The sequence below is a fragment of the Crinia signifera genome, chromosome 6 (assembly GCF_055691185.1).
Source record: "Crinia signifera chromosome 6, ASM5569118v1, whole genome shotgun sequence".
Classification (NCBI taxonomy): domain Eukaryota; kingdom Metazoa; phylum Chordata; class Amphibia; order Anura; family Myobatrachidae; genus Crinia; species Crinia signifera.
The window spans coordinates 263,145,389-263,217,477 of record NC_139222.1 but is presented as its reverse complement, the minus strand read 5'-3'; the positions used below and the strand labels follow the sequence as shown (position 1 = coordinate 263,217,477).

The 72,089-nt window shown below is 46.2% G+C and overlaps 1 protein-coding gene across 2 annotated transcripts; it reads right to left on the bottom strand.

The window, feature by feature from the left end:
* Positions 1–28,503: 28,503 nt before the first annotated feature.
* LOC146009280 (uncharacterized) lies at positions 28,504–64,705 on the bottom strand. Of its 2 annotated transcripts, none has more exons than XM_083149471.1 (5): positions 64,508–64,705; positions 61,142–61,250; positions 40,199–40,363; positions 38,380–38,445; positions 28,504–29,382 (listed from the first exon to the last, which is right to left on the bottom strand). In XM_083149471.1, the coding sequence occupies exons 2-5, from the start codon at positions 61,232–61,234 to the stop codon at positions 29,353–29,355; spliced, it is 354 nt and encodes a 117-aa protein (XP_083005597.1). In that variant the 5' UTR covers positions 61,235–61,250; positions 64,508–64,705; the 3' UTR covers positions 28,504–29,352. The 2 variants fall into 2 exon arrangements, with proteins under 2 accessions (XP_083005597.1, XP_083005598.1); XM_083149472.1 differs by lacking the exon at positions 64,508–64,705 and adding an exon at positions 61,403–61,559.
* Positions 64,706–72,089: the final 7,384 nt, after the last annotated feature.

Below are 72,089 nucleotides of genomic sequence, written 5' to 3'. Positions count from 1 at the left end.
AATCAAGGTCCAGGCTCTACTAGATTCCGGAGCAGCCGGGAACTTCCTTTCTTCCTCTTTCGTTCTTCAACATTCCTTGACGGTGCAACCTTTGGCCCATCCGTTGGCTCTCACTGCAGTAGATGGGAGTCGCATCAGCAGCGGGCAAATCACCCTTCAAACCGATCCAGTGACAGTTCTCGTCGGTGCCTTACATCAAGAGACTCTAGAATTTTTTGTCCTTCCTCAGTCCTCACACCAGGTAGTCCTGGGCCTACCATGGCTTACTAAGCACAACCCTCATATTGATTGGACCAGTATGGAGATCACAGCCTGGGGTACGAACTGCCTAACTACTTGCATGCCTCGTGTCATTCCACTCCATCAAACTAATCCTCAAGAAGTAGGAGGTTCCAGTCTTTTGTCTTCACCAGCTCCACCCTTGTCGTTACCCACACCATATCTTTCTTTTTCTGACGTCTTCAGCAAAGGAGGTGCCGATACCCTGCCGCCTCATCGTTCCTGGGACTGTCCGATAGAGTTGATACCTGGGAAGTTCCCACCACGGGGTCGCATCTACCCCTTGTCTCTGCCAGAGACCAAAGTCATGTCTGACTACATTCGAGAGAACTTGGATAAGGGGTTCATTCGCCCGTCCACTTCGCCAGCCGGAGCGGGGTTTTTCTTTGTGAAAAAAAAGGATGGAACCCTCCGCCCGTGTATCGACTACAGGGGCCTGAACGATATCACGATCAAGAACCGCTATCCTTTGCCTCTGATCACCGAATTATTCGACAAAATCCGAGGGGCTTCCATCTTTACTAAACTGGATTTAAGAGGGGCGTACAACTTGATCCGTATACGATCTGGAGATGAGTGGAAGACGGCGTTCAACACCCGAGACGGCCACTATGAATACCTGGTGATGCCCTTTGGTCTTTGCAACGCTCCAGCCGTCTTCCAACAATTTGTAAATGACATATTTCGAGATTTATTGTATCATTCCATTGTGGTGTACCTCGATGGCATTCTCATCTTCTCATCGAACCTCCATCTCCATCGGCAAACAGTAGCTGAGGTCTTGCGGCGCCTTCGCCAAAATAAATTATTCTGCAAGCTAGACAAGTGCGTCTTTGAGGTTACCTCCATTCCATTCCTTGGCCACATCCTCTCCAGCACTGGGATAGAGATGGATCCAGAGAAAGTAAGAGCCATCTTAGACTGGACAGCGCCCACCACGCTCAAAGGCATCCAGAGGTTCCTGGGCTTTTCAAATTACTATCGTCGTTTCATCCGGAACTTCTCCACCCTTGCTGCACCTCTTACTGCTCTAACCCGTAAGGGTTCTGATCCAAGTCAGTGGTCACCTGAAGCCTCTCAAGCCTTCCAACAACTAAAGGATGCTTTTGTCTCCGCCCCAATCCTTCTCCAGCCAAACCTCGACAAACCCTTTATTCTTGAGGTGGACGCATCCTCAGAGGGGGTAGGGGCAATCTTGTCGCAGAGAGGGGAGGACCAGGTGCTTCATCCCTGTGCCTTCTTTTCCAAGAAGTTTCTTCCAGCGGAGAAGAATTACCCCATTGGAGAGCAGGAGTTACTGGCAGTCAAATCAGCGTTGGAGGAGTGGCGGTACCTCCTGGAGGGGGCACGACATAAAATTACGGTGTACTCTGACCATAAAAACCTCTCATTCCTCAAGCAGGCCCAATGTCTTACAGCTCGTCAAGCCCGCTGGGCCATGTTCTTCGAACGCTTCGATTTTCAAATCAAATTCAGACCCGGGACGATGAATGCCAAGGCCGATGCCCTTTCACGCTCTTTTGAAACTTCCGCTGATCTTGAGACTCCTCCTCGACCCATCCTCGATCCTCTGGTTACTTTGCTCAAGTAACAGTCCAGCCTTCACCTCCACCAGGCAAGACCTTCGTTCCTCTCAATCTCCGGAAGAGAGTGCTGTCCTGGGCACACGCTTCCCGTTTCGCAGGGCATACCGGGGCACAGAAGACCTTAATGTTCCTGTTGCGGTTATACTGGTGGCCTACCATCCGTCGCGATGTAAACTCCTTTGTCGCTTCCTGTGTAAAGTGCGCTCAGCATAAGTCCTCCAGAACGTCTCCTGTCGGTCCTCTTCTACCTCTAGCCATACCAACAGAACCATGGTCCCACCTGTCTATGGACTTTATCGGCGAACTTCCTCCCTCCAAAGGGCATACAGTAATTTGGGTGGTGGTCGACCGCTTTTCAAAGATGGTGCACTTCTTCCCATTGAAAGGTCTTCCATCTGCTCCAGTGTTGGCTCAGCTCTTCATTTCCACCATCTTCAAACTCCATGGGTTGCCCAAAGAGATTATTTCTGACCGTGGCGTGCAGTTCGTCGCAAAGTTTTGGAGGGCCCTCTGTTCTGCTGTTCAAGTCAAGCTCAAGTTCTCCACTGCTTTCCACCCACAAACCAACGGGCAGACAGAACGAGTCAACCAAGACTTGGAGGCTTTCATTCGTTTGTTCGTCTCTTCCTCTCAAGACGACTGGGTAGACCTTCTGCCTTGGGCGGAATTTGCGCACAACAATTCTTATCATTCTTCCTCTGGCACCACTCCCTTTTTCACTGTCTTTGGCAAGCATCCCCGATCTCCGGAGTTCTCAGATCTATCATTGTCCGAAGTCCCTGCAGCTGCTTCTTCCCTACAACGGTTTGCAAAGATCTGGTCAGACGTCCATACAGCTCTCCTCAAAGCATCCGCTCGATATAAAAGGATGGCGGACAGGAAAAGAAGAGCGGCTCCTAAGTTGAAGGTCGGAGATCGAGTATGGCTGTCTACCCGCCATATACGCCTTCGGTTACCGTCCATGAAGCTGGCTCCTCGGTTCATCGGGCCGTACCCGATCACTCAGGTGATTAATCCGGTGGCCTACAGACTACAGCTCCCTCCTTCCTTAAAAATATCAAATTCGTTCCATGTGTCTCTTCTGAAACCTTTGCGTTTGAACTTATATCAGAAGAAGGTGCCTAAACCGCCCAAGATTGGCTCGGAAAGAGAAACAGAGTTCGAGGTGAGGCGCATTATCGACTCACGTTGCCGCAATACCCATCTTCAGTATCTTGTAGAGTGGCTTGGATTCGGTCCTGAAGAGAATTCCTGGGTTGATGCTGCAGATCTTCATGCTCCTCGTCTGGTGAGACAGTTCTTTCAAAGAAATCCACACAAAGTGCGTAGGTGCCCTGGGGTCACCCAGAAAGGGGGGGGTACTGTCACACGCAGCCGCGGCGGTGCGCGGCGGGCTTACTACTCACCCGTTCGCGCCCGCCGTCGGCTAGCGTGTAGTGGTCTCCAGGTCAGCGGCAGCAGGCAGCGGCAGTCTGGTGGGCAGCAGGCAGCGTGGGACGCCTGCAAGTGTAGCGGTATGTGCTGTAGGGGCACCGGGAGGCCGGCGTCGCCATCTTGATTAAGGGCAAATAGCAGATTGGTCCTTGTCTGAGGTTTCCGCCCATACTGACCTGACAGCCAATGGCAGCCGCCCTCTAGGGATATAGGGGATCTGCCTAGGCCTGTTCAGTGTCAGTACAAAGAGTCTCCAGAGGCGTTCACAGCTCCCAGCTGACTCCGGCTCTCTGACTCACCTCTCCTGACTTGGTGCCTTGCTTCAGTGCTCTGTGTTGGTCTCGATTCAGCTTAACCCCACCGCTGCCAGATCTCTCCACAGTCTGGTCTCTGCCTGCATCCCTGAGCTTCCTGGCCTAAGTTCTTCAAGTCGTCTGCTTCCAAGCAACTTCCCATTCTTCTGTCATCATCCATCTTCTTTCAGTCTTCAAGGATCCCTCATTACCATCAAGTACATTCTCTTTCCGGATTTCTCCATTTCCCAAGACCCCAGCCTGCAGTCCGCAGTGCTTGAACTGTCATTGTTTAAATGAACTTTTTCTTCTTTACAAAGTGCCGTGCCGGCTCAATTCTTATTACTGCTAAACCGCCACTTAACAAAGTATTCAAGCGTGTATTGTTCTATTTATGAATTCTATTATTAAACCTGCACGATTTAATCCTTCCTCCTCTGGTCCGTCTCCGGTTGCTACACACCACACGACTTCATCCAGCCCTTCAGTTGTGACACATTACTCCTAGGTAACGACCAATATCTGACATTATTGAGCCACACCCCTGAAGAAGTCTTCAGACAAAACGCGTTGGGTTTATTGGTTTCATCAATCTGAATCGAACTATTACTTGGAAAATTTCATCTGTAATTGTGGAATTCCATTTTATCTACCAATAATTAAATATTATTCTTGGACTATTTTTTATGAACTTTATTAAATGTATCCATTTTTTAATATTTGTCTATACTATTGCTTTATAAGCTTGGTTTGCTTTAAGTGGTACTATTACATTGTTCTTCATATTTACACGTATGTTCAGATCCATCATTTCATCGACATGGCTTTGCTCAACTTTGCTTATGTGAGAGCAGCCCATTACAGCTACGCATCTGCAGATGCAATCACAATGCATAGGACTGCATCTCTTATATACTTGCGCATGTGGAATTCGGGATATGCTAATGATGAAAAATATACACTCAACAGTCAGCCGTATACCATTTTTCTTATATTTCTGTGCTTTCAGCTTCTCAACTTTAAGCAAAGTGAGGTGATACCTCACAAGATCTCAAATTAACCCAAAAAGTGAGGAGTAAGTCCCTAATATGAACAGTGCATATCGTTTGGTGGTGCACTTCTTTTGTTGGTGGTGCACCCAGAGTCAATATATTTTAAATTCGTAGCTTCCAATGCATTTGCATACTTCACTGAATAAGGCCCAATAACGTCACATGCACATACACCATATAAGTCTACCCTCCTGGAATCACCCCAGGCCATGTTAACATAAGGGCCTTTGAGCTGGGATGGATTATGTTGTGGGCATCTGCCTCCTGAGCTTCTTGGGGGCGGTAAAGAATTACACACAATCAGAGCGACCAGGCAGCATTCTCTTTCTCCCTCCTAGCTGGCAGCCAGACATCGCATGCTGATTGGTGGATGGCTGGAGCTAATCACCAATCAGAGTGCAGACAGCCATTCCCTACATGGAAGCAAGTTTGGAGATGGCCCAGGACCACAGGAGGGGCATGTTATTTATTTTATATGTATTTTTTCCCTGTAAATAGGTGTGGAGGTGCCTCAAATGCATTGCATTGTGCAGGGCTTACACTACTGCCGGAAACCCTCTGCATTTAGCCTCACAAGTGGGTGGTCCGGGAGGCAATGACACTATTCCTGCTGAATCATGTCATTCAGAGGTGGAACTACCATTGGGGCAGCAGGTGCATTGCAACTGGGCCCCTTAAGACTATCGTTATCCCCTGGCCCTCCTGCAGAACATTTTGAACAATGTTGAATGAATGGCCCAGTGGAGGGAGCAGGGTGGTCCCCACTGCCTGAGAGACCTGGCCCTTACCTAAGAGAGGCAGGGATGACCTTGTGTTCCAGACTGATAGCGGAGTCCCTGCCACCTAAGAGCACTGATGATCACAGTCACATGCTGACTCTAATTAACACACAGCTCTATATTGTTTCTGATTCACTCCTGCCTGTGAATTAAAGGCAGCCCACGACCGGTAGGGGCCTGTCAAAGTCGGAGAAGGGGCCACTGTGTTCCTGCCTCCACCAAGGTACATGCCCCCTGTTATCCAAATAGTGCAGGACATTGTGCTTGTACCCGTCACCCTTTGTCTTCCCCCATCACTCACTATTTCTCCCTGTCACACTCTGCCTCCCCATGCTATACACTGTCACCCACTGCCATTTTGCATATTGGGAACTTAGGTTAGGGTGGAAGAGGGATGCCTAAATTATATTTATGCACCTGGGCCCACAACCCACAAGCACTGGTGTCATTGTAGCCCCACCCCCACTTTATAATGCTGCTATTATGCAATTGAGTGTCCATGGCCTCCATACCACCACCACCCCCCTACCATCTATCATGCCACGCCCCCTCCTGCACCGGCCTGAAATACACACACACACACATATATCCAAGCATATGTACATATAGCATGTATTGGATTGTAACTAAAATATACACACACACACACACACACACAAAGATTATCTACCTATATATAATAGATTTCCTTCCTGTAGTGCATGTATGAGAAAAACAACAGTGGAACCCTTTATCCTCCCTCCTCAGCGATCCGTTTCCTCCAGGTAGCGGTAATGCAGTGTTTTACATAATACTACAAAACAATGCAATTCCATTGTCAGGAATAAAATAAAATAAAAGTTAAAATAAGTTTACTTTGCACGAACTGACAGATTCCCATAAATAAATCAGATAAACTATAGACCCTAAAGGTAGAAATAAATTCAGGTTTTTTTTTTATCAATTAATCATATATCAGCTAAAACAAAATATGCCAGTCAGCTCCCTCTCTTTGTGTTGTTTTTATATTTCTGGGGCAGAATTCTGCCTAAATTTTGAAACAGGACTTTTGTTCCGCTTAGATGGGGATCCCCAGTGTGTTCCTCTTATATTAGCCTCTATCTTTGCTGAGGAATTCTCTTCATTCCTGTCTGGTGGAACGGTAACTTGTCTGTAACATGAAGGCTAAAGGCAGAGGCGTAATGAAACCTAAACAGAAAGATAATACACACGGGAAGGGCCTACTTAAGGTATAAAAGACTTCACCTAAAGTCACTGAAGTCTGATGCAACGGTTATCAAAGCCTTATCTCATGTAGTGGATGAAGGCACTGGTGTAGTTTACCATTTTCCCACAGACTGGAGATAAAATATAGTTTTTTGTCGTTAAGCACAAATTAGACAACCTTATTTAATTCCTTTTGCTATAGAAATAACATACATCCAACGTGGGAATTGTGTGGAAGAAAGCTAGCGGTTTTGTGAAATAAAAATCAGAATGTGTATGATCTGGGTTTTGCGAGTCATATGGCAGCCCCAACCGTTCTACTTAGTCCTGCTGAAACGGAACAATTAAGTCACGCGAGGTATACTGAACTTCTGTTGTAACTATTTGCAAAGGGATGTTGGATATTTCGCTGACATGAGAATGTCATGTCAACACAGTTGTAATGTAGGTATACAGCATGTGTATATTCATCATGTTGACACTGATGAAATGTCAACAAAACAGTGTGTTTCAGTGACACATGGTAGTGGATCTCTGGTTGCTCCTGTGTGTTTTTTAGGTCTGGAAGTCAGGGTGTAATGTAATGCTATACCTACTCTCCTCCTAGTGCCTCCCCTCCCATAGCCTAACCCCTACCTTTCCGTCTATACTGCCTAACCCTAACCCATCCCTTCCATAGCCTAACTCTCTCTATGGTCTCTAACCATAAAATTACCTTTCCACAGCTTAATCTCAACTTTTCTCTAGTGCCTAACTCTAACCTTCCCATCTCATAGCATAACCCCAACCCCCCCCCCCCCACACAGCCTTCCATAAACTTCCCCATTCTTAACCATTACATCCCCCTCGCATAGCCTAAACCCAACCCTCGCCTAACCCTATCCTTCTAACCCTAGCTAGCCCCTCCCAAAGCCTTACTTCCTCTAGCACCTAAACCTATCCTTCTCCCCCATTGTCTAATCCCAACCCTCTCCTGAGTGCCTAACCTTCACCTCCCACAGCATTACTATAACCCCCCCCCCTAGTGTCTAATCCTAACCTTCTCCTTCCGCAATTAACCCCAACCCTCCCTTTGGTGTCTAACCCTAACCCATGCCTTCTTTAGCCTAACCCTCGTTTCCTTCCCTTTTCACAGTTTAACTCCAACACTACCCTTTGTTCCCTCCCATAGCATTTCCATAACCCTCTCCCTAGTTCGTAACCCTAATCTCACCCCACCCAAAAACTAATCCCAACATTCCACTTAGTTTCTTACCCCTAATCCTCCATTTAGTTACTAACTCTGAACCTCCCCTCCCACAGCCTTACCATAACTCTGCCCCTAGTGTCTAACCCTAATGGTGTCCTACCACAATTAACCCCAACTCTTACCTTGGTGCCAATTCCTAACCCTACCTTCCCACAGCCTTACCATAACCCTCTCCCTAGAACCTAACCTTCTCCTCCCAGTGCCTAACCCCAACCATCTCCTTAGTGCATAACCCTAGCCCTACCTTACCATAGCCTTACCGTATCTCTCTCCCAGACATCTCTTCCCATAGTGCCTAACCTTAACCATAATCTCCTCTTAGTGTCTAACCCAAACCCATCCTTTAGTGCCTAATCCAGTGGTGTAACTATGGTCCAGGAGATCCCACAACAGCTTGGGGGAGCCAGTTACGGCAGGGTCTGCAGGGAGCATCGGGAGCAATCACTTATGCCGCACAAGATTCCTTGCTCCCTCCCTCCTATCACTGTGCAGCGTGAGTCTCCCTCCGCTTTCTGCCTTCCTATCACTGTGTAGCGCTAGTCTCCCTCTGCCCTCTGCCATTCCATCACTGGTGCAGCGCAAGTCTCCCTCCACCATCCACACCCCCTCTTCCTCCTCGCTTCACCATCCACAAGGCCCATACTTCCTCTGCCGTCCTCTATCTGCCCTCTGGCCTGCTGTGTATTGTGTAGAGACGCAGGAATGGAGAGGAAGGGTAATTATGGATGCTTAATGACAAAAGATGAAAAAAGGTGCGTTCAGACACACCTGTCTGTATGTGTTCAAAAGGTTTATAGATATGTGTATGTCCATAGATATATAGAATACACGTGTGTGTGTGTGTGTGTGTGTGTACCCTAACACCGCCTCCCCTCCACAGCCTAACTCTATGTTCCCCCCATTGGTGCCTAATCCTAACCCCCCCTCCCCCTTAACCATCTTGACCCTAACCTGGCAAACTTACGTTCTAGATATTGGCTGCCTGTATTCCGGCATCGGCATCCTGATTTGTTTTAAAGTCCTGGCGCCAGTGTTCTGACAGCAGTCAAGATGCTGGTGTCGGTATACTGATGCCAACATCTTGACTACTCGGATGCTGACCACATCCCATATATAACAGGCATTATGATTTGTGGCATAACATGTAAGGGGCATTACAGTGTGCAGCATAATGTATAAGGGGCATTATTATGGTGTACGGCATATTGTGTAATGGGCATTGCGGTGTGTGGCACAATGTGTAAGGGGCAATACAGTGTGTGGCATATTGTGTAATGGACAATATGGTGTCTTGCATATTGTGTCATGGGCATTATGGTGTAGCAAAATGTGTTATGGACATTACGGTGTAGCATACTGTGTTATGGGCATGACAGTGTTTAGCATGATGTGTAATGACCATTAAGATCTGTGACATAATGTGTAATGGGCATTGTGGTGTGTGGCACATTTTGTAATGGGCATTACACCTTGAACCAAGGCCACACACCCTGTTTTTTGCAATGTGCGCATTCTTTTTTTTTATTTATCTATTGGAGGGGCACATTTTTAACGGGGGGGGGGGGGCAGAAAGTGTTTTGGCATAGGGGAGCAAAATTTATAGTTACGCCACTGGCCTAACCCTAGCCCTCACCTCCCATAACCTAACACCCCCCCCCCCCCTTAGTGCCTAACCCCAACCTTTCCCCTACTGCCTAAACCCTGGAAATGTGGGAAAATCACTTGCATACCCCTCCAGCCTCCCAATTTCTCAGGTATTCCCTCACACCCCTTGAAGAATAGTTGGATCTCCAGCATCCCGTTTGCTTCCTAGTTAGGTGAGATAATCACAGGAATCACTGCGCTATATGGAGGGGTGATGCTAAATGTTGTGAATTGGACCATTAACCACCATTCACCCAACCCACATGGGGCGGTGTCTATTGATGCAAGAGCCGGCTCCGCCACCTGAACAATTCCAGCAGTGTCTTCTACCTGGGCTTCTGCTGAAAAGGAGACACAAAAAGTTGCCAAGTATTTGTGTTGCTCAGAAACTCTTTTTACCTGTTCTGCTTTTAAGGATCATTGTGCTCCCGATACAGAGGCTAATTCAGAGCTGCAAGCAGGGCCATACAGAGCGATGCTGGGCTCAGGGCCCTGTAAGGGCCTGGCCTAAACGTGCAGCCGTGGCTGCATCCCCTTAAAAAACATTAATTGTGCCACCGCGTGCACCGCTGCCACAGCAGATCCAGGGAAGGGGGGGGGGGGGACATGTTGGAGCTTATTTAATTAAGTGGAATTGATACCTTTTTTTTCATCTTTGAACAAATAACTTTATGGAAAAATGTCAGCATTAATACAAATGATACTCATTTAAAGTTTACAGCCCCATTTGTACCCTATAGTTATATACTGTACAATATTCTACATTTGTGAACCAAAAACAATGTCAGTCAGTCTTCCAGCTCTATCACTATTGGCTCAGTATTGTAAATTGCTCTGAACAGTGAATGATGGGATATTCTCCGCAGCCAGGCCAGGAATACTCCTGTAATTGTCTGCATTATATGGATCATTGACTCTTAGCAATGTATCTATTGGAGCAACTGTCCATTTATCTGGAAAATTACCACATGGCAAGATAGCACTAAACTGTTATTTAACGCTCAGTATGCCTGTGTGTTGCTGGACTCTGGCCTGAACACATTGCTCTCTGCATTAGAATACACACACTGGCATTTACAGCTGGGTAATTATCACTTCTGGGTGCTCCTTAATATCACGCGCGTTTCAGTACTGTTCTCTGCTGCTTGTGACAATGCACAAGTGTTAGAAATGGACAATTATTGCGCTATTTAGGCATTGACATCAGTGACCTACATGAACAGTAAATCACACTGCATTGGTAGCTACACAACGGTATCAGCGGATGTGATTTATACATGATCTGAAATCAGTAATCTTATCACAGATTGCCAGACACACATGTGGTTGGACTTTATTAGGACAAGAATATATGAGAAGCAAGCACAACCTGTTTCCTAATGTTCCCCTCAAATATTCCCCTCCACTTTTGTCTTAGGGGCTTCTTTATACAGTGTGCCCCTTATTCAGAATTGATTGCAATACAAATTTGTTCTCAAAATGGGCAAAACCATGTGCACTGCAGGTGGGGCAGATGTAACATGTGCAGAGAGAGTTACATTTAGGTGGGATGTGTTGATACTGAAATCTAAATTCCAGTGTAAAAATAATGCAGCCAGTATTTACCCTGCACAGAAACAAAATAACTCACCAAAATCTAAATCTCTATCTCTCTATATATATGTTACATCTGCCCCACCTGCAGTGCACATGGTTTTGCCCATTTTGAGAACAACTTTGTACTGCGATCAGATCTGAATAAGGGACAATGGGTGAGATTTAATATAATGAGAGCTTCAGAAAGTGAGAGATTTGGGCCCTTATTCTGGTTGGTCGGTTATGTCCGTGTGCGTTCGTTCCGCCGATGTTTTGTGTCTGCGCATGTGCAGAGGCATATCTGCGCATGTGCGAAAGGGACATACGTCCAAATTCCGCATGAATTGTTTACACTACGAACAGGGGGAGGAGAGGGGCGTGAAGGGCTGTTTGGCCTCATTAACATATGCATACGCCCTGCGTTTCATGGGCGTTCCCATGAAAACGCTGGGCGTACGTATGGTAATGCGGCCGTGACGCACGTGTAGGGGGCGGACATATGACATTGCCGGATGTCAGCTGCCCGCCCAGATCCCTGCTTTTGCACAGAGAAATGCCCGAGTGGTCTGAGCTCGCGGGAGCTGCCTGACTACTCGGTCCTGCATTCGATGGTATGCGACCATCGAATGATGGGGGAGGTTCCCAGAGATGGGGGAGGTGTATACATGAGAAATCCACTTGTGCTCCGTGCGGTCAGCGGCTTACCGCATTCGGACGGAGTGAGCGATCCGTACGGAAGGCAGGGTTTAGGATGCACGGTCCTGGCCGCATATTCGGCTCCGGCCGCACAGACCAGAATAAGGCCCTTGGTGAGAAATCTCCAGTTTTTTTTAAAGTGGCAATCATTCACACTTCAAAATCAAACTGGTTTAGCAGTGTAAATGATTGCCGCTTTAAAGAAAACTCTCTCACTTTCTGAATCTCTCATCCTATTAAATCTCACCCAATGTTTCAGACATTTATAGATTTTAGTTAAATAGCAGAATGACCCTAACTGAGCCACTTCTCCCTTATTACTGCTTCATACATCTACCCCAATGTGTCCCGCCATCATGAGCTGAAGGAGGTTACTCTAGTTTGATCGCTTCACTGCGCGTTCGCACAGAGGAGCGATGTTTTGCTACTGTGCACGAGCATTTATGCGTATGTGCAGGCTCTGTTTGCGAATGGATGCAGCAACTTGTATAGTCGCCGGCCCGTTCAGACGGAGCAGTGATGGCAGCGGACAGGGGCGGCGGTCCACGGGGCCCGCCGATGGGAACGCCCAGTGTTTCATGGGCCTCACCATGAAAACGCTTGCCATTCCCATGGTAATTCACCCGTGACGCGGGTGCCGGGGGCGGGCAGCTAACGTCACAAGGGCTTCACAAATCTGAGTCACCAGAGAGTGATTCTTAGAGTTGCAAACCCTTTAGAAATTTTTCGATGGTTGTGACCATCGAATCCTTTCTGCCCTGCAAGCAAGCTGCAATCGGATGTTTATGCCAAACATCGATTTGCATTGCGTGCAGGGGAAATCTGTGCGTCTGCGGCGGGCAGACCTTCGTGCAGGCAGCGGGTGAGGCTTGGTTGGCTCGCAAATCTTTGCAAGTCAACCAGAATGACCTCCTAAGTCCGCCGGCCTTAATATCCAGTCATTTTAAAATGGGACTTAAACGTTCCTGAAGCAGGGAACAATGATTTCTGTGAGTGCAGAGGGGAACCAGTACTGTAACAGTAAGAAACTCATTATCATTTTTATGAAGTGTCCTTGTACAGTAGTAATTTCCACTTCCAGAGTTGGGAAACCTGTTCCTTTTATTAGTTGCTAAGCTCTTTATACTTTTACCATATTGCAGAGGGTTAGAAGTAGAAGCTTTATTGTCTTATGTTATTGAAAACTCAGATTCCCTCTGCCTTTTCCCTCAGGTCAAGATTTGTCTAAGAATACATTCTTATTTCTCAATGTACAAAGTCTGTCTGGAGAGAGGTGAAGAAAAAAAGGAAGAAGATTATGACTGTAATATACTTAAATCCAATTTATTTGCCTGACTAGAAACTTCGGCAGTTCTCAATTGCTTCCTGGAGTTTAGATTTAATTCCTCAATGACAGTCGGAGTCATCATCATAAGTCAGATAATCTAAACCACAGCAGCCCCAAGAATTGAACCAGATAAGTTTATTATGATAATTCAATAAGTTTACAAGTCAGAGGGGACGGAGACCCGGTGTGAAACGAAACAAGTTTATAGATGGCTACATCAAATCGCAAGGACGGGTTCACCAAAGAGACGGACACAATAGGAAAATGAACTTTAAAGGAACGCTTAGCGGTGATCTTGCTGCATAAAAGGAAGGCTCTCCCAAAATTTACTGGGGGTCATTTACAAAGATATCCCCAAAACATGTTTGTGTCAGATTGCACCTGTAAGCCGCTATTTCATGTCTGAAGTGGTTTTCAAGTTGAAATGTGTAGAGGAGTCGTGCTTCTGTTAGGGTTGTTTTCTGGGAGTAAAGGCCCATACACACTGGGTGATTTTGAGCTGAAAGCCGCTCAAAACAGCAAGTTTGAGCGGCTTTCAGCTCAAAGCCGCCCAGTGTGTATGGCCCGGCTATGAGCGGTGAGCACCGCTGCGCGCTCTCGGCATCATAGCCGGGAAAGCTGCTCATCTGCTTCTATTACCAGCAGATGAGCGGCTTTGTAAACAGCTTTGCATCGCGCTGTGCCAGTGCCAGGCAGGGGGAAAGCAGCTCAGTGTGTATTTACTGAGCGGCTTTCCCCCCCAGGCAATGACAACGGTCATCGCTGTCCATACGCCTTGGGCATAATCGCCCAGTGTGTATGGACCTTAAGGGAGTAACTACCATAGGTGCAGGATGTGCATCTGCTATGGAGCCCACAGCTGAGAGGGGCCACCTTCCCCGTTACAGTTTTATGTGTTATATACAAGGATCTATCTACCTTAGGGGTACAGCTGCTATGGAGCTCAGAGCTGAGAGTGTTGTATACAGGGAGTAACTACCATAGGTGCAGGGAGTGCAGCTGCTATTGGGCCCACAGCTGGGAGGGGCCACCTCCCCTGTCACAGGTACTTGTGTTATATACAAGGGTGTAACTACCACAGGTGTATGGGGACCACAGCAGAAAGGGGCCCTCCTTCCCTGTCAAAGTAATATGTGCTATATACAATTTTCACTATTGGGTTATATTTAGGGTCCTTTACAGTCTGCTATGGAGTCTACAAAGATCTAGTTACGCCACTGCCTGTGACTGAAATGTACAGGAGTGCCAGTAATGCCAGTAACAGAAAAGCTGGTTACCCAACCCAAGATGGGATCCAGACTATGGGTCAACATTTTTTAGGTAGACCGTCAATATGTCAACCAGTTTTGGCCAATGTGCATTAGCTTGACATGGACAATAGATCAACACAAGCAAATGGTGGACATGGTAATGTTCGATACATGAAAAGATTGACACGCTTTTCAAGTTTTTGGGGTTTTTTCCGGACCTTTCCATACTTTGCCATCCACGTGCACAGGCCCGCCGCTAGAAATTTTGGGGCCCGGAATTGACCTTCAGTCCGGGCCCCCAGCAGCACAGCGCTGCCCGCATGCACGCCCGCACTGACGTGCACCCCACCCCCATTACTTACCAGCATCCAGCAGCGGTGGCGGCATCTCTGTCTCCCTCCTTCACGGTCCGGAGTACACACTGCTCAGTGCAGAGCGCCGAGCCCCTCTGTGTCCTAGGCTTGGCACTCTGCAGGCTGCACTGTGCATTGTGCATGCCTGGATGGGGTCTTTTCTCAGACAGAATGGAAATTGGGGCAGATGTATTAGGGATGGCCATCGACCATCTATGATTCCAAATCATCGATGGTTTATGGCCCATGTTGAATACTTTTGCCATCGATGGGTGAGAAGCAGATGGTTTTCCTACATCGATGGCATAGGAGATTGATGTTTCTTTTTTTTCTTCTTCAAAGTGCCGGGACAAAGTGCATAGCCCCACCCCCAAAATAAACCCGAAAGCCCCGCCCCCACATTCTGATTGGCCTGTGGGCCAGTCAGTCAAAGAGAATGGCTAACCATCGATAGCTAAATCTATCGATGGTTGTCCATCACATAGTTTTTAACTATCGATGTCTGGATGCAGAATCACCATCGATGGTAACCATCGATGGCGACTGCACCGTTGGCCATCCCTAAGATATATAGACCCCATTAGCCAGATTATTGGTATGCTACATGCAGCCATTTTACTGTGGCCCCTGCAGGGGTGGGGTGGACTTAGTCAAATCTGTTATAATTGTAGTTATGTAGCTTTAAATCTAAGGTACTTGTGAGTTATCTGGGCGTCCGATTTTGGTAGTAGATCGCATACGATATCGCATGCGATATCGCATGCGATTTGCGATTTGCATGCGATTTAGCATGCGATTTCCATAAGATTTGCTAATCATTTCATTACCCCACTATCCCCAAAGTGTGTCTATCAACGTGAACCCGAAGCGTGGCGAGCGCAGCGAGCCCGCGAGGGGCGGCGGTACGCGTCCTCCGACCTTTTCATGCCCTACTATCCACTAGGGCGTGGAGTGAGAATAGAATAGTGTGGCGAGCGCAGCGAGCCACCGAGCCCGAAGCGTGGCGAGCGCAGCGAGCCCCGCGAGGGGACGCGGACACCTTCACAGGTATCCGCGTGCCCTTGCGGGCTTCACAGGTGTCCGCGTCCCCTCGCGGGGCTCGCTGCGCTCGCCACGCTTCGGGCTCGGTGGCTCGCTGCGCTCGCCACACTATTCTATTCTCACTCCACGCCCTAGTGGATAGTAGGGCATGAAAAGGTCGGAGGACGCGTACCGCCGCCCCTCGCGGGCTCGCTGCGCTCGCCACGCTTCGGGTTCACGTTGATAGACACACTTTGGGGATAGTGGGGTAATGAAATGAATAGCAAATCTTATGCAAATCGCATGCTAAATCGCATGTAAATCGTATGTAAATCGCAAATCGTATCCGATATCGTATGCGATATCGTATGCGATATCGCATGCAAATCGCATGCAAATCGTAAGTACAAAATCGGGCGCCCGGATAACTCACAAGTACCAAATCTAATACTGCAGGGTACATATTACAGTATTATACTGTAAGGCAATCACTCAATAGATTCATTTATGCGTTCTCCTGCAAGGACGAACAATTATTCTCTGATAACACTGGAATATCGTTGTTTTTTTTTTTTCCCTTTAACCCACAAGGCAATTTCTTTGGCACAGACTAAAACTCCTGTCGTTCAGCCGCCGCATCAGTGCTACTTGGAAATCTCTATTTACTTCTATGTGCAGTCCAGTAAAATCCAATAAGGTCCCTTTATCAAAGGACTGGCTCGTTCACATTTGTATTTTGCTGGGCATTGGAGATGGAGATCTATTTAGCATTAATGCAATTAATATGTGAGGTATATGTTCTACCCCCCTGAGGATTCTATTCATAATTTAGCAGAACCACGCTGCTGTTCTTTGCCTAAACTTTGAACAATTTTCCTAGTCATTTGCAAAGTATTAGGGATTATTACCCTGGAGTCATTATTTTAAGGTGTTTGAAGCTGGAGCGAATACCGATATAAATTGTTCAAGTAAAGAATCTCAAACATCTGCTATTAGCAATGAAAGGGAAACCATAAAAGACAAAGTCACATTTGTGATCATTCTCAATAGTCTTTTTATGCAAGGTAATTACCAAAATAATCTACAGACATGGCTGTAATTATTAATGGAAAGGATAGCGCACAGACCTGTGAGCGCTGTGCTTGTACCAGCCAGATAGGGAGCAGTATAATGTAATGAACAGCCCAGGGCTTACAAAGTGGTTGAATTCACAATTTGAAATCTGTTGTCACAGCTGATGCGCTGTAAAGGGAACTCGCCCCTTGTTCAAATTTACTTAGTTTTTAGGAACGTAAAGTCATTTGCAAATTCCTCCTTTTTTAATATTGAAAAGCACTCCAGAAAGTAGGCTCTGCGGGACTTAATATTCATTTGTAGATTCGCTGGGATCATAATTACAATTGTTTCTTTTATCGGAGGGGAAATTATTGCACCCTAGGATTTTATATTCTCCGTGAGAAACGCGGTTCTTTGCCTTATACATAAGGGTTCAGGGTTTTTGTTTTTTTCCCCGATACACTTTTTATTAGGGATTGTTTAACAGCCCCATTTTACACTTTTGGCAGTTTAAGTGCTATTAAAGAGTAACTAAAATAGATAAAAGAATGTTCTAGAGGGCATAAAATACGCATGTAACGTTAGATGTAAAGTCATTTTGCAGGGCTTTCTTCCCAGCAATATGCGGTATTTCGTACTGCGCAGGCTCAGTAGAATGTAGTGCGTCTGAGCAGAGGCGTAACTAGAACTTTGTGGGCCCCATAGAAATTTTTTTAAAGGGCCCCCCAACTCAAGTCTCCAGAGTGTCTATCATGTGAGGATGGGGGTCACCAGAACTGTGTAGGTGCCGTGCAACATAGCAACAGGACATCCATACAGTGCCGTTCTCATACATACATACATACATACATACAAACATACATACTGTGCAGATCTCATACATACATTTATTTATTAAACGTTTCTTATATAGCGCATACATATTCCCCAGCGCTTTACAGAGAATATTTGAGCATTCACATCAGTCCCTGCCCCAGTGGAGCTTACAATCTATACACATGTACATGCACACAAAGATATTCTAGGGTTAATTTGTTGGGAGCCAATTGACCTACCTGTATATTTTTGGAGATACATACACAGTTTCCATATACCACCACAACCCCGCACCACCTTCCTCTGGGGAGTGACCAGACAGCCACTGCGTTGCAAATTATATGGAAATTACTGTACTGCTGGCTGAGTTGTGATGAAGGTTTGCGCAGTCTTGGCATTGCCAGCCATGGGGACCAGGTGGCGTGCTTCTGTTGGCAGTGGTGACGAGTCATGGTCTTGCAGGCAGCGGTGGTCAGGTGAGGTGGAGTGGCGCCTCAGCTAGCAGTAGAAACTCACGGTGTTGCCGGTGGCGGGGCAGGGGAGCTTAATTCTGCTAGATGGTGCTGGCGGGGGAGGCATCCTGGTTTTGCTGCAGGCCAGGCCAGGTGCTGGTGAGTCGTAGATGTTGCCTCTTCTCCACTGCAACCGCCCAATAAAATGGAAAAATAAAAATTAGAAGAGTGCAGGGGGGGTGCTTGCTGTGTTTGTGGGCCCCTGAAATGGCCGGACCCCATATCAAGCGCACCCCCTATATTTACACCCCTGCATCTGAGGCTGTACAGACAGTGACACATCTCTCCATTGTGACTCCATGCGTAGATAGGCTGAATGGAGCCCTTGAATATAAACTATGCAATTACCACTAATGTTGCGCCAATTGTGTTTCATAACTCCATTTAGGGTGTAGACACCATGCACAGATCATTAATAATCACACAAGAATTAACTGTTTCCTGCGCAGAAAATGGTGGATGGCTGCCATTCTCTGTATGGAAGCAAGTAGACAGATGGCAAAGGACCACAGACGAGGCCTGTTATGATTTTTCTTTTTCCTGTGAATGGTTGTGGAAGGGCCCCAAATTCAATGCTTTGTACGGGGCCCTACAAGACTGTTAAGACGGCTCTACCCAGACCACACCTCTTTCACATTGGTGGTTTCGGTGCACAGCTGTTCACACCAGATGGATGCTTGGAGATTGTTATTTCCAAGTGCTACTGCAAGGCAGAAAATTTGGTGGTATGCGACAGGACCTGGGAGAACAAGACCAGGATCGGAGAGTTTAAATTGTACCGAAGACCAGGTTGGTCCGTTGTCCAACACTGGCCTTGTCTGGAAAATATGAATTGTTGGTCTGGTTCAGACCTGTCCGCTAGGGTGCATGTAATCTCAGCCAAGCGAACAGGTAAACATCGCCCGCCCGAACGCCCCGCCACACGAATCCCATCGGTAGCACGTGACACATCCCCTCACATGGAGCTGCAAGGATGATGGTCGCTCACCATTCAATGCTTTTTCCAGCCTTCGTTCTGAAAACTAAGTCAATAGAAGTAAGTTCAAGGGAGCAATACAATAAAAGTAGGGTATCTATGATCAGGGATGCTTTGAACCTATGGTTTTTCAGAAGGATTTCCCCCGGCATTGTTTGATGTGCTATGTCTAAAATTCATTATTTAAATAATAATAATAATAAAAAAAAATAATACTCCATCCTTCCCACAAAATTACATTCCAACGTTCATAACGTTATCTGGCAACATTCCAGCTGTCACCAAGTTGTATTGGGCGTGACACACATGCCCAAATGGGCACAGATCTAATATTTATATACATAACACACATGTGCCAAGGAAAGCAATTGCACGTGGATGGAGACTGAAAGAGAGGATGGATTAGGTCATCCAACAACAACGTTTCTGGGCGGTCCCTGTGAAGATCTATGGAACAGATGATTGGTAGGAGGGTCATGGGTGTGTAGTAATAAATAAGAAACTAATATTGTCCCCTGGCGCTAGGCAACAGCTTATGTATATATGTATAAAATGATGCTGCCATCTCGTTGAGTATTGCTGTCCCAAACCAGCTATAACTAGGCTGACTTCCGCTACGTCTTCAGCAGGCCAACGTTTCTCCCAGATCTTATGCACAAGGCACAGAGTGGGTATAATTTCTGAAATGAACATTGTTGACTGCAGCTGTGAAAACACTGCATGATGATGGCCAGCTAACTGGCTATAACTTTGCCTGTGCTGCACCCCTTCAGTGGAACTCACTCCCTCGCTCCATTAGACTCTCCCTGACTTTGTAAAGCTTCAAACAGGCACTGAAAACTTATCTATTCATCAAAGTGTACCTTCGGCTGCATAATTTAGACCTCTGCTACACGTCTTGACCATCTCTCCCTGCTTATATCCCGCTAACAATCCACCTCCCACCTGCTTGCACCTTATGTAATCTGTCTGTCTCCCCTTCCTACTAGATTGTAAGCTCTTCAGAGCAGGGCACTCTTCCCTCCTGTCGTCTAAGCCCTCTTCTCTTCACATGTCACTCACAGCTCTCCCAACACTCAGTGACCATCTTCGTCCGCATACTCATCTCCATCATTGGCCACCAGCCCCTAGTAGCACATTGGTCAACTTCTCACTACTTACATTTAAGCTGTGTGTGTATTGTATTGTATTGTGGCATTCATTTTGCCTGTACTCTATTTTGTTATTCATTTACTGTAATGTTAAGTTTGTCTCCTTGTACTGTTCCTTTGTAGGGCACTGCGAAACACTTCTGGCACCTTATAAATAAAATTATAATAATAACTAGCATACTCACATTACCAAGCGATAGTGAGCAGACGGCTACAGTCGCACAGATAAAATATTATTAGCCTAAAACTGGGTATGGCCGATATACTGTAGAGTGAGCCAGTCGGATGGTGTGTACCTCCGATCTGTCTATGAATGACATCGTTCATAGTACAGCCGATGTCCAATATATCGGTGCATCTGGACGTGTGTACGGACCGCCGGTGACTGACATCTTAACCGGTTGGGCACATTTAAATGTCCTCCTAGTTATGATGTCATGCATGACACATCGGCTGGACGATTGGTAGGAGCGTATGGACTAACCAATCGGTAGATAGGTCGGTCAGGTGTGCACCCAGCTTAAGAATCAGGCAGGCCCAGTCATTTCATACCATAATAAATTAGTTTTGCATGCTTCTATGCAATTATAGCTTAAGACAGCATGCACACACATATGTCCATTCAGGTAGTCATGCTGTCAGTGTGCTTGGGAGGCCACGGGACACATTCGGTCAGTATAACCGAATCAATCGATGCAATGTTTCCAATGTGCCGGGAAACCACCTATCTGGCCTCCGTCCTACCTCCCGGCTTTACACAGCAGGGGAATGCAGGTGCCAGACTGCTCATAAATCTCTATGCATGGGTATGGGCTTTCTAGCAGCAATTCATTTTAATTATGTTTGACATAAAAAGACCACCTACAGATGAGACAATACAGTTGTAAGATTCCCGAGCTTTCTGTTGGGAATACTTCATAACTGGAGTATGTTCTCCCAGAGGAGCGTTACCACCATATGATTTAAATTTTAATTTTTACATTTTAATCAAAAATAGATCAAACAGAAAACGCGTCTCTGGGGAGACATACATTCTAATTTAAAGCAGTGTATATTTCTTTTAAATGCAAGGAGCAGCCATTTGTGCATAACTCAGGAATGACACTGTGTTGTGCTACTCCTGGTCTTCCTCCAATAACGTAATGATAGCTTGTCAGACTACAGCACCCTTCCATACGTTATTTTTTATGGTCTTGAAAAACTCTCTCCTTCCAATCTTCAAGCCGGATAAGTACTTGTATTTCTGTATGTATTGTGCACCAGTCATGTGTACAATAAAGGTAATGAAAAAAAAAAAGTTTCTAGAAATATATGTAATAGATCTACAGCTCTGTAGGGATACGGGTATTAGATTTACCCTATTAAAATGCATTGGGTCGACTGCTGAAGGTCGACACCTAAAATAGGTGGACTTGGCTAAGGTCGACAGGATCGGACGGTAGACACAAGCATGAGGTCAACAATGGGAAGGGTGACGGTCAAAGAGTTTTTCACATTTTTTTGAGCCGACACGTGGCATTTCATGTCCCACAATCCACTATGGCGTGGTGGGAGAATAAAATAGTGTGGCGAGCGCAGCGAGGTACCGTGCCCGAAGCATGGCGAGCTCTCAGCCAATCAGCGGCCGCCCAGTCTCTTAAATAAGATTTCTTTCTATTCTCCCGCCGCGCCGACAGTCTCTGCTCTGCGACGCCTGCGGTCCCCGCCTACACTACCTCCGCAGGGAGCCGTCAATGCGGGGGGGGGGGTGCTGCTAGTAAGACAGGGGGGCGCTGCGGGGGACACAGAGTTGGCAGTAACAGAGCCGGGCAGGAAAAGCTGTCAGCGCTGGAAAAAAAAAGACCATACAATGAATGGGCAGCCTGTGATTGGCTGAGCGCTCTCTCAGCCAGTCAGCAATTGGCTGAGAGAGCGCTCAGCCAATCACAGGCTGCCCATTCAAAGTATGGGCTTTTTTTTCCAGCACTGACAGCTCCCGCCTCCCCCTGCCCGGCTCTGTCACTGTCCCCCGCAGCGTCCCCTGCACGCTGCCTTAGCAGCGCCCCCCACCAGCAGCCCTGTTCTGCAGCCCCCCCCTGCTCCCCGGGTTTACATGTGATAAATCGAGACAATTTATCACATGTAAAAAATGGCACATCAAGTGCCAATCTTATCAAGCTCCCCCGGGGAGCTGCCGGGGAAGTCGGGGGCGACTTGTCCTCAGGACAAGTCGCCCTAGTGTATGGGGGCCTTAAGACTGGAAGTGCATAATCTGGGATGTTGTCATAATAATTATCACTTTACAACTTTAAAGCAATAAAAGTAGTTTTAAAATGATAATTATGACAAAATCCCAGATTATGCACTTCCAGTCTTATATTTCAGTGAAATATAACGGATCCCCTTTCTTTTTGTGTTTTCCTATGTAATATACGGGGTGAAATGTAATAGGATGAGAGATTCAGAAAGTGAGAGATTTGGTAAGAAATCTCCAGTTGTTTTTTTAAAGCGGCAATCATTTACACTGCAAAACCAGTTTGATTTTGAAGTGTAAATGATTGCTGCTTTAATAAAAACTGGAGGTTTCTTACCAAATCTCTCACTTTCTGAATCTCTCATCCTATTAAATTTCACCCACAGTTTTTCCTCACAAACCATATGAAAAAAATCTAAGGATTTCAACACAAGGAGACGTGGGAGACCTTGATTAAGGATGGAATAGACTATTTACCTTTGAGACCTATTTTTGGCTCATATTTTACCATTATTATATTTTTGTACCCATCACTTAATTAAGCAGAAAGTATTAATGTCTGATCTTAGTATGGAGTGGATATGAATTTATTTATGTTTTTGGGGCAAAATACATTTATTCTACAACTTGGTAAAAAAAAAAATGTTATAACTTTCAATGGTGGCAACTGGCAACAATTTCATGACTGGGTGTCCATTCATAATACATACTTGTGGCGCTAAAAGTGCCAGCGTGTACTAACGTCACAAGCCTGCACTATAAAATCCGTCATAAAATGTGTTGTGCTAGTAATTAATTTTTATTGCCCCAATCAGAAATAGTATTGACCCTATAAAAATACATTTATCACAGAATAATAAAATAATATTGGCTGATCAATAAACATTATGGCCTTGTAGTTTCAAAGTTCACGCGAAATACTTTTTTATATATATATATCTATATCGAAAGAACAAATCAAGAAGCGGCACTCAGAGGACTTGTGTAGAAAAATATATTCTTATGGCTTCGCAACCAGAATGTGTTCACACGGGGACCGATGGCATTTATGGCTTCGCAACCAGAATGTGTTCACACGGGGACCGATGGCATTTATGGCATAGCAACCAGAATGTGTTCACACGGGGACCGATGGCATTTCTGCGCATGTGCATACGCAGGGTACGCACCCAGGACAGCGGGCGCTGGGCGGCCCATTAGTATATGGGAACACCAAGCATTTCATGGGCATTCTCATGCTAATGAGGTCGTGTCGCGGGTGGTCAGCGGACATCATCGGATGTCCGCTGCCCACCCATTTCCTTCCCAGCGTGCACGCATATGGAAGTGACTTGAAAGTCACTTTTATATGCGTGCACCTTCCACAACCTTCAATGGTCGGCGAATGGATGTTACTGTGTATCCATCCATTCGCAAACCCCGGAGTGCAAATCGCACCCTCGTGAATGGGTGGCGGCAGCCAAGCATTTGCAAGGCGGGGTTTGGTGAACTGGCAAGGCTGCAAATCCGGAGCCTTGCAAATTAACCAGAATAACCCCCCCAAGTCCGTGGTTGTCTGGCAATGGAGTGACAGCATCGGTATGACTCAATTTACAAAGCTGTCCCATCTGCCACCTTCTTCCAGGAACTAGTGTGATAGGACCCACAGTACAGAACATAATCTTTTATATAAGATGTGTCACCCGTTTTGTTTACTTGAGAAAAACACCCTGCATGCCGGTGAAATGTTAGTTGTATTTTACTATGCTTTTATACATTTGAATACACTTGGACCGGTTTAAAAATCTGTTGAGTGATGCCTGGTTCCTGCTGCATATTGATGACAAGCCAGTCTTCTAAGGAAATTATAGGAAGGTTACATGCTCATTGCCACAGGGATAACATGCTTGTTGCTTAGGTGGGATTGCATGCTGGGATGCAGGCGGACTTCCGGATAGCGCTGGGTGCCCTGAGAAATGCTATAGGTGCAGGAAGACCTGTAGCATATATATCCTCTATGTTGGCAGACATTTTATGAGGGACGCAGGGTCTCTGTCTGTACGTGGAGAGAGACTCTGAGCCCCTGAGGTGCCACTGGCTGCTTATCTTGGCTTCTGGCTTATTTGTTTAATTTAGATGGCAGACTCTGGATGACCAGGGATCTAGCAGGGGATAGCTTTATAATGGCCCCAGATGCAGCACCACTTACACATAATGCCTACAGTAGAAGTGCTGCTTCCACGCGTACTGCCCCAGAAAATGCCCCCAGTAGTGCCATTTACACAGAGAATACTATGTGGGCCACACACTATGCCCCACATAGTGCCAAATTCATAATACCCCCTGTAGTGACACATGCATGACACACCCATATTGCCAAATCCATAATGCCCCCGCAGTGCCACATGCATAATTCCCCCAGAGTGCCACATCCCGAATGCCCTCTATAATGGCAAATCCATAATGCCCCCTGTAGTGTTAAATACCTAATGCCCCCATAGTGCCAAATTCCTAACGGCCCCCACAGTGTGACATCCATAATGCCCCTGCAGTGGCACATCCATTATGCCACCTGTAGTGGCACACACATAATGCCCCCCCTAGTGGGTGGACGAAGGGAGGATGGAGCTCCAGCAGCCAGGCGGGGGGAGGGGTGCATCATGGAACTCCTGCGGCCGGGCTGAGCTGCGCACACTGCGGCGGGACTGCTGTATGGTGCTATGAGAGAGGGAGGGGGGTCACGTGTTTGGAGAGGGGGTGTTGTCTTATACTGCTCTCACTGCAAGGTTTTTGCTTAGCAGCTGCTACCACCGTCCCTGCCATGCGGGGGGGCAGCGACCAGGGCACTACCAACCTCCCGTAATTGGTACTGGGGCCAGATCTCTATAACGCTGGGCGGAGTCATAGAGTAGACACACACTCACAGAGTGACAGCTGTGGCCAAATATTTAAGATATATATATATATATGCTACGGTATTATAATCAGGCTAATACTGTAGCGTATTGAAACATTGCCTGTCTTTACCTTGAATAAATATTCATAAACCTGGCTGGAGTGCTGCACGTCTGTTCGTTTATATTTGCTGTTGTGCTATGCGGGCACCCGCTGAAAAAGCCAGATACGGTCGTCCAGAGTGCAGCCCGTATCTGTACAATATGTTGAACCACCGCATCAGTTGATCATTGGGGAAGGAAACCGGCAAGTATTTTAAAGCATTAAGGAGGTTATTCTGATTCATTCGGAAAGGCAACTTCACTCTCTAATGGACAAAACCATGTGCACTGCAGGTGGGGCTGATGTAACATGTGCAGATAGAGTTAGATTTGGGTGGGGTTTGTACTTCAAACTGATATCTGTATTGCAGTGTAAAAATAAAGCAGCCAGTATTTACCCTGCACAGAAACAATAAAACACCCACATCTAACTCTCTCTGCACATTTTACATCAGCCCCACCTGCAGTGCATATACTTTTGTCCATTAGAGAGTGATTGTGTCTTTCCAAGTGAATCAGAATAACCCCCTAAATTCTGAGTGCCGGCTTTATGGATATAGATATATAGGTTTTGAAATGAGGGTGTGCATTATGGTCTTTAATTAAACCTAAGGATTACAAACCAAAAAACCTCATGCAGTTTTACACATTTGCACTTTAATAACAAATGGAAACTGTTCAATCCAATTAGTAATACCCCTCAGGTGCTGACAGGGCGGGGGTTGTTATAGACTAGAAAGACACAACGCATGTTTTCCTCAGCACACCAAGTGGCATTAGCAATAACTACATGGTAGTGGGTAATTCAGAGATCTCAATGACATATTTTTAAAGACATGGGGGGTTATTCTAGTCCATTCTTTCTGACAAAATCCTTCTTAGATTGACAAAACCATGTGCACTGCGGGTGGGGCAGATGTAACTTGTGCAGAGAGAATTAGATTTGGGTGGGGTTTTTCTTCAAAGTGAGATCTATATTGAAGTGTAAAATCATGCAGTCAGTATTTTCCCTGCACAGAAACAAAATAACTCACCCAAATCTAATTCTCTCTGCACATGTTACATCTGCCCCCCTGCAGTGCACATGGTTTTGTCCATCTAAGAAGGATTTTGTCAGAAAGAATGAACTAGAATAAACCCCATGGCTTCTGCAGGACACTACAATGGGAAACGGTCGCTCAATTTCCATAGATTTTTGTTTCTGCTATTATGTGGCCTTAAGCCCCGTACACACGGAGAGAAAGGTGCCACGTGCTGAGCGAGCTGCCCAAGCACAGATCCCTCAGCACACACGTGATGCACCTACTATATGCACTGAGCGACCCAAGCAGAGCAGGGTTGTGCCTATGGCAGGTATTCAATGCGGCCGGCGAGGGGGTTTAACAGCGAGGATTGCAGAAAACCAGCGATCCTCGCTGTTTAACCCCCGCGCCGGCCGCTCGCTCTATTCAACGTTCTGGGGAAATCCTCGCCGTCACAGGACGGCGAGAATTCCCCAAAACAGCGAGACCCGCGGCTAATGCAGAAAACTCACTGTTTTTAGCCACAAGTCTCGCTGGTTCTGGAGCCGCATACGCCAATTCCCCCTCGCTCAAAAAATAGAGCGTGGGGTGAATTGGCGTATGAGGGGGGGTGCATTGAATAATGACAGGGTGAGTGGTGACAGCGAGCAGGAAGTCCTGCTCACTGTCGCCGCTCGCCCACAGCATTGAATACCTGCCTATGTCTATAACGAAAACCCTGCGATCTAAGCAGGATAGACAGTGCATGCACTGTCTATCTCCGCGGGCAATGGTGACGCGCGGGACCACGCATCACCATAGGTGTCCACACAGAGCGATCTGTGCGTCATTTCTACGCGATCTAGTCAAATCGCTTAGAAATAGGGATTCAATTGCCCAATGTGTATACCCCTTTATAGTAGAAAATTATCTGTTTTATCTGTACCGTCATCAAGCAGTGTAGGGACCACTAATATCAGAAAAGCCGTGACGTGGTGGCTTGACCATATCTTTACAAACGTATGTAACTAATGTGGCCTACACTTGGGGAGAATTGCTATGCAGCACTGAGCGCTCCTAAGCACATGTGCCGCTGAGTGATTGGTCAGGGCCATGGTTCATTGAGAACACTTGATCCGGACACCAGGCGATTATAGATTTGTCCAGCATACTGGATATTAATCGCCAGGCAATAGCGACACGCGGGGCCCTACATCGCAATGGCCCCTACACACACACACAGCGATTTTCTGAGCGATCTAGTTAAATGAAGTGATCTCTCAGAAAATCGCCTGAAATCACTACGTGTGTAGGCCCCATAAGATCTACGGATCATCTCCTACCATGTCGTTTTTCAGATGTTACTGCTATTGCTCCTGGCTGTGCTGGGAAAAAGTCTGCTTTGTGTAGCTTTCTACATATCGCACTTTAGTAACCTTCCCACTACGGTTTTCAGAAATTGAAGATTTTAGATACAATTATTTTTTTTTCTGTAAAAAAAGTGAAAACAAAAATATAAAAACTCTGTCATTATTGTACATTCCCTTTTTTTAAGTGGCATTTACATACTGGAAAATCTTGATCGAAGAGTCGACATTTACAAAAATTTTCTTAAAAACGACAGTATAAAACAAATGACTAGTGGTTGTGATATTTTGCATAGGCTTTTGTTATGCTCTATATAAAAAACGTAAAAACAAGAATTGACGGCATAAAAGAACCACTTCGCCCATCTCGACTTCTCATGTACATATACCCACTTGGGTTAAGTTTGGTCAGGGGCCAATGAGTCTACAAGTATAGTTTTGGAGTGTGGGAGGAAACTCACACAAGCACGGGGAGATTATACAAACTCCACATAGGGCCGTGATGGGAATCGAACCCATGACCTCAGTGCTGTGGGGCAGTAATGCTAACCATTACACCGTCTGTATGGCCTGAATGCAGGTTAAATGAGAAAACTCCCAGTGGAGTGGAGCCTTATATTTCAGTATCCAGCTACATCCACCAAGCTGACTGAATCTTGAATGAATCCGAGAATAGAAACGACTGATGTTTATAGGAAGGGCACACTGTACCCACATACATTTAGATCAAGGGCTGGCTGGTCCACGAAACAGCATCTAGATCAAACTGGTACATTAAACAAATGGCACAGTCAGCGTCATTCTCAGGATCCGTGATCTCTGATCAAGCCACAGTCACCATCAGGTCTAAGGGTTGTGGAGGACCAAGTGCAAATGTAAATACTTCTTGCAGCAAATGTCATAGAGAAGCCCCAGTTTACATATGCCACCATGCCTGCACACTGGTGATTTAGCTACAGTCGTTATTCACAATCGTGGCTAGATTGCCACAACATGTACCAGCGGCAGTGTGGGCAATTGCTTCCCATAGGGAATGCGATGTGCTTACGTTCCAGTGAACAGTTGGCAGGTAAAATGAAGGGGGACCTATCTGTATGTGGGCCGTGTATAACCACAATGGTATTAGTCCGGCACTGCTCACCATGCAGCTGGGAATAAGCTGGATGGGAACAGTCCTCATCTTTCTGGGTTACATACACCGTTTTTGCTCCGATTGGCTACTTTGAAACAGGCACATTTCCACAGGCGGCTCCTGCTTTTAAAAGAACACCCTGCAGAAAAAAAGGGCAAGCTGTGACTTGTAGTCCCACAAGCAGGTTACTTTTGCCATAACGCAAGATAAAAAAAAATACATATACAATTAAAACCTAGAATCTCGCCACTTGAGAACAGGTGGCATTTGTTCCCCAGTGCAGGCAGTATAAAAAGTCCCAAGCGCAGTATATCCGCAGTATAACGGTGAAGTGTCCTGAGGTAATCACATTTCAAAATCCATTTAAAAGTCCTCTCTTCGTGTGCAGGTCTACAGTCGCGGTATGTGGTTGATGTGACCCTGTAATGACAGAAATACATTAGAATGGGCAGTATATAGTTACATCATGGTTTTCATAGCTGTAAAACAAAAAGGATCCAGATGGGGCTTTAAAAAAGGCAATATTTTATTTCATCCATTCAGGTGACAGCATTCATTATGTTACACACTGCCAGGCCTGTCCAGTTAGGCGGCATTTCGAGGCATAATCAATTGGGCACAAGATTTTGGCTAAAATAAATGTGAATAGGCCTCACAACCAATTTTTACTTTCTACAGGTATACACACACGCCCCCCCAATACAAACAGTATTCAAATTAAAAAATAGTTGTAAAAATGTTGGTGGCCAAAACCTATGAAGAATTTTTTAATTGCAGGATGCAGCAATGGAACTCTGGAAATCACTGGCATGTTCTGTCAACCTAACACTCCTTACTCCTGACAGTAACTGAGCAGGTAGGGGGGGGCAAACAAACACCTGACAGGTCTCACACATACTTGACCAACACTGACAGGGGTCTCAGACTCAACTGTGGAAGAGGAGGAAGACTCAAGCATGTTGGGGAAGCAGAGGAAGACAGAGGTGGCAGAAGGTAAGGTAGTTATGACTAATTAAGAATTCTAATTACTTAAATTAGTCATTGGGCGGGTGGGGTGCACGGTCTGGTGGTATAAGGGGATCTGAAGTGCTGACAATTTTTTCCATAAAATGAAGCTTTAAGGAAAAAAGGGGGAAAAAAAAGCAGACGCTGGGGATGAGAGAAAAAGCGGCGGTAGTTGCTATATAAATCCCCACACCGGAGTTTCTCTTCTTTAATTGAATAGCAAACACTTTGCTGTTCCAGTGAAAACCCAGTGCTGTGTGCTTTTTCTATAATTCACCCTCTACTGAATATGCCACCTTAGTAAATACGCCTCAGTTGCTTGGCCACCACAAATGGTCGGAGTCCTACAGGAGAGACCCTGAACATTCTTCATGTTAAAAGCCAATATAAAACAAAGTGTTCATAGATATATTAAGCCCCAGCAACTTCCATATCAAAAGACATCTTGTAAGCTTTGTAAATCGGGGGGAGATTGTAAATGGTTTTGGTACTTTCGGCGAGGAAAATCCATCCTCGCCGTCCAACCCCTTCGCTGTATTCAATGTTTGCCCGGAATCCCCGTCCTTCAGAGAACAGCGAGGATTCCCTTAAATGGCGAGGTTCGCTGCAAGTCTGCTGCATTTTGTGGCAAGCCCCACCGTTTTAATGGGCACACTCGCCATTTACACCTCACCGAAAAGAACCAGCGAGGTGGAAACAGCGAGTGAAGGGGAGGCAGTTGAATACTCCGATGGCGAGCTACGACGGTGAGCTATCGGTACTGCTCGCCGTCAGAGCATTGAATACCGCCTATGGACTCACAGGTTTAGTTCTTTTTAACGTTGTTGCTGGAGTATTCTGCCAACTGATACTATGACATGCTGGCATTTCTAATTAAAGTCTATGGTTCCAAAGTAAGCTGAGACCAAAAAAAGTTAATTGAATCTATAAACTCTACACAGCTAAAACAGTGATGAGAAGTGGCCAGTGGCAACCAATCAGCACTGTACCATCTATCATTTGCATAATATAAAATTATACAGAGCAGCTGATTGGTTGCCATCTGCCACTCCTCCTCCGGCTCACTATTTTATACATCTGCCCCAGAGTTTGAAACATGACAGTTAGGGGCTGATTGGCCGAACGAGTTTCATCACGCAGGAGTTTTATCACTCTTTGATAAATGGGCTCTTTAGTAAGCACATACTCTGAATTAGCTTTTTGCTCTGTACACATATCCTATCCAAGACACCTTGCTTTGTGGGTTATTTTATTGTTCCAAACCCCCGGTTCTGAGCTCATGGCAGAAGATGAGACGCAGAACATTCGTCTCATCACTTCCCCGAGTCAAGCAGTCGATCTGCAATGTAAAGTTGCTGTCACCGTAGCAGCAGGAGGCCCGTTTTGAAAAGAATTGCTGCGCCGCCACCGTCTTTTATGAATTCACAGTATTTACCAGCCAGATGTCTCACTTGAAAATCAAACCTTTTATTCCGTGCACCCCTGCTGGTGCTCCAGCTCGTTCTTGATAGAGCAGCACATGCAACATGATGCTGACATGAGAGTAGCTTCCCCCAAGAGGAAGAGATACACAGGGCAATAAGCTGCTATACACCTATCCTCCACTACTTCAATGTCACGTTATACTAGTAGTAGTAGTACGTTTATTTATAAGGCGCCGCAAAGTGTCCGCAGCGCCGTACATAGCAAACAAAAAAAAAATTACAAGGTAACGTACAGGGTGTGTTGAAAAATACAGTATAAATAGGGGTATAGCTGGTAGAACTAAAATCAGCATCAGTTCAGAAGTAGGTGTCAAAATTGTCGAGGAGACTGAAGATGAAGTAGAGGAAGGGAAGAACAGGACAGGAGGACAGGTGAGGTAAAGAGGTAGGGTGAGTACGTGAGGAAGGAGGGCCCTGCTCATAAGAGTTAACATACTAAAAATAGGTGGGTGGACGAACGAAATACAATAGGATAAGTAGGAACGGAGGGGAACGGAGGCAGGATAGGAGGATAAAAAGAGGTTAGGAGGAGGGATAGGCTAGTCGAAAAAAGTGGGTTTTGAGGGAGCGCTTGAAGGAGGTAAGGGAATCAGAAAGCCTGATGGGTGGCGGGATGTTGTTCCAGTGCAGGGGGGCAGCGCGAGAGAAGTCTTGGACACGGGAGTGGGACAGGGTTCGCAAAAACGCGCTATAGCGCGTATTTTACCCCAAAACAGTCCCCGGGGACTCAGCTGTCAAAACTAAAGGGGTCCCCGAGGACGCGCTGTGCAGATTCAGATTCTGTACCTGTGACTGAGACGCCGGTGTGAGCCGCTGTGAGCCAATCACTGCAGCGGCCGCTGGGACGCAATCATTGTACAGTGGCCGCCTGGCAGCCAATTGTGGCACCCCAGCCTTCGCCACTGTCTTCCAGTGGGGGCAGGGTTAATACCCAGATCATTTGGGGTGCGAAGAAAACATCCCCAGGCTGATTGACAGCACTGGAGGATGTATGGGAGCGAGGAGGAAGTGAGGTGTGACTAGTGAGAAGAGGGGTCAGAGGTCCCAGCGAGAAGGGAAGCGGTGTGACCAGAGGGAGCAGCGCGTGTGTCCGCGGAGGAGTAGAAGTGAAGTGACGGCGGGAAATCAGAGGCGGACGGGAGAAGAAGCTGTCTTGACCTGAGAAGGCATGCACCCCGGGACCGCTGGAGGGAGAGAGGACGCCTCAAGAGCCAGTGACGGGAGTTGTGACTAAGTGCGGCAACGTTCCGGCGCCCGCACTAGTCCACCCGCTGGCTGAAGAAGGAGAGCAGCGCGTAGACATGGAGACGACGTGGAGTTACAGCCAACTCCAGCGGCTGCAGAGAACAGCGCAACTGAGTGCGGCAATGCTACCTTTGTGTAGCATCGTCTGCAGCGGGAGACCAGGGACCAGAGGCCGGGTGTCGGTGTCGGGACAGGCTGGAGCCTGCAACTTGATCCAGCAGAAAGGTATCCCCCTACTCCCGCTGCCACACTTACCCAGCGCCAGGCACCCTCCAGCCAAACAGCACCCAACCGCCGCCATTACCCAGACCAGGTACCCTCCAGCCAAACAGTACCCAGCACCAGGACCCCCTTGGGTCACTTCTCCCCAATGTTGGCTATCTTCCCTCAAAGAGGCCCTAGCACGTAAGTCCAATACGCTGCTGAAAGCGTGGGGGGGGGGGGGGGGGGGGGGGCGACAGGATGGGATGCGGCTGTAACAGCTGCTCTCAGCAGAGTAGGTGTCGGTGAGCGGGCTGTCAGGATGACGGGGGACTGGATGTGGCTAAAACAACTCAGAGCAGCGTGTCAGCTATTCCAGCCACATCCAGTCCCCCGCTGCGCTGATAGCCTGCTCACCTACTCTGCTGAGCAGCATGTCGCTTTTCCAGCCCTTGGGCAATGACCCCCCCCCCTCCACTGTGGCAACGAACCTAAAATGCCAACCCCCTTCCCACCTCATGGCAACCAGCATAAAACACCCTCTACCCTGTGGTAACCAGCATAAAATGCCCCCCAGCATGTAACCCCTGCAAGGAGCATATAACCCCTAGCAACAAGCATGTAGGTAAGCAGCACTTATGTGCTATAATATATACTTGTCATAAAAGTGTGTGCTATAATGTGTACTGGGCATATCGGTGTGTTCTATAATGTGTACTGGGCATATCGGTGTGTTCTATAATGTGTACTGGGCATAACGGTGTGTACTGTAAAGTGTACTGGGCATAACGGACTGTAAAGTGTACTGGGCATAACGGTGTGTACTGTAAAGTGTACTGGGCATAACGGTGTGTACTGTAAAGTGTACTGGGCATAACGGTGTGTACTGTAATGTGTACTGGGCATAACGGCGTGTGCTGTAATGTGTACTGGGCATAACGGCGTGTGCTGTAATGTGTACTGGGCATAACGGCATGTGCTGTAATGTGTACTCGGCATAACGGCGTGTGCTGTAATGTGTACTGGGCATAACGGCGTGTGCTGTAATGTGTACTGGGCATAACGGCGTGTGCTGTAATGTGTACTGGGCATAACGGCGTGTGCTGTAATGTGTACTGGGCATAACGGCGTGTGCTGTAATGTGTACTGGGCATAACGGTGTGTGCTGTAATGTGTACTGGGCAAAACGGTGTGTGCATGTAAAAAAACGCCCTCAATTTTTAACGCGCGCCTGCGGCGCGCACTGGCCCTTTTTTCAGGTTTATATAGTTTCTAGTGTATACTGTATGTATCTTTATGCGAGTCGGCCAATTCATACTTCCCCCCCCCCCCGACCCACATGTGCCATGCTGGGGAGAAGGCGAGAGGAGGCTTTATTCCGTTGGGACCCAGAAAAGGTCAGGTAGGACCCCAATTTTTAGAAGTGAAGGGTCCCCGGGACCCACTTTTTTGGGTGGTTTTCGCGAACACTGGTGGGAGGAGGTGATTAGGTGAGAGGTCAGTCGCCGGTCAGCGATGGAGCGAAGAGGACGGGAGGGAGTGTGGATAGAGATCAGTGAAGAGAGGTAAGGAGCTGTGGAGGAGGAGAGAGCCTTGTAGGTGGTGGTGAGGAGTTTAAAGAGAACTCGGAAAGGAATGGGGAGCCAGAGAAGAGATAGACAGAGGGGGGAGGCGGAGGTAGAGCGGCGGGAGAGGAAGATGAGCCTAGCAGCAGCGTTAAGAATGGTTTGGAGAGGTGCGAGGCGGGTGAGAGGTAGCCCAGAGAGAAGGATGTTGCAGTAGTCAAGGCGGGAGATGACAAGAGAGTGAATGAGAATTTTGGGCGCGTCAGTGGAGAGGAATGGTCTGATGCGTGAGATGTTGCGTAGGTGAAAGCGGCAAGACTGTGAGAGAGCACGAATGTATTTTATATCCGTCAGGAAACGGTCAGCAAGGATAGAGCAACGTGGGAAGTATCAACTATTCTGCAAGACTGATCCAAGCTTGCAGAGCTTCAGATTACCACCCCTCCTAACTATCTGATCACCCGCCTACTGTCCTCCGTCCTCATCACTTCCCAGTTACCACCACTCCCCTGCGAAACTACACATCCCAGCATTGCCCCGCCACCAGTTATGCCTTGCTGGGATTTGTAGTTCCACAGAAGCGGCATGTCAAACACCCCTGCTGTAAACTCTCACTTAAAAACCCTTCACCTACTTCTTTCTTCCTTTGCACTGGGTGTGACCTAGAACGTCAACACAGTGACTATAGCTGCGCGCTATAATACAGCCACAATACTTGAATTCCCCTGATAGAGGCGGGAACAGGGTTTGCCTTTTAATATATAGGGCAGTACGGATGGTGTAATGGTTAGCATTACTGCCTCACAGCACTGAGGTCATGGGTTAGATTCCCACCATGGCCCTAACTGTGTGGAGTTTGTATATTCTCCCAGTACTTGCGTGGGTTTCCCCCGGGTGCTCCGGATTCCTCCGACAATCCAAAAATATACTGGTAGGTTAATTGGCTCCCAACAAATTACCCTAGAATGTCTGTGTGCGTGGTAGGGAACATACTGTAGATTGTAAGCTCCACTGGGGCAGGGACTGACGTGAATGTTCAACTATACTCTGTAAAGTGCTGCGGAATATGTGTGCGCTATATAAGAAACTGTTAAAAAAAAATAAAAAAATCCCAGATATTAAAAGGGATAACAAAACAGCCATGGTATTTGCTATTCACAGTTTTAGCACAAAGTAAAAGTGCATAGAATACAGTTTATTTTCAAATGGTTTTGAATAGTATACGGCGGCCTTCCTTCGTGAACATATACATTTGTAGTCCTACACTAATCCAAGGTATCGTGTTCAGCCTCCCATGCGATGCAACGGTGGCTGGATCGCATATGATACATTGTACGCTGTCCTTTAGCATACAATGTATTATATGCGACCCCCAGCAAGTGTTGCCGGTGCCAACAAATCTTAGTTGTAGCACTTGCGATCTCCGGATCCGACGAGCATGGATTAGAATCGGAGGTTAGGCACATATGATTTGGTCACTTTTCCACCAATTTCTAAGTCCGATGCATGACCTTTTATAACTCAGTGGCCCCCTACCGGCCTGCCATGCACAGCCGTAGACATTACTAGTTCAAATAACTTATTAGTACTAGTAATATCCACGGCTATGCACCCTTTCATTACCACTGGCTCTGCCAGGGCTGCACACATTCCCCATAACCAGGGCTGCAAAAATCCATCTCTGGTCTCCAGTTCTCATCCCAGAGGAGCTCTGTGGGTGCCGCCGATGTCATGCGGCGGACCCGCCTGCGCTCCCTGAGTCTATACGCATGCACACACAGAGAAGGGAGCCTGACAGGATCCACCAGCGCATCAAGCCCCATCAGGCTCAAAGAAACCCCAGCCCAGCAGACGCCTGACTACCACTACTGCAGAACAGGGGGACAGGAGCTTGCAGCCTTACAGACACACCAGGGATACCGTAACCCAGCACAGGAGACCATGAGGGCCTTTCATGACAGGTGAAACCTGCTTGCAAAAAAAAAAAAAAAAAAAAGGCAGCACTTAAAGACTAAACTGATATTTGGTCCTGAGGAAAAGGGCTTCTAGGCCCTTAAAATGGGGCATTGACTATTATTGGCTTCCTCTGATTATGCACATATAGTAAAAAAAATTTTTTTTATTAAAGCCTGTTCCATATTACAGACAGTAAAAGTGACCCCGCTATGTGCTCCGAGGCGATGCCTTTCTCTCGCCATACGTTAAGAGTCTCTACTTTGGGATTGACTGGGGCCCAAAGCATATTGTTGCACCTGGGCCCAACAGGTACTAGTTCCGCCTCTGAGCTGTGCCGTCTATGGGGGGGGGGGGGGCTGTGCCAAATATCTATTGGCGGCTGTGCGCTGTGTTATCTATCTAATGAAGGGCTGTGCTTTATGGGGAGGGGGGGGGGGGGGTTGTGATGTTTATGGGGGCTGTGCTAAATACCACAGCATAGCTTAGTGGCTCTCTGGCTTTTTTTTTTTTTATGTAGCCCACATGGTGTTAAAGGTTGAAGATTTCTGATCTAGGAGAAGGGTTTTTTGCCTCAAAATGTATACACAATTATATACACATACACAATTATATACACACATATATATATATATATATATATATATATATATATATATATATATACATACATACATACACATACATATATACATATACACACACACACACACACACACACACACACATATATGTTACAGGGAAGTTCCAGCACTCTGGATGAATAAGTGCACTAACTGCTGTTGTTACATGCTGCAATGCCCTCCTTGATGGTCCCATATATAGCCAAATTCTAGGATATTTCCCTTCATCGGGTGGCAGAAACATCTGTTATCTGTTTCTACCGCCTGATGAAGGGAAATTCCCGAAAGCTTGCAATATGGCGATGCTGTCTGTTTGAATTTTTATTTTATCACCAGTCAATCAGCTCCTGGCTGTTAAGTTACAGGCTGGTTTTAAAAAGGGACAGTCAGGAGCTGATTGGCCGGTGATACCAGGCACTTTATCACTGCTTCATACATCTACCCCTATGTCTGCTTGTCATGACATTAATGTGAGTGACTGATTAGGAGGCTGCCGGTCAACTGGATTGTGTGAGAGAAAAAAAAAATAATGAGTGCACTCACCAGATACCTCAAATATCATAAAAAAGTCCTTTATTTCATCATCCTTGTAAAACACACATATACAGACTTACATACAGGGTGCAATTCTTGTTAGAAACCCACTAGCTCTATCTTTGCAACAGACCCGGTTGGGGGACGATTCTAAAAAGAATGCACAATTGCTTCAGCGACTGAGACTACAGGAAGAGATAGTTTCAGCCCAGTGACTCTGGATGGTGTGGACACACATCATACATGCTCAAATTAATTTCAACAAACAAGTGCTCCCAGAGTATGATGGAGCAGACGGCCTTGTCAGACAAGATCAGTTATCAGCCTTCCGTACAGCTTTCCTAAGCGCTCATCGTCGTGACGACTCGGGCAATGAAAGTAATAGATGGAGGAGCATTATTGTTAGCTAAATAATGCATTTTCCAATCTTATTTAGAAGATATGCAATCAATACTCATACAAAGATAAGAATCCACTTGGCCTGTCTCCCTGCACCGCGCTCATTATTTGTGTGTTCAATATTTATTTAGTCAAATCAACATAAAATGCCATTTTGTTATTTCAATGTACTCCGCTTCTTAAAATGCATTGAAAGCCGTTACATTTGTAATTACATGTAAAGCCCGCCGCTCGCCCAAAGGAAACTCCATCAATCTCCCTTTATTATTTACAGGCCTTATTTCTCAAGGACGTAATTGTCGTTTTTATTAACTACATTTTATAGATCTGATACTGGAGAAAAAGTAAAATGACATTTTATTTAAAGTAGCAAAAAAAAAAATTATAATAATTTTAAATAAAACTTACTGACTCTCCCGCAATACATCTCTGGCAAAGTTGTGGAGTTAAAGTATTCGGAGGATTCTGCTGGGGCTGAAATAGAAGAGCGCAGACTGTAACATTGCGATCTTTCACCGTCTTATCTAACAAGAATAGAAATATATATATACACATGATGGGCCTAATTCAGAGAGATTTTGGTTCTGTGCTGCGCATCACTGGCCGATACCGATAGTGTGATTTCCCTGGTGATCCCACGTAACCTGAGGGCCAATGACACACAACGCCTACTGTTCCATTAAAGCAGTGCGCTGTATGTTTACAAAACGCCCATCTGCCAATCAGGCCCAATATTAGAAGTTACAACAGAGCACATTCAATTTTCTTTTTTTAAATATGTACCTTCGTCTTCATAAATATTTACAGTACAGATCGGGTACTCCAAAACATGAAATATTCCGAAAACAATGGTATTTTGCATATTCACCCGTGCTTGCGTGGGTTTCCTCCTGGTACTCAGGGGTAGAAACGCACCGCTATAACAGTTCCTGCTTGGCCTCATTAGCGAGGCGAAGCAGGAGGGGACACGACAAGATATTTCTATCTTGCTGGCCGAAGCGGGGGAGCGTTAACTCCCCCCTCCGGCGATGTCCCCTCCTGGAGACAGCGCAGCAGTTAATACTGATGCACTGTCTCCTTCCCCCCGGCCGCCTGACTGCGCATGTGCGGGATCTCGCTACTCTCGCGAGATCCCCAGCGCAGCTCAGAGCCAGCAGCAGCTGTCGAAGTAGATAGCAGCAGGCGGCGGAACGGTCAGCGATGCGGACTTTTCATAAATTAGGCAGGAGCGCACTACGAAATATCATAGCCGTGCTATGCCTCCTGCCCCACGCTAGACACCCGCTCAGCGGGTGTCATAGATCAGGGGAAGCGCTATCCCCTGACATAAGGCACAGGGATAGCGCATCATCCCCTGATCATCAGTTAATAAATCTACCCCTCAGTCCCGTCCAGCCCCCGCACCTTATTTTCATAATTACCTTGTCTCCCGATGTCCATGGCGTCCTCCGGGAGCCTCTTCAGCGGCATCTTCGGTCCCAGGGGTGCATTGCTCAAATGCGCCAGTGATGTCACCGGTGCGCACTCGTGCAATGCACCCCTGTGATGTCACCGGTGCGCACTTGTGCAATGCACCCCTGGGACCGGAGATGCCACTGAAGATGATCCTGAAGGCCGCCGTGGAACACCTTGGACGTCGGGGGACCATCGGGGCACCACCAGGGGAAAAAATATATATATATTCCAAAATCCCCCCCAAAAATCCCTCATCCAAAGTGCTTGTGGTCCTGAGCATATCGGATAAGGGATACTCAACCTGTATTTACAGTTAGCCATTCAATTATAGGAAAATGTATTAAATATAGCCCTAAGGCAGTGATGGCTAACCTTGACACTCCATATGTTGTTGAACTACACATCCCAGCATGCCCTGCTACAGTTTTACTATTTGGCCATGCTAAAACTGATGCAGTGCATGCTGGGATGTGTAGTTCAACAACAGCTGGAGTGTCAAGGTTAGCTATCACTGCCCTAAGGTCATTGAGACTATCAATACTTTAGCATTTTAAAAGATTTTCCCCCATTTGGAATAAATTTGTATTATTTTTTTTGTTACTAGCATATAGATGTGTTCACATACATCTAGCCTCTTGCATGTGACTTTCTGTTATTCTGCTTTGTAAATTTGTGTGAAAAGGACACACAAGCAGCATCTGCTGATTAAAAAGTAATGCAGTAAATTGGGAACACAGGCTACACGGGACTAGGTAAAATACTGATCCGCTACCATACAATACTGCTGTACCCATCCATTGGGCGCAAACCCATTCACAGACTCTCTTGTGTTGCCGGATATCTCCATCTGCCAGCACACTAGGTCACACTTATTCAGCTGGTCCAACAAGACTCCGCCTCCATTTGTAAAGCTTTCCAATCCCTGGCAAGTGCGCTTCTGCGAGAAATAAACATTATTACATCATTAAAACAGAATATCTATATTCTTATGTAGCGAATGCAATCTGACATAGTGCAGTTCTCAGAATTCAGCCTCTGTAGTTTCTCTCCAAAAACAGACCAACCATCCAATATACTGGTGTTGACCAATGTTTGCCCCCATCGGCTATACATAGTGAAGGGAACCAGTTTGCAGGCTTCACAAAAGTGGCGCACGGACACGTCCTGTGCTCAGCGTATATCTTCCATCTGAAACCAGGTCTTCATATGCGCCGAGGACAATGGCCAGAGATTAATGTTTCACACTTCACAATGACCCCGGTGCGCGGGGAAGGTTCCATCTGAACTACCAAACGGTGACAGGATCTAACTTTACTGCGTATTAGAATCAAATAACAAAAAAAAAGAAAAAAAACACTAAAGGGCAGTATTCAATGAAAAAGTTCTCCGTGCATGGAGAGCGTTTTATTTCGCTCTCCATGCACTCTCCGTGTTCCGGAGGGCTCTCTGCCACTCCTGCTCCCTCTATTCAATGTGGCTGATGCTCTCCGCCACTCGCGGAGAGTCTTAACCCCTGCAGGGAGCAGGGAGCTTTCAGGGAGCCGGAAGCAGCCAGAGAGATAAAAGTCTCCCTGGCTGCTCCAGAGGACTGTGGAGGGGAGGGGGGCTCTCCAGGACCCAGGCTGCACCCCCCTATAGCCAGCGGGGGACCCAGTATTCACTGCACCCGTTTGTGCATAGTTATGTTCGGGTGCAGTGAATATATGAATATCTAATGAGCGGCTCGAGCGCTCCGGCCCCCTGCTGGCTGCACTGTGTAAAAAAAAAAAAAAAAAAAAAATTAATTTTTTTTTTTTTTAATTAAATATATATTCATGTGCTATAAGCACAAGAATAAAAATAACATGCCCCTTCACAGAAAAAAAAAACCTGATTTTTTGACACCAAAATTTCTTAAAAAAACCTTTTAGTTTAAAAGTTCACATTCCAGCTCTCCATCAAAAGATGGAGAATTGCTACACGGAGAGACACGGAGAAAGTCACTTAGAAAGACGGAGAACATTTCACATTGAATAGGGTTGCTCACTTTTGGAGAGCAAAATGCTCCGTCCAAGGCGAACAAAGCACAAGTTCTCCACAAAACACGGAGAACTTTTCTCATTGAATACTGCCCTAAATATTTAGTCAGAGGGCAGTATTCAATGAAAAAGTTCTCCGTGCATGGAGAGCGTTTTATTTCGCTCTCCATGCACTCTCCGTGTTCCGGAGGGCTCGCTGCCACTCCTGCTCCCTCTATTCAATGTGGTTAAGACTCGCCGCCACTCGCGGCGAGTCTTAACCCCTGCAGGGAGCAGGGAGCTTTCAGGGAGCCGGAAGCAGCCAGAGAGATTAAAGTCTCCCTGGCTGCTCCAGAGGACTGTGGAGGGGAGGGGGGCTCTCCAGGACCCAGGCTGCACCCCCCTATAGCCAGCGGGGGACCCAGTATTCACTGCACCGTTCGTGCATAGTTACGTTCGGGTGCTATGAATATCTAATGAGCGGCTCGAGCGCTCCGGCCCCCTGCTGGCTGCACTGTGTAAAAAAAAAAAAAAAAAAATTTTTTTTTTTAAATTAAATATATATTTATGTGCTATAAAAATAACATGCCCCTTCACAGAAAAAAAAAACCTGATTTTTTTACACCAAAATTAAAAAAAAAACCCTTTTAGATTAAAAGTTCACATTCCAGCTCTCCATCAAAAGATGGAGAATTTCTACACGGAGAGAGACGGCGAAAATTACTTAAAAAGATGGCGAATATTTCACATTGAATAGGGTTGCTCGCTTTTGGAGAGCAAAAGTCTCCATCCAAGGCGAGAAAAGCACAAACTCGCCATAAAACACGGAGAATTTTTCTCATTGAATACTGCCCAGATACACTGACCAGGAACTAATCATATTGGTGTAGCCGCCTGTGTTAGTTTCAAAGGGGGTTGTCATATCTTAAAAGAAAAAAATAACCGCTTATATTTTTTGATGGGGAGGGTAGTTAGAGAGTTAAGATTGTTCGCACCAATTATCAACAATCTACAATTATCAACAATCTACACATCTGTGGAACAAAGATATAGGGCCAGATGCACTAAGCTTCAGCAGTGATAAAATAGAGAGTGATTATCAACCGACCAATCAGCTCCTGCCTGACATTTTTCAAACACAGCCTGTGAGATGGCAGGCAGGAGCTGATTGGCTGGCTGTTTATCACTCTCCATGTTATCACTTTTGAAGCTTAGGGCATCTGGCCCATAATCTGAAAGCCTTTTTCAAGGAACTTTAGTTCATGCCAGCAGGCAAACGCAAAGTATGCTCATCACACAATGCAACAGGCAGCATATAAAAAACATGCCCATCGCCCAATGTAATAGACGGCATATAAAGTACATGTGGGAGAATGACTTCAAGGATGTATCAAGTCTTCAAAGCAGTGAAGTGGACAAATGAAGATGTTGCCCATAGCGACCAAAAGTTGACGGTACAATGGTTAGCATTACTGCCTTACAGCGCTGAGGTCATGGGTTCGACTCCCACCATGGCCCTAACTGTGCGGAGTTTGTATATTCTCCCCGTACTTGCGTGGGTTTCCTCCGGGTGCTCCGGTTTCCTCCCAAAAATATACTGGTAGGCTAATTGGCTCCCAAACAAAACAAAATTAGCCCTAGAATGTCTGTGTGGTAGGGAAGTACGGATTCTTACCGTTAATACGCTTTCCTCTACTCCACCATGGCAGCTGTACTATGGGTTTTCCCCCTCATTAGGTAGATCTGGAAAGGAAAAAAAGACACAACACTGCCCCTATATAAGGACCGCCCCTACTGAGGCTCAGTGTCTTGATTATCAGCGAGTATGCACTTTAACATAACATAACTTATCTTAACATACTTATATTGCATCATATATCCCAAGGGAGGGAATAATGCTGCCATGGTGGAGTAGAGGAAAGCGTATTAAAGGTAAGAATCCGTACTTTCCTCTACCTCCCCATGGCAGCTGTACTATGGGTAATACCATAGTAGTGTAAGAAAAATAAATTTTGGGTGGGACTGAATAAAGAAGAAGTAATACCTCATACGGATGTAGGTTGTAGCCACCTACATGTAGGTCCACTTTAATTAATTAACGTTCTTACCCATTATTTGGGAGCTTTTTGTTTACTTTATATTACTGCGCTCAATATCTTCCTGCCCAGTTTCGCATCACTGGAGGACTCGATATCCAAACTGTAATGTCTAGAAAAAGTGTGGGCTGATGCCCAGCAGGCTGCTTTACATAATTCTTCTAGGGATGCTGCTCCCTTCCTAGCCCAGGAGGACCCTACTACTCTAGTGGAATGAGCTTTTAAACTTTGTGGAACTTCCTTGTTGTTTAACTTGTACGCTTCCGCTATACATGTCCTGATCCATCTAGCGATGGTTGTTTTTGAGGCTCCGAGCCCCTTGTTCTTGCCTTCTGTGACAACGAAGAGCCTTTTTGTTTTCCTCCAGTTCTCAACCCTTTGTAAGTAAATGGTCAGTGCTCTTTTAACATCTAGTTTGTGGAGCCTTCGTTCTTTTTCGTTAGCTGGTTTTGCGCAGAAGGAGGACGGTAGTACTATCTCTTGGTTGATGTGAAAAGATGACACTACCTTGGGCAGGAAGTGAGGATTTGTCCTTAGGACGACTTTGTTTTCATAGAAGTTCAGGAATGGCTCTTCTGCCCAGAGGGCCTGCAGCTCCGGCACTCTTCTTGTGGATGTTACGGCCACCAGAAAAGCCACTTTGGTTGTTAGCCATTTAACTGGTACCTCTTCCAGGGGCTCGAAGGGGCTCTCAGTTAAAGTATTTAGTACTAGGTTAAGGTCCCATGGTGCAGTTGGGCTGCGGAACTCTGGCCTTATTCTCTTGGATGCTTGTATAAATCTTTGTACATACTTATCCTCTGCAATTTTCCTGTCCAGTATGGCGCCCAGCGCGGATACCTGGACTTTTAATGTACTAACCGATAACTTTTTGTCTAGGCCGGATTGGAGGAAGTCGAGCACTGTTGGTATGGCTTTATGATCCTTCCTCTGAGTTATACAGAATTGTGTATATGTTTTCCAGATTCTGTAATATGTGCCCGATGTTGAGCTTTTCCTGGCCCTTAACAAAGTTTTTACTACTTTAGAGGAGAAACCCCTGTTTACCAGGGTTCTGGTTTCAGCAACCATGCCGCTAGGTTCCAGTCTCTGGGCTGATGCTGCACATATCTTCCCTGCCATAGCAGGTCTTGTCGGTCTGGCAGTTTCCAGGGCCCTGCTACTGCCATCCTGATCAGTTTCTGGAACCAGGCTCTCCTTGGCCATGTGGGTACGACGATTATTACCGTTGCTTTCTCCCTCTGTATCTTGTTCAGTATCCTTGAGATGACCGGAAATGGTGGAAAAACATACATCAGGCCTTGCTCCCACTGACACGTCAGCGCGTCTGTATCCCAGGCTCCTCTTTCCCAGTGTCTGGACACGAACTTCTCCACCTTCCTGTTGTCCCTGGTTGCCATGAGATCTATTTTTGGGTAGCCCCATCTCAGCTATTTCTTCGAATATTTCTTGGGATAATTCCCACTCCCCCGGTTTTATTTGCTTCCTGCTCAGGGCATCTGCTTGCTGGTTCCTTTTTCCTGCTATGAACACTGCTGAGAGGCTGCTCGTCCAGGCTTCTGCCCAGTTCAGCACTAGTGCCGCTGCTGTCATCATTGATCTGCTTCTTGTACCTCCCTGCTTGTTGAGGTATGCTACTACCACCAAGTTGTCTGTTCTGATTACTAGGTCTCTCTGATACAGTTGGGATTGGAAGTGCTGACACGCTTCCCTCACTGCATTCATTTCCCTGATGTTTGAGTGAAGTATTCCTTCCTGTGTTGTCCACTCTCCTTGGGCTGCTGCCCCTTCGCATACTGCCCCCCAGCCTGACATGCTGGCATCGGTTGTCAGTAGCACTTGCTCCCCTGTGGTGAAGGACTTTCCTTGTCCTAGTCTTCCTCTTGTCACCCACCAGAGCAGGTCTTGTTTGGCTCCTTTTGATAGCATAATTCTTTGTGTTGTCCGCTTGCTGTCCCCGTCCCATTGGGACAGAAAACAGTTTTGTATGCTTCTTGTGTGAAGCCTTGCCCAACTTACAGTGTCTGATGCTGCCGACATGAGGCCCAGTAACCTTAGGCAGTCTGCTGAGCTGACTGTTCTTCTTGCCAAGAAGTAGTTTATTTCTTGTTTTAGCTTTGTTATTCTCTCCCGTGTCAGTCTCGCTTTCATTGTTCTTGAATTTATAATGACACCCAGGTACTTTACCGCTGTTGTGGGTTGAAGTTGGCTTTTGTTTAGATTTATAATCCAGCCATGTTCTCGAAGGAAGTCCATCACCCTGTGTGTGTGACTTATCGCTTGTTCCTCTGACCGTGCCATTACTAATAAGTCGTCCAGGTACGCCCATACTGTAATGCCTTCCTCTCTTAGCTTTGCCACCAGCACTACCAGGACCTTGGTGAATGTCCTTGGAGAGGTTGACAGGCCGAACGGCAGAGCCGTGAACTGGTATGTTATGCCTGATATACGGAATCTTAAGAATTTTTGGTGTCCTGGGTAAATTGGTATGTGCAAGTAGGCATCTTTGAGGTCTATTGTAGTCAAGAAAGCGTTTCTTTTTATGTCCGGGAGTATTGTCCTGAGAGACTCCATCCTGAATTTTTTGGCTACCACGTATGCGTTCAGTCTTCTTAGGTCCAGTATGGTCCTGAATCCTCCCGATTGTTTCTTGACTACGAAAAACCTTGATTGCCACCCTGTCATCTCTTGTCCTTTGGGAACCTTCACCACAACTCCTTGTGTTATCATGTCTTGTAGGCTTTGTTTTAACGCCAATCTTTATTCCCTGTCTTTTGGTATGGGAGAATCTTCCAGCCATACTCCAGGGTCCTGTACAAATTCTATTTTGTATCCTGATGATACTGCTTCCATCACCCATTTGTCTTTTGTAGATCGGGCCCAAACTGAATGGAATTCCTTCAGCCTGCCTCCGACCTTTTGCTTGGCGTCATTGCGTCTGTCTGTATCCGAACCTTCCGTCTCTGCCCCTTTGGCCACGAAAGGAGCTTCTTCCTCCAGACCAGGGTCTTCTGTACCCTCTGCCCGGCCTGTATGTCCTTGCCTCCTTAAAATCTTGAAACTGGAATCTTTGCGATTTATTTGGCGTTTTCTTAAAACCTCTGTCCTGGGGAAGCCACACCGACTTTCCCCCCGTGGTTTTTGATATGATGTCGTCTAAATTCTTCCCGAACAGATAATCGCCTTGAAACGGGAGTGATACTAGTTTATTTTTGGACTGGGCATCCGCGGACCACGGTTTGAGCCACAGTGCCCTCCTGGTTACTGCGGTACTTGCGTTTGATCTGGCTGCCAGTCTGACCGCATCTAATGATGCATCACAGATAAATTCAACGGCAATTTGCAAGTTCTGGATTATTTTAAGGAGTTCTGACCTTTTCACTCCGTCCAGTAAGTCGGACTCTAAGTCCTGGCACCAGGATCTCAATACCCTCGAGGTCACTGCTATTGCCGAGGATGCTTTTATGGAGGCCCCGGACGTGATGTGCTGCTTCCGCAGACTCATCTCCATCTTTCTTTCCATTGCGTCTTTAAACGCATTGGCGTCTTCAAGTGGCAAGGTAGTTTTCCTCGACAACCTGGCAATGGCCGAGTCTACTTTGGGCGCCACCTCCCACTTTTTGACTTGCTCCGTGTCAAAGGGGTACATCTTATTAACCCTAAGTGGCACAGCTATTTTCTTGTCTGGGTTAGCCCACTCTTCCTCTACTATGTCTTGTAGTGGCTTAGAGAGGGGAAAAGACTTGGGCGTTTTCTTTTTGTCCTTGAAAAGGAGGTCCTGTAACTTCCCTTCCTCTTGCGGATCCTCAATGCTGAGTGATTTATTTATCAGAATAAGCAGGTTATTAAGGAGATCTGGATTAAAATCCAGCTCCATTTTCTCTTGAGTCACCTCCCCTTCTTCCACTTCTTCCTGTAGATCAGTGGCGGGGCCTTCCCCTGGGTCAGAGTCCTCAGAAGGTGGGTCCCTGGGCCTTTTGTGTGACCCCTTCTTCAGATCCTCCTTTGTAACAAAGGTGTCCGCTAGGGAAGTTTTAAGCATAGCGACCAAGTCTGCCATTTGTTCTGGCCTCATTATGGGAGCTTTTTTACAGTTCTCGCACACCGTGCTTTTCCATTTATCAGGCAGGGGTGCATCACACACCGAGCATTTGGCCACATGCAGCTTTTTGTGTTTCTGTTTAAACTCCAGTTTCTCCTTACTTGATTCTGACCTGCAAGCACAGTAGCCCTGCTTAATGACTGTCCAATTAAAACACTTACTAACATTTTCCTCCTGGCTTACCCCGATTTTCCTTGCTGCTTCCTATCATCCTCCATAGCTGCAGAATCACGGTCAACACAAATACAATAATCAGCAATAGGTAAGGGATAAATACATAATAGCGCTCCGTTAGCAAGCTAACAGTGGAGCCTTACCCAGTATCCGTCTGGCTTAGCGAGTCTCAGCAGCGTTTCTGTCAGCTGCAGCGCCATTTTAGTGCTGGCGTCCCCCTCTGTTTGACAGAGAGGCGTGCTCAGCCTCGCGCTCATTGATGACGTCAAACGCCATATATACACCCCCGTGCGCGCGCGCGTGCCAGCTTGTACCTTACTGACGTCAGACGCCGCGTCTGACGCCGCTCCCAGCGTCTCCTGCGCTCGTGCTCCGGAGCCCATGTGAGAGGGAAACGCCGCATAGGATGGCGCGCGATCCCCGTTTGAAAAGTTAGACGCTCCGGACGAAAAAATATCAGGTACAACTGCGGGGGTTTGAGACCATAGCCCACAGCCATAATAGCAGGGGGGTATCACCAGACAGGTGTCCCAACTACACTGGGTAGCGGGCAGCCTTTGATTGCCTAAACCCCTGGCTGCACTGGGCAGTGGGGAAGGCAGCAGCAGTGTCGGGGTAAGCCTCCTCTACCTGGAAAGGAAAAAAAGACACTGAGCCTCAGTAGGGGCGGTCCTTATATAGGGGCAGTGTTGTGTCTTTTTTTCCTTTCCAGATCTACCTAATGAGGGGGAAAACCCATAGTACAGCTGCCATGGGGAGGTAGAGGAAATATAGATTGTAAGCTCCACGGGGCAGGGACTGATGTGAATGTTCAAATATTCTCTGTAAGCGCTGCGCTGTGTGCGCTATATAAGAAACTTCTCCAAACTTTAGGACACTTGATACATCTCCCATACTATACGTACTCCAGCTTACGCACAGGTCTGAATGATAACTTTAGAGAAGTGAGAAGGTAAGTAACGCCCAAGACTTATGGTGCGAGAGACGCCCTACTTTACAGATCATCTTATCAGCAAAGAACTGTACATACTGTACGCTGTACTAATAAGATAAAAAACTTACTTTTCCACTGTATGGCCGGTACGCTGTATGACTTTGAAGGGAACATGTATCAAGTCTTGGAGAGAGATTCAGTGATGAAGTTGCCCAAAGCAATCAATAAGGAGGGGAAGGGGAGAGAAATCAATTGTTTTTGTGTGATTTGTAAGTATTGAGTGTCTAACGGCATAGACGTGGAAAGTGACTAAACTAGCGCTAACAACAGAATGCGATAACTTTGGGCACTTAAAAGCCAGAAATTAGATGGACTTCTGCTCACCACCTCTGGAGGGTATGATAAAAAAATAAATAAAAAAAAAGGGCACCTGCAGAACTCGTCCACATTACTTCCGGGTGCCCCAAAATTTTATTTCATTTATCTTTGAAACGACAGAGGCTGACTTTACCCTAAAAGGTTGCCCTACACTACTGACATGTATTGCAGCAGTGTATGGTCATCAGACCCCCCCCCCCCCTCTTAGGGAGGGTAGTAAAGTTGGAAGTCGGGCGGGCAGCAGGTCTGACCTCCAGCTCAGGTCCGATGCGCACGGGACATCACGGGTCCAATGCGCACGGGACTTCTCGCCCTGATCCATTGTGATCGGGTGAAATCGTCACAAATCAGACTAGTGTATGGGAGGCCCTTAACAGTACAGGTATTTATGATATCTATGGTTGAGCGGGAAGCGGTCATCTATTAGAATGAACTTCGGTCTACAGTCATTAGGTCGACCCCACTAGGTCGACTGGCAGGAAGGTCGACCTGACTTAAGGTCGACATGGGCCAAGGTCGACATGACTTAAGGTCGAATTTGCATAAAGGTTGACATGAGGAAGGTCGACTGGTCATAAGGTCGACATGGGGTTTTTAACTGTTTTTTGAGCCGACATGTGCCGACAGGCGGTATTTCATGCCCTACCATCCACTAGGGCGTGGAGGAGGTTATTAGAGCTGTGGCGAGCGAAGCGAGCCACCGTGCCCGATGCATCGCGAGCGATGCGAGGGTCCGATTCTCATTGCCAACTGTGTCCATGTCGACTGTGTCGACATTCGGATAAAAAACAGTGAAAAACCCACGTCGACCTTATGACCAGTCGACCTTCCTCATGTCTACCTTTATGCAAATTCGACCTTAAGTCATGTCGACCTTGGCCCATGTCGACCTTAAGTCAGGTCGACCTTCCTGCCAGTCGACCTAGTGGTGTCGACCTAATGACTGTAGACCTAAGTTCATTCTGATAGATGTACCGATTCCGGTTGAGCACAGATGGTTAAATCAAGTTGACTATTAATAATGAAATCACATGTGCCTATACGGGGATATCCATATGTAGTATAGGGGACGTTAGATACAAAATGATTCTGCATAGAATGTGATCCAGATCATGCACTGGTTACATATTAGCGAGATAAAGGAGAATGCTGTACAGCTACAAACAAAAACAGAAGGATTAAAAAAAAAAAAAAAAAGCCCGACATTCTGGGACAACGCCAGAGCAGATGCCTCGGAAATCGGTCACTTCACACAAATCAGTCTTTCACGTTCCCATATCCCATTAATGAGGTTGTACAAGCCGACACGCAACACGGTCAAGGTGAACAGGAGCGACTTCGTATATTTATCCCGCGCAGCCAGCCAAGCAGTAGCAAATGTAAAATATATTAATAATACTGAAAAAGTATTCAAGCAGGATTATCCGAAAGGAACAGTCTTCTTTTTGGACAGGTGACCCCTTCTGCCCGGGATTAGATGTGAATCATTTAATCCACTGGTGGCTCTGAGCTCCCACAGCAAGCTCTAATGGACTATACATTTGCACTTAGCATTGAAAAATGCTTTAAGAGATACCATCGAAATTAATTCTGGTCTACTAACCGCTGCGACCATACTAGAAACGTATCTTCAAGCTCAGCAAAACATCTTATTAAAGAGGGGGGGGGGGAACCTGTACTCGAGTCTAGAATAAAAGACTTAACAACTTGATTATATGAACAAAACAAAAACACACAACACAAAAACAACAAACAAAGAAAAGTAAATTCTGAGCACTGTAAACAGAAGTTTTAGTCAGATTTAAAGGAAAATATACTTTACTAATAAGATTTTTTTTTTGGTACTCTTTACCTAGAAGGGCGCCCACGATTTTGATTGTAGGCATCGTTAGTAAAAAATCGGGGCCATCACGGGCATTGAATGCACTAAAAAAAAATCGGGTGCGATGCGACCGACGCGATGCCCGCGATTTCCCATAGGGAACAATGTTAAATGTCCCAATTGCCCTGATTTTCCTGTTCAATGTCTCAATTGACCCGATTTTTCCATAGGAAACAATGTTAAATGGCCCACAGAGGCCAAATAGGCACCCTGAAGTGTGAAATGGCCCCCACAATTGTTAACGCCACCCCACGATCAACGTGAACCCGAAGCGTGGCGAGCCTGCGAGGGGCGGCGGTACGCGTCCTACGACCTTTTCATACCCCCACTATCCACGACCTTTTCATACCCCCACTATCCACGTGGAGCGAGCGCAGCGAGCCCCGCGAGGGGACGTGGACAGCTGTGAAGCCCGCGAGGGGACGTGGATACCTGTGAAGGTATCCGCGTCCCCTCGCCACGCTTCGGGCTCGGTGGCTCGCTGCGCTTGCCATACTTTCTATTCTCAACACCACGCCGACGTGGATAGTGGGGGTATGAAAAGATCGTAGGACACGTACCGCTGCGCTCGCCACGCTTCGGGTTGGCGTTGATCGTGGAGTGGCGTTAACAATTGTGGGGGCCATTTCACACTTCAGGGTGCCTATTTGGCCTCTGTGGCCCATTTAACATTGTTTCCTATGGAAAAATCGGGTCAATTGAGACATTGAACAGGAAAATTGGGTCAATTGGGACATTTAACATTGTTCCCTATGGGAAATCGCGGGCATCGCGTCGGTCGCATCGCACCCGATTTTTTAGTGCATTCAATGCCCGCGATGGCCGCCCTTCTAGGTAAAGAGTACCTTTTTTTTTTTCAAATGTTCAACAATTATCAGTACATTAAACACACCATCCTTTTTATTTATTATCTCCGACGTACAGTAAAAAGGTCGGTACTCTTTACTTAGTTGGGCGCCCGTCGCGGGCATCGCGGGTACATTTATGTCTGGCCGCAACGCGACCGACGCGATGCCCGCGATTTCCCATTGAAACCCATGTTAAACATGGAAATCGTGTCGGTCGCGTCCGGCCATAAATGTACCCGCGATGCCCGCGACGCGATGCTCCCGATTTGCCATAGGAATCAATGTTAAAAGGCCCGATGGACACGATTTTACTGTTAAATGCCTCAATGGACCCGATTTGGCCATAGGAATCAATGTTAAATGGGCCACAGAGCCCAAATAAGCACAATTAACCCTTAAATGTCCCCCCAAATTTTTAACGCCACCCCACGATCCACGCCAACCCGAAGCGTGGCGAGCGCAGCGAGCCCGCGAGGGGCGGCGGTACGCGTCCTCCGACCTTTTCATGCCCTACTATCCACTAGGGCGTGGAGTGAGAATAGAATAGTGTGGCGAGCGCAGCGAGCCACCGAGCCCGAAGCGTGGCGAGCGCAGCGAGCCCCGCGAGGGGACGCGGATACCTTCACAGTTATACGCGTCCCCTCGCGGGCTTCACAGGTGTCCGTGGCGACGCGGACACCTGTGAAGCCCGCGAGGGGACGCGTCTACCTGTGAAGGTATCCGCGTCCCCTCGCGGGGCTCGCCACGCTTCGGGCTCGGTGGCTCGCTGCGCTCGCCACACTATTCTATTCTCACTCCACGCCCTAGTGGATAGTAGGGCATGAAAAGGTCGGAGGACGCGTACCGCCGCCCCTCGCGGGCTCGCTGCGCTCGCCACGCTTCGGGTTGGCGTGGATCGTGGGGTGGCGTTAAAAATTGGGGGGGACATTTAAGGGTTAATTGTGCCTATTTGGGCTCTGTGGCCCATTTAACATTGATTCCTATGGCCAAATCGGGTCCATTGAGGCATTTAACAGTAAAATCGCGGTCAATCAGCCTTCTTAACATTGTTCCCTATGGGAAAATCGCGGTCATCACGGTCATCGCGGGCATCCCGATTTACCCGCGATGACCGCGATTTTTACCCCCGACGCCCGCGATTTCAATCGCTGGCGCCCATCTAGGTAAAGAGTACCAAAAGGTCATAATGGTCACATTATCCAGAATGGCTAGCCCTACCAATAACTGTTCATTGTTGTGTTCTCTTTTGTGTTCTCTTATTCAGCACGAGTACAAAATAACCAAAATCCAGACAAATCGGAATATTTCAGTCTTGTAAAAATCCCCACCCATGAGCAGTATTATCATCAGGCAAACAGGTCCCCAGCAATGTTCAAGGGGGTTAAAAATTTACAAAAAAGTACAGAGTCAAGGCCTAAACATACTAGGGCCCTTATTCTGATCGCTTTGCTCGGACACGAATTCGGCCAGTGTACCGAAGTTGTGCGTATACACATGCGCAGAACCATTTCTGTGCATGTCCGTACGCAGGGGAGCGATGGAACTCTGAGAGAAGTCCGGCTCGCACCTGGCCTTCCGAGCAGGGGGTGGAGAGGGGCGTTGCGGCCTGATCAGGGTCATTACCATATGCTCACATCCTGCGTCGGCGTGCGTATGGAAATGCGGTCGTGACGTGCGTGTGGGGGTGGACAGCTCACTTAACAGGATGTCAGCTGCCCGCCCATATCCCTGCTTTCTTTGCTCATATGTACGAGTGGTCGCTGACCATCGAATGATGGGGGAAGTTTCCACAGGCAATGGAATGGATGTTCATATAAAACATCCGTTCGCATGCCGACCGGCTGAATTCGGCGTGCAAATGGGCGATCCATTCGCTAGGCGGGGTTTGGTACATTCGCTTTAGCCCTAGGTAACCTGGTCCGTGCTGTGGGTGGCTGATAAGAGCACACATATTGAACAATATTGGTGCATTATATCATTCAGTGACGTTAGCGGGACACACCGAACATGCAGATGATTGGCTATACTGTATATCCAATTGACCTGCATGTTCAGGGGTCGCAAACGATGCGCGGGAGCACGCATCGTTAACAACCATTTAATACACTAGAGGACATTGTAAAAGACATAGATTAGAAGGTCCTTTAATTTGCATTGAGAAGGAAGCAAAGCCTAAAGCAAGCATGTCCAAACTATGGCCCTGGAGCTGTTGTAAAACTACAAGTCCCAACATGCCTTGCCACAGTTTTGCTATTAGGGAATGGTAAAACTGTGGCAAGGCATGCTGGGATGTGTAGTTTCACAACAGCTGGAGGGCCATGGTTTGGACATGCTTGGTCTAAAGGAACGGATAAGCTTGTGGAAGGAAACATTTGTATAGGGGGAGAATGGATGTAACTTTTGAAGGAAGGTTATTATTTTGGACCAGCTGGAAGAGGATAACACCAGATAGTGGTAACGCTAATCTAAAACCATATAATTCTTTTTTTTTTTTTTTTTCATATGGTGCCACAACGGTTCCGCAGGGCCAAACACACACTACTACACCGCCGTGTGTATCCAGTGATGTCTATAGCGACAGGACCCAGCTGCGATAAGTGATGTTGCGGGGGTGGGTAATGTTTCATGCTGGGCCTCGTGAACAATGTTCTCAGTCATCCGTACATGCAGGACGCCGTTAATGATATACTGTGTACCCACTAGATAATGTGCACAATAACATAGTTGATGCATATCATTAACTTTTATCATCTGGTGTGTACGCACCTTTACAGTACAAGACCAGAACTGGATGGTTGAGTGCCATTGTGGCGAGTATAGAGTACATGGTAGTAGAAGTACAGGAAAGAAAAGCAAATGAGGAGAGAGGGTCCCGCTTGTGAGATCTTACATTCTAAAGGGGAGAGGCAGACATACAGGGGTAAAGCTGGGTACACATCTATACAATCCCTGTTTTCTTGCGAGCATTCGATCGACCGTACACGCGACCGACCGTCCACGAACACCAGCCGATACGCGCGTACACACCTGTCAAATTTTACTTGCGACGTCTGATCTACTCCCGTCCAAACAGTCACAAGAAAGAGATTGTACCACCGTACACACTCTCTCGATTTGGGCTATTGACACGTAATATATAAACAAAATTATCATAATGGGCTGGGTTAAGGGCATACTTATAGCAAACCACTATATAGACGGGGTACGCGTCTAAAATAGTCAGCCGGCAGGGTGACTAGGGCAAACTTCTATATAGACGGGGTACTCGTCTAAATTAGTCACCCTGCCGGCTGACTAATTTAGACGCGTACCCCGTCTATATAGCAGTTTGCCGTATGTCTGGCCCCTGGAGGTGAACGCTTCATGATTGCTGTGCTGTAGGAGAGATCATGCAGATATGGAACGCCCACATGGGCGTTCCAATTTTGGCAGTATAATCGCAAGAACGGATAGCATATTGATCAAACGTGCGTACACACTGCACTTTTGTTCAGATATGGGCCCGTCCGGTCAGATGAATATTAAACAGCACTGAACCTTTGACCGACCGAGAATGGAAGTTTTTGGCCATTTATCGATCGTACAGAAGGAATCGGGACAGCGTACACACATATACAATCGAACGGACGTTCGACCCAGAACGGAAGAACGAAGACAGAACGGAAGACGATTGTATATATGCGTACCCAGCTTAACACAGATGGGGTAGATATGGGACAGTGGATGGCTTTGATAAGCAACAACTTTAGATTTCTGAACCAAAAGTAATGCTCTACCATCCACTAGGGCGTGGTGTGAGAATAAAATAGTGTGCTAAGCGTTGCGAGCCATGCAAGGGGACGCGGTGGTACGTTTCAGCGTCCATGTTGACTGTGTCGACATTCAAAAAAACCCCCACAACAACCCCATGTCAACCTAATGACTCTGTCGACCTAGTTCATGTCTTTCCAATGCTCCATACCCAAGCAAAGAACCACTAATCTAGAGCAAGAGCTCTCACTTCCAGAAGCCCACCTCTATACACGCTTCCAGAAATCTAAAGCCTCCGTTTCCCGACAACTTAATACCTACTTCTACAGCAGCGAAATACACATACATACTCCCTGCCCCCACCTGCAGATTCTGTAATGTAAGATTATCCGTTCTTCCACCTTCCAAATACATTTATAACAATACAACCAAAACAGTCCTGTTATACAGAAGCCGGAGCGGTTCCCTCTAATCCGAAACTCACTTTATTACAAATCAGTGAGATGTTAGCGCTCTCCGCTTTGCTACTTGTAAGAGAATAAGAAAAACACAGATTGTTATGCAGGAGGTGGTTTTTGTATCCAAGGAAACTCGATTAGCCGAGCAGGCCGCGCGCTTTGTTTTGAAAAAAAAACTTTAAATCAGCATTTCAATATATCTACTTTAAATGCATCTATAGTCATACAGGCCTCAGGAAACATTCCCCGCATTTTTGTTTTTGTGTCTGGAATTGAACTAAAAGAAATACAATCAAAAGTTTGAAAACAAAACAAAACAAAAAACACACACACTCTACAATTCACTATTCCAATAGAGATAAAGATGGTAATTCTGATCCCCACGCACCCCTGCACAGGGGAACAATGGTGTGCTCCTGCGCATGTGCAGACGCTTAATGCGAGCGGGCAATGCGAACTGCTTGTTCACCGTCCCATTCGCACCTAGAAGTGCGGGCGGTGGCGACAGGCTGCGCCCATGGGAACAACCAGCGTTTCATGGGTGTTCCCTTGAAAACTATGCGCGTTCCCATGAAAATTAGGCCGTGACGCGGGTGCCGGCAGCTTTGCCTGTGGACCAGAATAAGATCCAAAAAGTATTTATTTCGGTACTTGTGAGTTATCCGGGCGTCCGATTTTAAAATCGGGTCGGATCGGGACATCGCATCGCATCGCATGCGACCATCGGATGCGATGCGATGCGATGACCCGATTTTTCCATAGGAATCAATGTTAAAATGGACTGAGTCCATTTTAACATGAAATTCAATGGGAAAAAGGGGTCCTTTTCATACCCCTACTATCCAAGTGGGCATGGAGTTGGATATAAACCTGTGGCGAGCGTAGCGAGCCAGCGAGCCCGAAGCGTGGCGAGCGTAGCGAGCCCCGCGAGGGGACACGGAATACCGTCCCCTCGCGGGGCTCGCTTCGCTCGCCACGCTTCGGGCTCGGTGGCTCGCTACGCTCGCCACAGGTTTATATCCAACTCCATGCCCACTTGGATAGTAGGGGTATGAAAAGGACCCCTTTTTCCCATTCAATTCCATGTTAAAATGGACTCAGTCCATTTTAACATTGATTCCTATGGAAAAATCGGGTCATCGCATCCGATGGTCGCATGCGATGCGATGCGATATCGTATCGCATCGCATCTGATTGTATGCCTTAACTTAAGGCATACAATCTTAAAATCGGACGCCCGGATAACTCACAAGTACCTTTATTTCTTATATTATTGCATCCCATATCTGTAACCGGGGCTGAGGAAAATAAATAAAAGACGTTTCAGTCAATTAAGCTGCTGCGACGTCACAGTTAATGAGGGATGACAGAACAGTCAACAGGTACAAAACGCTGACACGCATACGGTTGACATATGAAGCTTGGAGAAGTGGTATCTATCCCCATAAAGAGGGTCATGTGCAAGGTGATAATGCTCCAGCCTATCAGCTCCTAACTATGGATTTACATATTAAAGCTGATTGGTTGGAGCATTATCGCCTTGCACATTCTGGGGCAGATGTATTAAGCCTGGAGAAGAGACGAACTGGAGATAAAGTGAAAGGAGATAAAGCAATTTATCTCCAGTTTACCTCTTCTCCAGGCTTAATACATCTGCCCTGTGTTCTTTATTGGGACACAGCTTCTCTGACAAATGTTGACACTGACGGCTAAAAAAAAAAAAATGATAATCATGTCAACATTTTAATCTGTCGACCTAGTCCTGGTACAGTATGTCAACATTTTGACGTGTCAACCTTTTGTCAATGTCTACCTAAACACTAGATCTTTCCATCTACATCCCACAAACTATATATCAAACATTGCATTTACTTTCTCTGTTAGGGGGCAATTCAATTGTTGCTCTGTTTTAGACCCCACTTTAGCCATAAGGGTGAGAGACAAAAACAGTGTGTGAAAGTCCGTGGATAAGGGCCCTAACCGAGACTTTATACAGGATCAGCGGCTATTAACAGCCCAGGTCCTACCTATAGGTAGAAAGACATCCAAAAAAGGAGCATGTAAGCTCTCACAGGCAGGACCCTCCTTCCTCACGTTCCCATGCTCTCCTAGGGCCTAATTCAAGTTGGCCCACAAAAACAAAATGTTTCTTTAATGGACAAAACCATGGTGCACTGCGCAGGGAGCGGTCTGTGCTGCAAGAAAAAAAAAAAAGCGAATACAAATGAATGGGCAGCCAGTGATTGACTGAGAGAGCGATCAGCCAATCACTGGCTGCCCATTCATTTGTATTGTTTTTTTCTTTTTCTTGCAGCTCCCTGTTCCTCCTGCCCGGCTCTCCGTTCCCCTTACCAACATTCCCCTGCCCGCTGCCTCTGTATCCGCTGCCCTGCCCCCCCTCCTTTGATAGGAGACACTTGTATATCTGTGTCTGAACCTGTATACGTAGTGCTACGATGCAGCGGTCACACCCTTGGGTTTCATGCCAAAGTCCGTTGTTCTCTGTATACAGATTCAAACTCTGCGGCACACTATTACAGATCCGGCAAGAAGAGTATACTTCTGTATGCAAGAGTGGACTTGCTTCGGAGACACGCGTACTCTTCTTAGTCGCAAGCGTTGTCTTACGCTTACAAGAACTGCGCAGTTCCCTGTCATCATATCGCAAGTTCTCACCTTAAATGCAATAGATTTTCACACTATGGAAATCAGAATTCCGGAGTGTGTAAATGTGCGAAGATATGAACTTTGCGCTCAACATGTGAGTAATATAAATTTCTGAACGCACATACTGTAAAAGTGTCAAAAAAAGAAAAAAAAAGAGTTTTTAAAAGCCTGGAACACTTAAACCTTAGGTTTGTCATTGCAAGTACACTATGCTGCGAGCCCTTAAGGAAAGGGGTCACAAAAAATATATATCACTTGCTACCTTCAACACTAGTAGGAACACGTTAGAAATAGGAGGTATAATAAAGAATGGGTACTTGTTTCCTAGCACGGCCACACCGATTTACATCGGGGTGGTCGTGTCGGAAAAATCGCGTCGATCGCATCGCATGCGATTTGGTCGCATGCGATGCGATCGACGTGACCGACCCGATTTTTTGATTGAATGAAATGTAAATCGGGTCCCTGGGACCCGATTTTACATTGGATTCAATGTGAAATATTCCCTAGACCCCCAAATTTTACGACGTAAACCCCACACCACGATAGACGCCAACCCGAAGCGTGGCGAGCACAGCGAGCCCGCGAGGGGCGGTGGTGCGCGTCCTCCGACCTTTTCATTCCCCTACTATCCACGTCGGCGTGGAGTTGAGAATAGAATAGTGTGGCGAGCGCAGCGAGCCACCGAGCCCAAAGCGTGGCGAGCGCAGCGAGCCCCGCGAGGGGACGCGTATACCTGTGAAGTTATACGCGTGCGCTCGCCACGCTTCGGGCTCGGTGGCTCGCTGCGCTCGCCACACTATTCTATTCTCAACTCCACGCCGACGTGGATAGTAGGGGAATGAAAAGGTCGGAGGACGCGCACCGCCTGCGCTCGCCACGCTTCGGGTTGGCGTCTATCGTGGGGTGACGACGGGGACATCTATAATGTGAAATGGGTCATATTGGCCCATTTCACATTTTTTTAAAGGTGAGATGGACTTAATCAAGTCCATCTCATCTTGTGCCATTATAATGGCACAAGACCGACGCGATCCTCACGATTTCAATGTTAAAAAATATTTTAACATTGAAGCCTATGGCAAAATCGGGGGCATCGCGTCGGGACCAATGTTAATGGTCCCGACCGACGCGATGCCCCCGATTTTGTACCTTTGCCGGCAAAATGGACCTGATTTCAAAGGAAATCGGGTCCATCGTGTGGATCGTGTACCTTAACTTAAAGGTACACGATCCACAAGATTGTGGCCGTGCTAGGAAACAAGTACCAAACCATGTATTTTTCCCTATTGTAAGCAGATGAAAGCACCAAGCTCAAACAATTTAACTACAAATACAAGCCCCTATTTAATTATGGCATATTGTAGCAAGGAAATGTAAACGGTGATAGACATTAGCAACCATAAAATATCTGTAGAACAAAAAGAACACGGATATAAAATGATATAATATATGAATAGATAGTCAAGGCAGACTGCAGCAGTTCTAGGTGGGCTAGAACTATGTTGGCCTGTTGGTCAGTGGGTTGTGTAAGTGCGAAAAAAAAAAAAAAAAAACATGAAAAAAAAACCCAAATGTAAGTTTTGTGTGAACTGTGTAGAAATCAGGCAGTTGAGCATGTTATGCGAGTGGTTCAGGGATATTATAAGCTGACTAATGAAGTAGGTTTTCAGAGGGGGGGGGCAGTAAAAGGGATACGGTCACTAGGTAGACCCTAGGTACGCAACGGGAAGGTCGAAATTAGTTTTTCATGATTTTTTTGAGCTAGCTTGTGCCAACAGGTGGTATTTCATACCCTATATCCACTACGGCGTGGTGGGAGAATACAATAGTGTGTCAAGCGCAGGGAGGGACCATGACCAAAGCATGGGGTGCCATGCGCGGGACGCGCCACACTTAGACGGTGTCTATTCGAAACAAAAAAAATGTGAAAAACTCGTCAACTTTTTGACTGTCGACCTAAGGCTTGTCTTGACCTTTCCGACCCTGTAGACCTATTTAAGGTGTGAACCTTATGATGCATACCAGCACAAAATAAGTCCTGTAACCCTGAACGGGAGCAGGCAAGGAGCGTGGATGAGGGACGCAGATCTTGCATAGAACATATGGGGCAGGTGGGAGATATTAAGAGGTATGTTGGCGTAGTCTTGTTGAAATCCTTATATGGTCATTATTAAAGTTCACTTTATACATTAAAAAGGTTGGCTGCAGTGACATTTAACTAATAGTAAGACTGGGCCATGGAAAAAAAGGGACCATTACAGAATTTTCTAGTTATCTTCAGTTCTAGCAAACTCTTGGACTCCTGATAGGATGCAATGTACATGTGTACAATTAATTGAGATGACAAGATAATAATAAATAGCGTCCGCATGTATACTGGTTTAAACCGGTAACACAAGACAAGAACAACATAGAAGAGAACGTACATTGTTTGGATGATCTAGAACGCCATCTATGCACTGCCGTTTCCTCCCAGTAACCACCTCTAGATCAACTGTCATGTCTTCGCACACCTCCATTTCACTTCTGCCGGCCCTGCGTCAAGGAACACATTAGCATTTTAGACAGTGAAGGGTTAAATAGCTTCCATTTGAATTAGTAAAGAGGCGACTCCCAGGTTAAATCCAGCTACGTAAAAAACTGTGCGCAGAAAACATTCTCTTCAATGTGAAAAAATTAATTTTTACCCTGTATCCTGGTATTTCTAGTGGCCTTTAACCTTCTGAAAATATATACGGTAAGATCCCATAATACGGGACTGGCCACCCTAGGGTTTTCCAGCGGGGTTATAATATAAGGCTTCTGGTAGCTTGAAGGAAGACTTCACCGCTCACTGCCAGCACATTAGCTACTTTGTCCCCTCCCAAGGATATCTGTAGTCCTGCCATGTGCTAGCGGGTGACACATACCAGCACAATAACCATTCTGCCAACTTTCAACAAGACCAACTGCCCATTGCCAAGTCTCAAACTGTGCCAGCAGCTGTAAGAATAGGGTTTACCGAGGGCTGCGTCTTCTACTTGCTGCACAAGTCAGTGTGCAGACTGCCACCACTGGATGAGTTATGAATAGGATGTGGTCATTAGACCGACACTCAAAAGGCCTACCGCAATTGGTCAACAGTCAAAAGGGTTGACATGGTCAAAAGTTCAACATGAGTTTTTAAAGTTTTTTTTTTTTTGGTGTAGACAGACTTGGTTCATACTATCCAAGTGGGCATAGAGCGAGAACAAAATAGTGTGCCAAGCGCAGCCAGGCACAGTGCACGAAGCATGGCGAGTGCAGCAATGTGAGGGGACGCGGTACACTTAAACGGTGTCCATGTCGAGAGACACATAAAATGTGAAAAACTCACGTCGACCATTTTCATGTTGACCTTTGCTTGTGTCAACATTTTGACCTGAAGCATGTCAGCTGTTTTGATGTGTTGACCTAGACACTGTCAACACATCAAAACAGTGTTGGGGTTACATGTACACAATCTGAAGGGGCATACACAGTGCGATATGAACTACCCATATGGGCTACATAGTACATATTGGTAGAAAACAAACATAGAAACAGAGAATGTGACGGCAGATAAGAACCACTTGGCCCATCTAGTCTGCCCCTTTTTTAAACATGTTACATCAAACCATATTTGATCCTTATTTTTTTGTAAGGATATCAATATGCCTATCCCAAGCATGTTTACATTGTACTACTGTATTTGCCTCTAACACCTGTGATGGGAGGCTATTCCACTTATCTACTACTCTTTCTGTGAAGTAATTCTTCCTCACATTTCCCCTGAATCTTCCTCCCTCTAGTGTCAGTGCATGTCCTCGTGTTCTGCTGCTCCTCTTCCTGTGAAGAATGTCTCCCACCTGTACCTTGTTAAAACCCTTGATATATTTGAAAGTTTCTATCATGTCCCCCCTTTCCCTTCTCTGCTCTAAAGTATACATATTAAGATATTTTAGTCTTTCCTGGTACATTTTGTGATGTAGGCCATGCACCATTTTAGTTGCCCTTCTTTGTACAGTCTCTAATGTACAGTATATAGAAACATAGAACATATTGGTAGAAAACATATTACATATCGCACCGTGTTTGTACAGCTTGCAATGCTGATCGTACCCTTACAGGGTCTGTACCACAAGAAAAATATAGAAGGCAGCACAATCTTGACTAGAACCTGTACCATCTTTTTAGTGCATATCTGTACGTGTGAACAGTAGTGAACGATAAAAGCCTGCGTTACGAATATACATGAGAAATACCAACCCAGTATTTAAATGAGATATTTCTGGTAATTAGATAAAAATCATCCATAGACAAAAATCGCACCTTTGTGTGTATAGTCAATCAGTGGTCCTGGGCTCCGGGGGATTCGTACCTGTATACGCACCTTCACTCTGACCTCCTGGTATCACTGAATTCTAGAACAGGACTTATAAGAGGTTGTTGCAGAGATCACCCTGGGTGCACTTTGATCACTGGAAAGGGCTGATGTACTTACGCTTTATCTTGTATTTGATCACACGTAACGCTGAGGTCACATCACTACAGGAGGATTGTCTCAGAAAGAAAAAGTTTTGTACTTTTTGAGACTGTGTGTGATTATAGATTTTAATGAACTGAACCAAATCACACCGCAGCAGTACTGTGTTCAGCTCCCTTGGGACTGGTATTATTCTCTATACTGGTAATTAGCAGCCATGCCTTGCCCAGAGGCTAAAAATGTATTGTCCAGATACACAGAAATTCTAGGAAGAGTGGACTAATAGGACTGATAATGGCAATACGTCAATCCTTATCCATCAGTCTATGGCGGTTATTCTGCTTCACTCACAAAGGCATAATCACTCTCTAATGTACAAAACCATATGCACTGCAGGTGGGGCTGATGTAACGGGATGCAGTTAGAATCCCGGTGGTTAAAATCCCTACACTTTCTCCCTCTATGGGTGTCTACAACACCCATAGAGGGAGAATAAATTAGTGTGCCAAGCGTAGTGAGGCACTGGGCCCGCTGCGTGTCAAGCACAGCGAGCCCGCAAGGGGAGGGGGGGGGATCCACGCCCCCCCTTGTCTGGGATTCCGTACCAATCCTGATGTAACATGTGGGTGTTTTATTGTTTCTGTGCAGGGTAAATACTGGCCGCTTTATTTTTACGCTGCAATATAGATATCAGTTCGAAGTACAAACGCCCCCGCCTTTCGCTCTACGTTCCAGGAGAATCCTCGCTGTCAGAGAGCCCGATGCATTTAGCCACGAGCCTCGCTGTTTTAGCGTCAGCATACACTGTTCGCCGTCGCTACAAATACCTAGCGAGGGGGAAATGGTGTGTGCAGGGGGTCAGCTGAATACTGACCCTGCGAGCTGTGACAGCGAGCAGTCAGCACTGCTCGCTGTCACAGCTTGCAAATATCATTGAATATACCCCAGTGACCAAGGGTGGGCAATAGGTGGCATAGCAGCTGCTGAGCAACTACACATCCCAGCATACCCTGCCACAGTTTCGGCATGCCTGGACAACACAACTATAGTAGGGCATGCTGGGATGTGTAGTTCCTCATCAGCTGGAGCTCCACAAGTTGCCATAGACTCAAAGCTGAAAGTTGGATCTTCATTGTAGAGGGTTCCCTAGGCAACTCTGGGATCCACATCAGTTGTGACACCACAGTAGCGTGCTGGGACTTGTGGTGCCACAGCGGCTGCAGCATGCGCTGCAGACATTGCAGAGCATTGCACCCAACTTGATCACTGTGCCAGCCCCACACTGCAATCATCACGCAGAGACCCTTACCTCCGCTCCTCCCGGGCCAGCGGTCGCTCAGTCCAGGCAGCAGCAGGGTATAGGTGTCTCCCTGTGCCCGCTGCAGGGTGCAGCACGGTTCCCACGCCCCTGTACCCAGCACACAGGCATATCCTTCCTTGTATAGTGTGTTACATAGAATCACCCGCCCGCGGCCCGGCCGTACCGATCTAACCAATCACCGGGCACGAAGTGTGACGTCATTAGCTACAGCCAGATAGTGAGAGAGCAGCATGGAGGAGGGAGGGGAGAGGGAGCATTTAGTATTAACCTCTGCTGTCCTGTACAGTGTAAACAGTGGAACACCAGGTGGCTGCGTTTCTTTTCAGTCCCTGTATTGTTTGCATAGAGCAGAGCTGCAGGAATAAAATATTTTTATTGCTTTCAAAAGTTTTTGATTCCTGTATAAAGTGGTGAATAAAGAAAAATAACATGTTTTCTGAGTGGGACACTGATGAAAGGGTATATATACACATCAAGGGGTGTAGCCGTGTAGGTCGGTGCAAAATGTCAGGGAGAGGGGTACGCCATGCTTTATCAGCAATTTAGTGACGAAACATTTAAGCACTAGTTAGTATATGTCACCTGCAACATATATGAACCTCATTGGTAAATGTGGTAGGTACGTATGTACCATTTACTGATGCTCTGTATTGTACGGTATACGGTCATTGGTTTGATAAACTAAAGGTTAGGTCATAGTTGCCTACCCTCCTGCATACTGCAGGAGACTCCCTGAAATAGCAGCAATCTCCCTCTCTCCCTCATTAGTATAGCAATCTCCCTCATGTCACCTAGCCCACATTACACTGTTACAATTTTTGGGAAAAAAGGAATGAGAGACAGATACATTTACATTGAATCATCAGCACTATTTCTCAGCACTTTACCAAGTATAGTAGCTCTTACTTACTTTGGGGCTCATCTTCATTTGGATCTAAGTAGTTTTAAAAGATTCCTCTCAGATCTAGCCACGATTTGCACCCTTTGGGTGGAGCATGACACACCCCCTCAATGGGGCGCTGTGCAAATTCTCCTACCAACTATAATCTCCCTGAAACTAGTTTTCAAAAGTAGGCAAGTATGGGTTAGGTTGACACCTCAAATAGGTCACCATTCTTAAGTTTGACAGGGTTGGAAGGTCAACACAAGCATTAGGTCGCTCATGTCTGGGTTAACAGTTAAAAGGTCGACATGGGGTTTTTCACTTTTTTTTTTGCCAACATGTGCCGACTGGCGGTATTTCATGCCCTACCATCAACTAGGGCATGGAAGGAGAATAGTGTGCCAAGCCTAGCGCGGCACCGTGCCCGAAGCATGGCGAGCGCAGTGGTCCATCAATACGGACCATGTCGACATTTGTAACAAAAAATGTGAAAAACCTATGTCGACCTTTTGACTGTCGACCTAAACACTGTCTAATGCTTGTGTCGACCTTTCAACCATGTCTACCGTATATGAGGCGTCAACATAAGCTGTGTTGACCTTTAGGGTCGACCAAATGCATGTTGTACCCTATCGTACAGTGGTTCTCAATTCCGGTCCTCATATACACCGAACAGGTCATGTTTTCTGGATTTCTTTAATTATGCACACATTAGTTAATCTGCTGGAGGTACGTGAACATATCTCCAAACGTAACTGTAGTTCAGGTTGAGATCTTTGTATATGCCAAGGGGGCACGGCCTCGTGGCAAGGGTGCAGCCTTAGTGATGAAAGATTTAAGCACTATTAGTTAGCTAGCGTGTACCCCCAAAATGTCCAGATATCTCACCTGCAACATATATGAACCTCATTGGTAAATTTCATAGGTACGTATGTACCATTTAATGGTGCTCTGTATTGTACGGTATAATATGGTCGTTGGTTCGACAAACTAAAGGTTAGGCCGACACCTCAAATAGGTCGCCATACTTAAGGTTGACAGGGTTGGTAGGCCTACACAAGCAGTTGAGCCGCAGTTCTTCAGCCCGTAGGTAAAGACTGCCACTGCTCCGGACCATGCTAAATGACTATAAGGTACTAATCTGGACATGGGGACATTGCCATAATAAATTTAGGGGGGAATTGAAATGCATTCAGTACTTTACTGTGGGCTAATTGATTCATCAGAGATATTCATTTGTATCTAAAGGCAGACAGAAAAAAAAAAAACAATAACCAGGATGAGAGATTCAGAAAGTGAGAGATTTTTGTAAGAAATCTCAAGTTTTTTTAAATCAGCAATCATTTACACTGAAAAAATCAAACTGGTTTTGCGTTATAAATGATTGCCACTTTAAAAAAAAACGGAGGTCTTACCAGGTTACGGTACAACTGTAAGAACAGACTTAGGTCTACAGTCATTAGGTTGACTCCGGAAGGTCGACTGTCCCCAAGGTCGACAGGGTTAAAGGTCAACATGGGTCAAGGTCGACATGACTTAATGTCATGTAGACATTGTATAGATTGTATAATCTACCTTGACGATATCACACTATGATGTAAATTTTATCTTTTATATATCTCCACCACATCAATTATTGGAGAGCCTCTAGTTAGGCGAAGAATCCAAGGATAAGGAGAGTATATTTCTTGTGTGTATCTAACTTTCTGACCCTTGAATCAATTTTCTCACTTATCACTTTTTTCCTGGAAGAGTGTCAGCGCACAGAAACACTTATTTTCTGTTTACAAAAATATCCATTGTTACTAAGGGAGTATTAAATTCAGCGCATAGCGTATAGACTCAAATACACCAAAAAATATTGTACCGTGTGTACACACTATAACAGTGACTTTTAACTCCTACTTAATTAAAAATATCAACAAAAAAGAGAAAACAAAATAAACAACAACATTTAATATTAATTAATATTTAGATTTTTTGTGATCATTTTTGGGGGTAAAAAGCTGAATACATCAACAAAACTAACAGTGACTTTTACTCCTATTTAATTAAAAATATCAACAAAAAAAGAGAAAACAAAATAAACAACAACTTAATTAACAATATAAAAAAAAAAAACAGAGAGAACGCAATAAAAAAATCCGTAATATTCTATGTAACCAAACCCTGCTGTCTCAATCCTCAGTGTTCTAGAATTATACCTTCAAGAAATTTCCTGCCAGCCGTGATGACAGAGGGACAGAAATGAATGCCACATAAGGCGGGATAAGGATTAATATTATTTATCCCTAGATATTTTACAGACAATGTTAATTTGTATGCACTTTCCTCTGTGAAAAGAAAGATTTATATAGGTATATTAGACTTGTCATAATTGACTTTAATTCCAGGGAGGCTTCTGAACCCTTCAATTTCCTGTAATAAATTAGGTAATGAGATGAGGGATTGCGAAAACATCAAAATGACACAGCCTGCTGCATAGAAAACGACCCTACTGACTGATCTGCGTCTCCACCAGAGGAATGACCAGATGGTCCTCACCCCAGTACCGCGTGATCAATATTCACCACAAATCTTTTTGTACAGATTGAAAAAGTCTTTTCTGCAATTTGTATTAAACAAAAATGTAAGTCCATGCAGAAAAACGTCATGGAATTTGACCTTTGTAGATCTTTTTGCTTTAAGGCCCAAGGGGGGTCATTCTGGTTGATTCGCAAGGCTGCGAATTCGCAGTTTTGCGAGCCCACCAAACCTTTGTCGACCTATTTCATAAATAGGGGCTAAACTACATTATAACATGACCATATTCAGGGCATTTTCATACTCTGCTGCAATGGACCTGATTCAGGGCTGATCACTCATTTGCAAAGTTGCACATGACTGCAAGTAGATAGCCGTTGTAAATGGATCGCTGTTCACCTGCACATCCAGAGCCGGCCCTAGTCATAGGCAAACATGACTAATGCCTAGGGCATTTGGGATGCCTATGGGAAACATGGTACTTGTGTAGTAGCACGGCGCCCATCGCATCGCAGACCATAAGGCATGCGATGGTATGCGATGCAATGCGATGTTGCGCGATGGCAGCCGATGTTATACAATTTAAAATTGTATACCATCGAATTGTATGGCATTGTATGCCATTCTATCGCATATACAATGGTATGCGATTTAAAATTGTATAAGCACCCGGGAGGGGACGCGTATTACTTTACATGTATTCCACGTCCCCTCGCGGGGCTCGCTGCGCTCGCCACGCTTCGGACTCGCCACACTATATAAAATCTACTCCACGCCGACGTGGATAGTGGGGGTAGGAAAAGGTCGTAGGATGCGTACCGCCGCCCCTCGCGGGCTCGCAGCGCTCGCCATGCTTCGGGTTGGCGTTCATAGTGGGGGTGGCGTGGGGGTGCATTTAACATTGTAAGCCCCCATTAGGGTGCTTATACAATTAAACATCGTATAGGGGGCTTATACAATTTAAAATTGCATCGCATCACAGTGCATCAGGTGTATGGCATGCGATGCGATGCCATTATATATCGTGCAACCTAATATAATGGGCGCCGTGCTAGTACACAAGTACCGGAAGCATTCCAAGCATAGGGCGAGTTCACATTGACAGTGGGCAGCAGCAGACTGAGACAGGCATAATGTGTATAAGGTAAAGAGGTACAAATGTGTGGCATACCATGAATAAGGAACACTGTCATTTGATGTAATGTAAATTAGGGACACTGCTGTGGCGTATCATGAATAAGGAAAACTATCATGTGATGTAATGTGAATAATGTTGCACTAATGTGTGACCTAATTTCATTTGGTAATATTGTGTGGTCACAACCCTTCGCAGCAAGACCACAACCCATTTCTGCCTCTATTTAAAATATTGGGGTCTAGAACACTCCAATGTAGCCCCAATATGTCTAGTTATGGCTCTGTAGATGGATTGCTATAGGTGAGGGTTGACAGATGTTGCTGGCTGCTGGTGCGATCTGTGCTGCTGGGTAATGGGTGCTGTGCTGGGAGGGGGTGCTGGGTCAGAGTTGGAACTGTCGATGGTGCGAGGGGTCACCAGCCAAAATCTTGCCTAGGTCTAAATACAGTTATCACTCAGCTTGTGGGAAAGGAAACTTTGTATCTAGGTAAGATTATTTGTGTACAATGTATCAGACTGCTCACTGTAAGTTTTTACACTACTTAGCAGGGGCGGATCCAGGATAAAATGACAGGGGAGGCACCATGATAAAAGAGGGTTTAGGTGGGGGAGGGGCGGCATTAGTGGTGCCAGTGTACATGCTAAGAGAGCGGCAGAGAGAGGGTGGGCATGGGATTGAAAATAGGCCCTGGCATTTAAAATCCGCAGACCCACCATGGCGACAAAAGCGAAGGATGTAGTTGTGTGCGTGCCGAAGGCGCGCTCCGGAAAAGGGGATGTGGCCACTCAACAGGGGGCGTGTCCTTGAGTGTAGTGTACAACACCATATACAACTTCTACACATTATGCAACAAAATACTAGACCCCATTATACTTGCCCCTTACACATGATGCCAAATGGATTGAGCCAAAATTCACATAATGCCAAATGAATTTTGTCAAAATTCACATAATGCCACACAGATTGAGCCAAATTCAAAAAATGCCGAACGGATTGAGCAAAAATTCACATAATGCCACACAGATTGAGCCAAAATTCACATAATGCCACACGGATTGAGACAAAATTACCCTTAATGCCACACAGATTGAGACAAAATTCACATAATGCCACACGGATTGAGACAAAATTCACATAATTCCACATGGATTGAGGCAAAATTCACATAATGCCACATGGATTGAGCAAGAATTCACATAATGCCACACAGATTAAGCCAAAATTCACAATGCGCTTCATAAACAGGGACATTGTTCACCAAAGGCGTGCATTAAACATTTACACCATAATGTCCATTACACGTTAAGTTACACGCCATTATGTCCATTATGTATTATGCCAAACACCAAAATGCCTATTAAAAATGATGCTACATAAGTGCAATTTATCTACATGCTCATTGCCAAGGGTTCCATGCTCGTTGCCATGTGGGATTACATGCTCATTGCCAAGGGGGAATACATACTTGCGGTAAATGGGGGACAGCCGCCGCCAGGCAGAAGTGATAGCCACTGACAGTGGCAGAGCCTGGCTGTATTCAGATCACTGCAGGTCCCGGCTATTTGAAATAATACCCCTTTTGCACCAGAAAATGCATTCCCAGGTTGGCCCCTTTTACACCAGCCTAGTCCCTGCATTTTCTGGTGTGAGGGGGAGAGAAAACCACCCCTCCCCTCTTTAACCAGTTATCTCATTTAACCAGCTATATCTCTGGTACCAACTGACCCATTTACATGAGACAAGTATCATATTGAAGAACTTTTGAGTGGACTTTGAATTATGTTGGTCCAGTGAAACTGGAACATTTGGTTCCAGAGTAATATACCCTCAAAGAACATGAACAGAAATGAAATTACATTTCAAATATAAAAAAAATCAGTTTACATGCAATATCTCTGGAACCGATTGACCGATATGGACCAGCCTGGTATCATATTGAAGGCCCAGCGATTTGAAATTGAATGAGATCAACCACAAGCTTATGTGATGCCAGGGGGGGAACTGGCATCCGTCGGAACTTGGTGGGGGTCGGAATTAACGGGTCCCATATTATCCTATGGGGAAAAACGTTATAGCTTTGCCAGGCGATATCTCTGGTTCCCGGGGGGCTAGAGACACGGGGCTGGGCTCGTTGGAAAGCCCTGGTCCTCGGGTACAAAATAAATGACAGGGGGGGCACGTGCCCGGGTGCCCCCCCCTGAATCCGCCAGTGCTACTTAGGGTCATACAATCTTGTCATGTAGTTAAGATACACAGAATACAGTGCACTGTATCACTAAGTGACTTTATACAGATCAGTACCAGGGTTTGTTAGACATTTAAATTATATGTAAAAATTCCACCTTTACCACAGGTATACAAATCTATCTTTGTCTTGCTGGGGACCAATGGCAATATTCAATTGATGCCGGATCCATTTTGCCGGAATGGATCCGGCATCCATTATTCAATTCATCGGACAAATCCGGATGTCGGATTTGGCCGATGAGTGACACTCACCCGGCCGGCGCTCGGACCGGGTGAGCACGGCAGCGGGAGACGGCGGGGGACGGCGGGAGAACCAGAGAGGGAGCCTGGATGGAGCGGGGTGAGAGCAGCTCAGCGGCGGGTATGTAAGGGAGGGTGCTGGAGGGTGCATGCGGCGGCGTGAGGGTGCGGTGCGGTGGACATGCCGGAAAAAAACAGCTAAGATTGAATAGATCGGAACCCCTTCATGTCTTTTCGGCAAGACGGCAGTTTCGACACTGATTGAATATACCCACAAGTGCACTCACTAAAACTTTAATATCGCCTACGGTCCACACAGTGTACCCAATAGTACAAGTCTAAATTTTTCATTGTTAATTTTCTATTGTTGTTTGTCTGTATGTGTGTCAATGTCTAAAACTTCTGTCTAGTACTTATTTTAAACGTATTATTAAAAGTTAAATTTTAGTACACCCCTCACAAACCCAGGGCACTTTTTTCCCTACAATATTGTGTTACTAGTATCAAATACAAATTTTGACTCAAATCCAGGAGAGGC

Excerpts from the sequence above, each read along its gene's own strand:
- LOC146009280 (XM_083149471.1), bottom strand. The coding sequence starts at position 61,234 with ATGGAGGTGTGCGAAGACATGACAGTTGATCTAGAGGTGGTTACTGGG. Across the intron at positions 40,364-61,141 it reads TTCTAGATCATCCAAACAAT|AAGCGCACTTGCCAGGGATT; the intron begins GTACGTTCTCTT and ends TATTTCTCGCAG. Across the intron at positions 29,383-38,379 it reads GATGTATTGCGGGAGAGTCA|GGTCACATCAACCACATACC; the intron begins GTAAGTTTTATT and ends CTGTCATTACAG.